At 47.8% G+C, this 71017-nt stretch overlaps 1 protein-coding gene and 1 long non-coding RNA gene across 5 annotated transcripts; one reads left to right on the plus strand and one right to left on the minus strand.

Moving 5' to 3' along the window:
- Window positions 1-776: 776 nt before the first annotated feature.
- Window positions 777-21635, minus strand: Chrnb4 (cholinergic receptor nicotinic beta 4 subunit). Of its 3 annotated transcripts, XM_087560528.1 has the most exons (8): window positions 21280-21635; window positions 16899-16944; window positions 16480-16628; window positions 9439-9483; window positions 9227-9336; window positions 7507-8497; window positions 2734-2905; window positions 777-2561 (listed from the first exon to the last, which is right to left on the minus strand). In XM_087560528.1, the coding sequence occupies exons 3-7, from the start codon at window positions 16591-16593 to the stop codon at window positions 2765-2767; spliced, it is 1401 nt and encodes a 466-aa protein (XP_087416654.1). In that variant the 5' UTR covers window positions 16594-16628; window positions 16899-16944; window positions 21280-21635; the 3' UTR covers window positions 777-2561; window positions 2734-2764.
- A 7082-nt stretch (window positions 21636-28717) lies between these two features.
- Window positions 28718-60197, plus strand: LOC120094166 (uncharacterized). Of its 2 annotated transcripts, XR_015627691.1 has the most exons (4): window positions 28718-28830; window positions 34832-34984; window positions 58439-58512; window positions 59229-60197. It is a non-coding gene; the product is annotated as an uncharacterized LOC120094166 (long non-coding RNA). The 2 variants fall into 2 exon arrangements; XR_015627692.1 differs by lacking the exons at window positions 58439-58512; window positions 59229-60197 and adding an exon at window positions 39730-39890 and having other exon boundaries at window positions 28719-28830.
- The last annotated feature ends 10820 nt before the right edge of the window (window positions 60198-71017 follow it).

The raw sequence follows: 71017 nt of genomic DNA on the forward strand, positions 1-71017 counted from the left end.
GGCTTTGATCCCCAGCGTAGTAAATACATGCTTTTATAAGCAAAGTTGGAATAACTAGAGTATCTGGCTTTCCGTACTGACCACTACAGATTTCCCTTTGTGACCATTATAGATTTATTTCCCTTTGTCTCACTGCTGGCTGCAAGCCTGTGTGTCCCAGGACTAGACAGTGACAGGGTAGGTGTCCTGGGGTCCCTTGACCTCTTTGGCCACCCACCAGGGATGGCTTGACACTTGAAGGCTTCTTATTGAAGGGTGATGTAGTACTAAGCTGGATCATGGCAATGAACATCTAAAATTCATGGAATTGCCTAGTGCAAAACGAGTGAATCTTACACTTCAATAAAAGCATTCATTTTGAGAAGATTTTTGTTTAGTGCATGTGCACACATGTGTGTGAGAGCATGAAGTGTGTGTGGGCATGCGCACACATGGAAGTCCGAGGACAACTTTGTGTAGTCAATCCTTTCCTTGTGCCTTTATAAGGATTCCAGGGATGAGATTTGGGTCTCCAGGCTTGAGCGTCTGAGTCATCTTGCTGGCCCAATGAAGTTGTTTTTAAAGACCCAGCAGAAAGAAGCCAGTATCTAACAGTTACACCCTGAAGGATTCCATCTAAGCAGCAGGCTTGAGGATACTGAACCACAGCAGTAAAGAAAAGGTAAGGGTGGCCAGGGCTAAGTGTGCAGGGGCTGGGGCTATACAGGGTAGCACAGAGTTTGAGTGACACATCTTTGTCCTGGTGTCAATGATGGTTATACAAATGTATACAAATGTTAAAATTTAAAGAAGTCAGCTTTATTGTACATTAATTCTAAAAACAAAACACTTTAAAATATTCTCCTTCAGGGGCTGGGGACTCAGCAGTCAAGAGCACTGGCTGCTCTTCTGGAGGACTCAGGTTTGATTCCCACCACATACATGGTGACTCAAGTCTGTAACTCCAGTTCCAGGGGCTCCAGTGTCCTTTTCTGGCCTCTGGGGGTACCAGCATATACATGGTGCACATACATGAAGGCAAAACATCCATACACATAAAATAATACTTTAAAATTTAAATATTCTCCTTTGTAGGCATGATGTTATACCCGGTGTAAAGATTATCCTTGTATTATTCAAATGCTGATCTCTGTGCCCCGGATCTGGCTACACTCCTTATTCTGAGAATCTCCATACTCAATGTTATATAAACATTGCTCCCCAATTGTTCCCTGATTGGTCAATAAAGAAGCTGATCAGTCAGTGACTAAGCAGGGGAGAGAAAAGGGCTGGACTTCCTCCAAGCCAGGGGAAGGGGCAGGATAGAGATGAGTGGAGATTTGACTTGGGGAGAGAGTCCAGGAGATACCATAAGAAAATACCTAGAACCCAGAGAGCCAGATCAGTACTAAAATGCAAATATCACTTGGGTTTTGACTGGGAGGTGGCCAGATTAGTTTAGAGGATTAAAATAGAATGATCCTGCTCAGTTGTTGTGCTCTTAAAGCTTGCTAAATAAATAAATAGTCCAGTCAAAATTATTTGGGAGCTGGGTAAAAAGAAAACAGCAACATGTTTTTTAAAAAAGCCATTCACAAACACTCCTTAATTCCAGAACTATCTTGAGAGCCAACAATGGAGTAGGTACTATGAGATAAACGGATCGATGTGTGAAAGAAAAAGGCCCAAACCAACCATGGTGTAAAGCAGGTGGGGACCAGGGACAGCTACTCAGAGGGTTGGTGTGCGTGTGTGTGTGTGTGTGTGTGTGTGTGTGTGTGTGTGTGTGTGTGTTTGTGTTTGAAGGAGAGCAGGAGCCATTCATTCAATAAACATTTATTTTGCACCTTCTGTGTGCAGAGCTGGGTCCCAAGCTCTGGAGTGAATGTGAATCCACACACCCAGCCCTTATGGAGCATACACTTTTGTGGGCAAGGTGCTGGTGACTAGTGTGCCACCAACTAAAGGCTGCAGCTACTGATGGGGAACACTCAAGGAAGCTGGAGATTTGATGTGGTTATGGGAGACACTGCTTTGCAATGCATGACTAGGGAAGGCTTATACAAGGAAATGACACTGGAGCAGAGGATCATGGGAAGGCTTATACAAGGAAGTGGCATTGGAGCAGAGCTCTGACTGGTGCAGCCACGTGAAAAGCTTGGGAGTTTACAGTGAGGTTTGGACGGTAGCAGTAGAAGATATAAAGGTTCTGACTTGGGAGAATCTAGAAGTGTATGGAAATGAAAGATGGTGGGGGAATCTAGTGGGTAGCTGCGAATCAGAGGGAGATGGATGGGAAGGCGGGCTGGGGTGTGACGGCATGATACACGGCTGTCTGACTCCGGTGCCTGGCACGTGGAAGGAAGGAGGCCAGGCTGGTATTCAGCAGCCTCATCCTCCTCCTTCAGGGACTTACTGGACGGCATCAGAGGGATCAGCAGAAGGCATCTATCTCTGTCCTTCTCGTGGCTGTGGCTAGTTTGATGGGCTGATTGCCAATAGTCATGGCTTTACTTAGGGCTTCATTAGCTATGGCCCAAATGGAACAGTCAGCTTCCCACACGGCTTCTCATATCATCTCACTACAACCCGGGCCCGAGGCACGCCCAGCTTCCCACACGGCTTCTCATATCATCTCACTACAACCCGGGGCCAAGACACGCCCAGCTTCCCACACGGCTTCTCATATCATCTCACTACAACCCGGGCCCGAGGCACGCCCAGCTTCCCACACGGCTTCTCATATCATCTCACTACAACCCGGGCCCAAGACACGCCGGGTAGCCTAGGAGTCCTTGGAGGGTGCGTGGATCTGGAAAAGGGGTGGCAGGAAGAGCCCCATGGTGCCCAGAATACACACAAACACGAACACCCACAGGAACAGGCGGTCAACAACCATCGCGACGAACTTCCAGTCCTCGATGACCTGCAGACAAACAGGGGCTGGTTAGCGGTGCTAAGCACAGAGTTCCTCCTCCCTCTGAACCACAGCCTCACCCGCTGACCAGCACTACACAGGCAACATGGAGGGTTAGAACTAGGCACTGATGTGGCAGTCCTGAATCCCAGGCTGGTCTCCAACCCCACCTGACCTGGCCAGGGTTGGGGGAGGGAGTAGCAAAGCCACTGGGACTTGGGTTGTATAGATGTTCCTTAGGCGCCCCTGGATCCCCTATGACCCTTCAACCCTTGATGCTGCTCAAGATTTCACAGGGTGCAATAGTTGCATATAACTCATATATGTTGGTTAGTTTTGGTCAACTTGATGCAAGTTAGAGTCCTCTGGGAAGAGGGAATCTCAACGGAGGAAATGCCTTCATCACATTAGTCTGTAGGCAAGTTTGAAGGGCATTTTCTTGGTTAGTGATTGATGTAGGGGACCCGGCCCACTGTGGGTGTTGCCACCAGGTCAGGTGGTCCTGGGTCGTATAAGAAAGCACGCCGAGGAGCAAACAGTGTTTCTCCAGGGCTTCTGCTTCAGTTCCTGCCTCCAGTTCCAACCTTGGCTCCCCTCGATGAATTATGACTCAGGATATGTAAGCCAAATTTTCTATACCAAGTTGGTTCTGGTCATGGAGTTCATCTTAGCAATAAAAACATAAGACATCATGAAATCCCTCCCCTCTGCCCCATGTGTTTATGATGTCTATAGACTTTGTGAGTTTCCATCACAATGTAAATGCTATATGAGTGATCATTGGGTTGTATTTGGGGGACTAATGGCAGGGAGGGGAGTACACGTTAGTGAAGACACCTTTTTCACCCATTGTTTTCCCCACAGTCGGTTGAATCCATAGATGCAGAAATAGAGACCCAAATATACCACATGCGGTGATTTTTAAGACCAAATCTGGTTACGGGTGAAGCATGTTGAGGCTTGGGGATCACAAGGTCCCTTCCTCTCATTTTTAACTCCAGACCCTCTGCCTGAGGTTACTCTGCAGAGAGGGAGAAGAAGGGCCCTCCTGCTTGACAGGAGCTTGCCTAACATTTGGAAACCCCGCGGTTTAAACAATTCCATGCTATTCCCAGCAGTGAAATACAGAAACAGCAGTGAACTGTAGAAATAGCTGTTTTCTATAATGAAGACTCTACCTCCTCTGGCCTCATCATCTGGCTCTCTGGCATTCCAACTCTGGGCTTTACACATGCTATCTTCTCAGACCCAATCACGGGATGTGACCCTAGCATACATCTGGCTGGCTTGCAGGGGTACCACAGAATGGACATGTAGCCAGCATCCCAGCCTCCTTCCCCCACCCCATAGCTGGGAAGCCTCGCAAAGACTCAAGAGTTAGAAATGCAGGCATCTGTGGGCAAGCTGACGTCAGCGACCCAATTTTCCAGGGCCCCATCAATGGAGCATCACACTCCAGGATAATCCTATGCTAGGCCAGCCTCCACTCCTTCAAACGCCGATTGTTCCTGTCCCTAAGATTCGGAAGGCACTGCATATTAGGGTTGGGGATCCACTGTGACAGCCTTAACTTCAAGCACATTTCCATCTTTCCATGTTTTTGAGCTACTTAGAGTGACCAGTTAGTCACCATGGAGGGCAAAAGTGCTGCATGTGAGAAACAGCTCCAGGGATGGCTCAGGAGTAGGCCTGCCAGGAGAGGGAAAGCAGGCTCTAACCACATACAGGAAAGTCAGTTAGCCAATCACTGATCACCATCAGGACAGGGCAAGACCCTCAGAGGGGCCTCAGAGCTCAAGGACTGCAGCTGTGTGGCCAGCTGTGTGACCCCAGACAAGTCAGAGGATGTCTCTGGGACCTTGCTTCCCATCGTGAAATACAGCCACTTCCCAGGATTCCTGGAGGAGGTAGGGTTGTTTGTCCACTCCTGCCAGAGCACCTGATGTAAGTTTGGCTCGACGGGACCACAGGTGGTTATAATTCCACCGAGTTCTGCCTGGCCCTTCCCTCTTGGGGCTTGTAATTAACCGAGAAGGCCTGCAAGTGCCAAGCTTGGGATAGGGGCTTACTCAAGCAGGGCTTCAGGAGACTTTTTCAACCTGAATGTGCACAGGTACCCACGGAACTTTAAGAAGTGGTTCCTAGGGGCTGGGGATTTAGCTCAGTGGTAGAGCGCTTACCTAGGAAGCGCAAGGCCCTGGGTTCGGTCCCCAGCTCCGAAAAAAAAAACCAAAAAAAAAAAAAAAAAAAAAAAAAAAAAGAAGAAGTGGTTCCTAAAGCTTCCCCTAGAAATCCTGCCTAGAGTCGAAGATGTAATTCTAGCATTTGGAAGGTGGAGGCAGGAAGACAGAAGTCCAGAGTTAGTCCTGGGGAAGTGCCTTAGTGACAGGGCTTTTGCCTAGCACGTACAAAACCATAGGTTTGATCCCCAGTACCAGAATAAAAGCTAGGTGGTGGCTAGCTGGGGAGGCACAGGTAGGAAGAGAAGCTTAAGGTCCTCCTCAACTACATGGTGAGTTTGAGGCCATCCTGGGTTACATGAAACACTATCTGAAGAAAAGGGAAGATCCGTTAGCACTGCTGAGTGTTTTGGCTGAAGTGGGGAAAGACAACAAAAACGGTGAGAGCTCATGGTTCAGTAGGAACGTCGAAACACACAAGAAGGAAAATGGTGCGTGGGGCAGCTCAGAGTGCTGATGGTGTTGACCATGAGGCCGGTTCTAAGAGTAAAGAGTTGATACTTTCCTTTTTAAAGGTCAAGGTCACTTTCAGCTATGTGGTGAGTTCAAACCCAGCTTAAGCTACAAAGAGATAAGAGAGAGAAGAGGAAACAGAGCCGTGCTTCTGACTGCAATGGGCTTAGGAGGTCCCAGAGATCTGGTTAAAATTCTAGTCAGGGAGGCTCGAGAGGAATCTATTAAACCCCTGCTGAGGCTGAGGCTGAGGCTGAGGCTGAGGCTGAGGCTGAGGCTGAGGCTGAGGCTGAGGCTGAGGCTGAGGCTGAGGCTGCAGGGTGGGAGCTACTCTCTGAGCAGCAGGCTCCGTCTTCCTTCTCTTAGCAGTTCTCTTCTTTCCTCCTCACAGTGTGATTCTGGAACTTTTGTGGCCTGTGCTTTTCAGTTGGTGCTAACTAATGGACACCAGCATTCTCTCCTGAGACTCCAGTTGGTTGGAATAAATTGCAAAAAGGTAAGAAGGAAGAAATCCTCTTCTGTTCATGTAACTGCCAAGTGGAAAGACACAATGTTGCAAGGTAAAAACTGGAACATTGTTATGCATCTGACAATGCTCTTTAGGGTAGAGAAATGCATAGGAAAGTCTAACCATGAAGGTCTCCATTGTAAAATCCTCCTTACCCTTAATCCTAGTTATTTTTCATTGTCAACTTGATACAGCCTAGAATCACCAGGAAAGAGAGTCTCAACTGAGGGATTCCCTTGAACAGATTGGATTGTGAGCATGTGTGAGGGAAATTGTCTTGATTGTTAATTGATGTAGGAGAGCCCAGCCCACTGTGGGCAGCACCATTCCCTTGGCAGGTGGCCTGGGATATATAAGAAAGCTAGCTAAACTTGAGTCTGTGAGTGAGCCAGCAAGCGGCCTTTTCCAAGATTTCTGTTGTTATTCTTGGCTGTGCTGTGGTGAGTTCCCCAGCTAGAGGTAATCCTGTTGGAATAGCAAGCAGGCCTGGCTTCAAGTTCCTGCCTTGAGTTTCTGCCCTGATCCCTTTAGTGATGGACTGTGACTCCCAAGTATAAGGCAAATAAACTCTTCCCTCTCTGGAGTTGCTACTGGTCCTGGGTTTGTCAAGCAACACAGTGAAGCTGAAACACATGTAATTTCCTCAGAGGAGCTCTTTGAGATGCACAGACTCTAAGTTCATGGTTTCCTGTGAAGGAGAACTTAACCTCATTTTAGAAAATCTAGTAATTCTAGTCACACACAACCCCCCCGGGGGGGTATTTTATTAGCATGGTAGAAATAATGCTTTTACTGATGTTTCTCTACTCCTGAACGTTATACATCCTCACAAGGCTGCTTTGCAAATCTGAGTGAGTAGGAGCAGGTGCCCCATGGTGCCCCAGCCCAGGCTGTGCTCTCTAAAGATAGCTGAACCTCCTTCAAATCCACTGAGAACCTTTCACTCCAGTCAGTGCCTCTCTGATCTGCCTCAGGGTTTTCTCTAGCACCAAGGGTGCTTGCTCTGGCAACTGAGCATAAGGGGAAGCGCGAGAAAGATCACACCTGAGGGCTATTGTCGACTGGAGGGGGTTGGGAGCTGGAGGATAAATATTCCAGCCTCCATCCAATGGACTATTCTGAGTCTTTTCCTTGGGGGTCTCTATGGGGCTGCTGCACCCACAGCAGTAGGCTCACTAATACCCTATAGCTGGCCTACCTTTTGCCTTATCTTGCCTTCTCCACCTCCTCATTGTGCTTCCTAGGGTTACACCAAAGTAAGCTACCTGAACCCAAACCCCATCTCAGACTCTGCTTTGGGAAACCCAAGACCAACACAGGAAGATCATTGATTCTTCCTCACCTAGGAGGCTACACTAAAGCATTTCCATGCAGATGCCTTAAGTGGTGGGGGCAGGGCAGTGACTTACACTTTGATCTCGGTCATCGCTCTCCAGATGCTGGGCGATGAAGCTGACACCCTCTAATGCTTCCTGTAGATCTTCCCGGAACCTCCCGGAGGACCTCAGACGGGCATCCCTGGGGAGGCCTGCTGTGTGGGAGCTGACTGCAGACTTAGGAGCGGCAGGGACAGGGTTCACAAAGTACATGGAACTCCCATAGAGGTTGGATGGGCTGGTGGGGCCTAAGGCAGAGGTGGCTGCAGTATCAGCTGTGGCCAAGTGCAGCTGGCTGGGATGAGGGACCCTGACCAGGCTGACTTCAAGACCGGGACGCTTCATGAAGAGGAAGGTGGGCAGTTTGTGCAGGAAGCACTCCTTGACCCAGGATGCCATGGTGTGAGTGCTGGGTGAGCGGTGGTGCACATTGAGGACACACACAGTGGTGACGATGGAAAAGGTGACCAGCACCATGGTGAACAAGAGGTACTTGCCAATGAGCGGTATGTCAAGGGAGGTGGGAGGCACGATCTTGGAGATGAGCAGCAGGAAGAACGTGAGTGCCAGCAGCACAGAGATGCAGAGCGTCATCTTCTCCCCACAGTCGGAGGGCAGGTAGAAGACCAGGATAGCCAGCGAGGTGATGAGCACACAAGGAATGATAAGATTGATGGTGTAGAAGAGCGGCTTGCGCTTGATGATGAAGTCATAGGTCACGTCCACGTAGCTGGGGTCCTGAGGGTTCACCGTCCTCCGTCCTGGGAGGGCCACAATGTCCCATTCACCACTGGGGGTGAAGTCATCCATGATGGCCGTGGGCGACTTAAGAACCATGTCAATCTCCGTGTGGTCATAGGTCCAGGAGCGGAATTTGAGGGTGCAGTTCTGCTGGTCGAAGGGAAAGTGCTTCACCTCAATCTTGCAGGCACTCTTGTAGATAGCAGGGGGCAGCCACTGGATGCTGCCATTGGAACGCACAATCACGTTGGTGTAGACAGACACCTCATAGGTGCCATCGGCACTGGGGTAGGGCAGGACATAGAGGAGAACATCACAAATCTACAGAGGAAGCCCGGCCTGTTCTCAGAAAGATTGAACAGCAAGGCTTAGGGAAGCTGGAGGACTCCGTCAAGCCCCTCACACTATTAAGCAGGAGAGAAGAGATATCGACCCTTGTCTTGTTTGATCCTTGGCTACCCATTCTTTCTCCCTCACTCTTGTTCTCTTTGCCTAGACTGATTTCAAACTCCTGGGTTCCTGATCCTTCTGACTGAGCTGCTCTCATGAACTGCACACAGAAGTCAATGTTGCAGCCAACGACACTGCCAAAGCCACCAAGTCACAAAAAGACAGAATAGGGAGGCAAAGATGGTCAGTAAGGGCACTGGCCTGAGGGTCCAAAGGCAAGCCCAGTGCTCGCTGTGTTGAATAGCACAGGGCCTCTGGACCTCCCTTCCTACCCTCCCACTCAGAAGACTCTGTCTCCATCACTTCTATCTCTCTAGCTCCATGACCTAGAAGTCTGAGGGAAATGTAGAAAGAAGGCTGGGGGGGAGGTGGGGATTTAGCTCAGTGGTAGAGCGCTTGCCTAGCAAGCACAAGGCCCTGGGTTCGGTCCCCAGCTCCAAAAAAAAAAAAAAAAAAAAAGAAAAGAAAGAAAGAAGGCTGGGGTTGCACTCAGATATGGACACCCCTGAAGGCTGACCTTCTGCCCTGGCCTGACTCTAGGCTTTGGTCACCTGTCACTCACTTGTTGTACAACACGATGTCAGGCAACCAGACACGCTTTGCGGGGATCCTCAGAATGTTCACCCCTTCATAGCAGGAGCTGTTCCAGGCCAGGCGGTAGTCAGTCCATTCCTAAGTACACAGGCAGGGCCATTGTCACCTGTAGGTCCACTGTTACCAAAGAGCAAACCCAGAGGAAACATACCTGGGCTGGGGACCCTCCAATGTACTTACCTGTTTCAGCCAGATGCTGGTGGTCATGATCTGTTCTCGCTCATTCTGGGGAGGGAAATGGGGGTGTCAGTTCTTTTGGAAGGAGGGACCTCACCAATGGGCTATCCTTTATCACAGAAAAGCTCAGAGCCCCAGGGCTGTATGACCCAGTTGTCACCTAAATATCTCTTTGGTGGTCTATTAGTTACTTCTTGTAATGCTGTGACCGCATACGACAAGAAGCCGCTCAGGGTACGAGGGATTGGTTTTAGCTCCCAGTTTCACGATGAGGGTGGCATGGCAGTTAGAGCTCCAGCCTCCATGTGGAGCTTATACCTGGTCATACTGTAGGGGACTGTGGGAAGCAGGGACAGACTTGAGCTGGAACTGGGACCAGGCTACGACCCACAAGCCTGCTCACAACGGCGTTTCCTCATCTCCGAAAGGTTTCACTGTTTCTCAGTGCAGCCTACTGCGGAACACGTGTTTAAAGGAACGAACCAGTGGAGGACATTCCATATTTACACTACAATACTTTGTCCCTGGTCCCCATGAGCTCCTGGGGGCTCTTATAGTGCAATGATACATTTAATACAACTTCCAAAGGCTGCATAGTCTTATGGTTCCAACACTGTAAAAGTCTGAAGTCTTTTCTAAGATTCCAGACATTCTCTTAACAGTGAGTCCCTGTAAAGTCAAAAGAGAAGTTACTTCTGATATAGAATGTCACAAACATTTGCATTGTGAGAGACATTCGGGAACAAAGCAGGGGCACATGGGACCAGAGAGCCTGGAGCGATGCTCAATGGTTGAGAGCAGTGGCTGCTCTTGAGGAGGTTCCCAGCACCTACGTGGTGACTGGAACCTATCTGTAACTCCAGTTCCAGAGGATTCCACTCTCTCTTCTGGCCTCTAGGTATGCTGCAGGCATTTCGTGATCATATAAACCAAAAGGCAAAATACCCATATGCACAAAATAAAAAATAAATCTTAAGAGACTGGATCAGAGCAAGACTGAAACCTGTCAGGGAAAACCCCAAATGTTGTAACTCTGTGTCCATGTGGGAGCCTTGGCGGCTTCATCTGCCTTCCCAGTTTCATGCAATGGCTTCTCAGGGACTCCTTGCAGAGAATCCAGTTATGCTATACACTGTCTGCTGCAGCAGCCTTCTGAACCCTTGAAAGAGGTTCCACAACCCTGGTCCTCCTGCATCTTCCACATCTGACAAACCAGAAGCAAGTGGAAAACACCAAATTCTCAAGCTGAGCCAGCTTGAGAAGCTCCCCTTCTAACACAGCTGCTCTCTACACCCTCATGGCTGAGTCTGAGAAGACACTCCCAGCAGTGGTGGATTTGAGTTGGAAACCCTGGCAGCAACTCTTTTAGCTCAGGCCCTCTCACTCACTGAGGCTTCAGTATCGGGGTTGGGGGTGGAGGGAATGGGGGTGGGGAGAGTCTTGTTCCTCTCAGGGTACCTCTCCTTTTTTCCTAGAGCACAATGCCTGGTTTCTCTTAAATCACACCAACCTTTTTTAGTAGCTATAGCCAGTTTGTCTGCGACCCCCTCCATCCTCAACTCTGGCCACATTCACATTCCTTTCCAAAGTATGCTTTTTTTATACCTTCCTGGCTTCAATTTCTAGTATAAAGTCTGCTAAACGCAGTAAGTAATAACCATGCCAAAACATGAAAGTTATACTGCCTTAATATTTCCTCTCCCCAAGCAACTTAGTCCATTACCTTTTAATTTAGCTACATTCAGATTGGTAGGGCACAGATAGAACAGAACCAGATTTGTTTTATACCTTTCTTGAAATCTCATGAGCCTAGGTTTTTCCTGTCTCCCTTGTCACCCCCTACCCCCAACTTAGTCTTTCACAAAGTTTACCAAAAGGACCCATTAAACTCTGATTATAGCATGCTAGGACTTTCCTATTTCTTTAGCTATATATACCTCCATTTCCCTGTTTGACTCAGTTCCAAGGCCTTGCACATCCAGGACAGGTTTACCTTAGCAATGGCCCCATTTCTCATTCTCAATTTCCATATTAAGTATTTTGTTCATCCCTGCAGCCAAATGCTTGACAAGTGACTAAGTGGGGGAGAAAGGAGTGGTCTGGGTCACAGTCTCATGGCAAGGGATACAGGGTAGCTGGGGCTTTGGCTTTGGCGTGGAAACTTGTGGCCAGTCACGTGGCAGCAGATGGATAACACTTACAACTGAAGCCAGGCTAAAATCCATAGCCTTGAGCCCACCCTCAGTGACCTACTGCTGACAGCCAGGCCTTACTATTTAAACATTCCATGATTTCTCCCAAGAGTCTCCAGCTGGAGACCAAGTATGCTTACACCTGAGCCTGTCTGTGGAGGCCACTGACGTGCAAACCATATTAGGTAACTCAGACATCACTTCACACCAGCACATCAGAGACAAAGCTCATGATTCCACACTCAGCAAGCATGATGACAATGATGACAATGATGATGACAGCTGACCCTGGCGGGTCTGACATGCCCTTTCCTGCTCTATCAAGCACTCTTACATGCATTTCCTACATCTCAGAATCACCTCTTTCCCCCCATTTCTGTCACCACTCCTTTCGGTTCCTTGGACAACTCAGGAGCTTCACAGCCGACATTCTGGTTGTCTTTAGAATCTCAGGTCCTTAGACCATGGTTCTGTGTAAACCGTCTAGTATTTCCCAACCTCGCTCAGAACAAAAGCCCTCCCTCCTCAGGGCCTGTGGCCTTAGCTATGCCCGAGGCTGCATTTGCAAACCCCACTGTGGTCACGCTTGCTTCCTTTAATGCTCTCCTTCCCTGGAAACTCACGCGGTTCTGACTTAACTGTTTTTCACCTCTCAGAAATGTCACCTTATCAGAGAAGTCTCCAACCTTCCTGCAGTAAATGGCACCCTGCCTCCCTTCACCACCATACACGCCCTATACTGACTGTCTTTGTAGCACTTTTACCCCTGCATACTATAATTCTGTATATTGTCCCTACCTCCCTCTAGGATCCAAGAAGCCCGAGGAGAAAAAAAAAAAAATAGAGCAACAGGGATATGCTGGATACCTGATGAATATTTTTGGATGAATAAATTAATCCTATTATCATAACTTGGGCTAGTACCCACACATGGACATTGCACAATTTAATTGGTCTAAATCTATTCTGTACACACACACACACACACACACACACACACACACACACACACACACCTATTTTCTTCTGCAGGAAGATTGAGTCTTCTACAGTTCCTGCCATTTCTCTTTAGTCCTATCTCTACTCAGGCTGCCTTTCTTCTACAGGGCTAGATTGGTAACTCCCCAGCCTCATCCCACCGCCCTGGGCTCCTTTATCCTGAGCCCCACCCCTCTCGGCCGTCCTTATTTCTTTGACCGTATCTTGTGCTCTGCTTCCTCTTCATTAACGAATTCCCAGTGTTCTGATTCTAGCCTGGTAGTCACCTCCTGGAGCAATTCAGCCAGGCACTTATATCAGTAGAACAAGAGTGACACAGGAGTCACATTTTGAGCGTACACGGATGTTCGCTCTACAAGCCCATCTGGCTTCTCTCCAGCTCTCTTGGCTGCCACACTAGATGGTTCATCTACGTGGTTCAGGATGGCCACTGGGCTCCAACTATGATACCCACAACTGCTTGCAGGGTGCTGAGGGTCTGAGCTGAGGTCCTCATGCTCCCGTGGCAGTCACTGTACTGACTGGACCATCTCCCTGCCCCAGGCCTGCTAAGTTCCATCTGATTGCACGGCCCTCCACAGGCGCTATGGCGGGCACTGCCGAGAATCATCTAATCCAGTCTGGGGCTGAGCTGGTTTGGAGAGAGCACTCTGGCTTTTGTGGGGACTGACGTACTGTTGTCACTCATTTTTCAGTACTGGGGTGACCCTTCTAGGGGCCCCACAGGGTTTTCTGTCCTTGGTCAGACCCAGGTTTCGTGGAGCATCCTCCCTGCCCTGTAATGGCCCCGGCACCAGCCAACTTCCCGGCTCTGCAGCTGCCACTCTCTGTCCCAGGTCTTAGCTTCTTGGGCAGATGCTGTTGGCCAGCCATCAAGTGTAGAAAAAAAGTACCACGGGCTATCAGGGTCGCCTCCGGGAGCCTGGCTGGTTGCTTCCTGGCTGAAAATCCCTGACCTCCAGCATTTTGTCCACCCTTCTAATTGTTCCTCAGAAAAGCTAATCTTCCAGCACCTCTGCCATCAGTGAAAGCTGAAAGCCTCAACTTATCTTTTAAACATGTTTTTAAGCAAGACATGCTAGTACATTTCTATAATCTCAGCATCTGCAGAGCCAAGGCAGGAGGCTGTGGAGCTGAGGCAGGAGGCTCTTGAGTTAAAGAACAGGTAGGACTGCATAGCCAGACCCTGTCTCTAACAAGACACTGTTTTATGTGGACTCCTGGTTTCCACAGTGCGCGGTTCCTGGAGCCAGGTGTCCTGCCTGACCAGTTCTCACAAACGCAGGTTTGCTCTGTTTTTGTGTGTACGTGTGTGGGTGCACAGATGCACAGCTGTGTGTGCAAGGCTTCAAAACTGAAGTCAAGTGTTGTCTTCCGTTGTTCTCTACTTCTGGAACTCACTGGTGCCAGCTGCTCTAGAGAGCCAGCTTGCCCTGGGGACCCCGTCTCTGCTTCCTGAGTCCTTGGCTTGCAGATGGATACCATGTCTGCCTAGATTTTTAAGTGGGCTCTGGAGACCCATCGTCTGGTCCTCATAGGATATGGAAAAGAGCTTTGTCCACTGAGCTGTCTCCTTGGCCTCTTCATTTTAAGATCTGGGAGATTATAGTTGGGCAGTGGTGTTGTCCATCTTCAATCCCAATACTCAGGAGGCAGAAGCAGGCAGACCTCAGAGTTGAGCCCAGCATGGTCTACAAGAGTGAGTTCCAGGACAGCCAAGAACTACACAGAGAAACCCTGCCTCTACAACAAAAACAAGAATAAATAAAAAGATATGGGACTTTTCTATCTTCCAGAAATTTCTCCTGTGCCTGTCTTCTACCTCTTACTTTTCTCCACTCCACTAATGGCAGCTGAGTGTGACAGAATGTTAGCTATCACAGAACAGTGACCTTGGCTGTCACTCCTCAAAGAGAAGAGTGGGGAAGCCTGATTTTCTCCTCCAGCACCAACTCCCTGTCTATTCCCTAGACATCCCATCTTTAAACTGGCTATGCCCCTAACACTCACTCCTCAAAATCAAATATCTTTCCCCAAACCAGAAAGGAACCCTCTCCATAGACGTCAACGGTTTTGCCTTTGGGACTATGACAGCCCATAGGGGCACTTGCAGAAGGAAAGCTGCAGGCTATGTTCTCTCCTCTTTTTGGAAGCCTCTATTGCTCCACAGGGTCCACAGCTCAGATCTGGCAGGGACAGCCTGTGTCTGGCAGTGTGTGGCCAGAGCTGCCTGCCTGTCCACCCCTGCCAGAGCAGGCAGCTGGCTTGCTGATTAAGTACAAGGCCTTTGCAGATCGGGGATGCTCAGACAGTAGTCTTGGCTTGGCCTGGTCAGAAGTCCTCATTGCTTTCAGCTTTCCATGGCAGGGAAAGGGCAGAGGCTGTATGCCTCTCCTGGCTCCAGCTACGCTCACTCCCTCCTAGGGGACAGAGGCAGCTGCAATTTGGGCAAACCCTTCTTGAGCAGTAAAGATGGGAGGAGCTGAGCCTGTAGGGCTCACAGGGCTGTGGAGAGAAGGTGACACTGTCCAGAGGAGGCCCAGCTCCCTCAGCTAGCACCTGATGGCTGGACACAGCTCCCATGTGATCGCTTCTTCTGAGTGGTTTCCAGGGGCAGGGGTTCTAACCATTTCGTTGGGACATGGGAAGGTTTAAAAGGGATGGCATTTCCTTCAGGCAACCCCACGCTGAGACAGCTGTGGAGAATGAGGGAGGAAATTCTGTACTGCCTCCTATCCAGTTTGGAACACCATAATGTCGGGACCCTCCTCCCCACACCTTCATGCACAGGCCTGAGGCTCTGTACCCATCATTTCTCCTGGCCTGGTTCCTGTTTTCTCTACCAAACTGATATGGAGGCTGTCCCTGAGCATGCTGGGAGTTGTGACTGTTGGAGACCCAGCTGCAAGAGGCCACAAGGGGTCCAGAGGATGCCTGCAGTGTTTATCAAGAGGGCGGGACTCTGAGAGAGTTTCATTGTTGTTCCAAAAGGAATCCAAGGAATCCAAAAGATTTCCCATAGCCATTTGCATCTCTGGCCATGCCCTAGAGTCCTGACACCATTGAATTATTGAGTGAGGCAGCCCTGCAAGCACTGACCTGCTCCTGGTCATATGACATGATAGATGGCCCTTTTTGTTGTAGCCACTCTCAGTTCAATGTTCCATTACTAAATGCCATGAGAGCATGGGCTTTCAGATGGTTCCAACTATGAATCAGAGGCGCAGGGAGAACAGCATGTGTATAGGCACAGCTAACACTCCTTTTGGATTGAAGAATCCTAACCTGGAAGCATGATCAGCACCCTCACAGTTTAGATAAATTGTTAAGACATGGTGGGAAGGCCTGCTTGTCTGAAAAGTAGTGGAGAACATTTGTTTACAAAAGGCTGTGCCAGGAGGAGGAATGAAAGATGGGCACAGGGTGGAGCTGGATAGCAGCTGGCACCAGTGGTTGATAATAATTAACTTATTTCAAAATAGCAATAAAGAGAATTTTGAATGCCCTAAAACAAAGGATAATAAATGTCTGACGTCAGGGCATGCCACTGACCCTGACATGATTTCTACACACGAGTGTAGAGTGTAATGTCACAGTGCATTCCACAAGAGAAAATTACTATGTGTCCATCAAATGTATGTATCAATATAAGTTTTAAGAAATAGTAGAAGAAAAGATTAGCAGTCTGGAGTGTTACCCATTCGGCAAGGTCAGAAGTAACATGCCAGTCACTTAACTCTCAGCCCTGCACCCTGAACAGCCATCCACTTCTCTCCTGGAGGCCCTAAGAGGCAACTAGAAAAAGCCCTGCCTCTTCTCCTAAGCCTCAGGCCACAGTTGCCCAGGCACCTACCACACTGATGAGCTGGGACAGTGATAGCTCCAGGCGGATGGAGATGAGCTGAGAGGAGCTGGTGGCTGGGCGGATCAGGTTGTTGTACCGGGTTTTGTTCAGGAGGTCATCCATCAGCTTCTCCTCTGCGTTGGCCAGGCGGCAGTCCCCTGGGAAATCGCACAGTCAGACCTGCTGGGCCCTTGTCCGGAAGAACCCCACTGCATCGAAGAGGCGGGCTGTGAGAAGCAGAGTGCAGTAGCCCTGGGGCTGGGGGTCGGGGTGGGGGAGGATGGGAGACTGAGGAGGTGAGGTTGTGTGGGGGATGGGGGGCTGTGCAGGGGTGGATGGGGCTGTGGGACATCCTGGGTGTTAGCTGTGTGGGGGGGTGTGGAGCAGGAGGGGGGTTATGTGGGGGTGGGGGATGCCAACAGGCCTGCCTGTGTCATTCTTTCCTCTGGGACAGACATCTTCCTCGTGTTCTTCCTGGCAGCAAATGATGTTCCATGCTGTAACATCCGGTTCCAACCCTGGGCATCTGTTCTTAACTTCCACCCCATCCCCAGCGTCCCCAGGCCACTGAGACCTATCTGCTCCACTTCCCAATGCCTCTAGTTTGTCCTCCCATTTCCACCGTTTAGCTTTCCTGTGCCTCTCCTGCCTGGTCCCAGCAGCCTCCCTGTTCTGCCCACTCCCACCTGCCCCAGCTACTCATCCAGAGCCAGGTAGTCTTCCCCGCAGAGCACTTTGTGATAGCCCCACCCACAGCCTCTCCGATCTGAAGGCAGCTTCACTAGTAATGCTTTGGTTTGGCAGTCCAGGCCTTTTGCCCTCAACAATGGCTTATCTTTCTCACCTTATATCTTTCTCTCACTTTCCCACCTCGACTAACCCCAGACTCTTCTGGGGCCATACACATTGCTTGCCTCTTTCCCGTCTCACTTCCGGGTCTGGAGCATACTCTTTCTTTCACCAGGATTGTTCCCAGCCCACCTGCTGAGCAGTGTCAGAGTGCGGTTTTTTGTGCCAGGCGCCCTGCTGTGTGCTGAGGATAACAGCAAAAGCCCAGGAGCAGTTCCTGGTCCGTGGAGGAGACTCATAGGCACCTCTACCAGGGACATGTCCTGAAATAGTGGCTTGTAGCTAGAACTGGGCTTGTGTCAGCCACACAAGCAGGAGGGTCTGAGCTTGGATCCCCACAACACCTACAAACAAACCTTCATGGTCTCGTGGGGTGGGCAGAGATAGGCAATACCCTGAATGATACTGGCTGGCCACCCTAACCCAAACTAGTGAGCTTAAGGTACACTGAGAGAGCCCATCTGAAAAAATAAAGTGCTCAAGGAAAGACACCCATATGCGTCTGCCACACCGTACACATGCACAACACACACAAAATAAGATAAGGAAATAAGGAATCAGGGTTATTCTAGGGGAGGCTTTCTTGGACCCAGACTTTGACCTCCAGAACACAAGGTCTCTTTGAGACATCAGATGGAGTAGTCCAGCTGGCAGCTGGTTTCTGGTAAGACAGAGTTCCTGGCTCTAAGCCACATTGAGGACCAGCTCCAGCACAGTGTCTCGCAGGGAGCCCTGGACAGCCATCGTCCCACTGAGCACTCCCAGCCCAAGATCTATCCCTCCTGCACACCCTGGATTCCTTGCCAAGTGGTCTCTGGGTCTTTGTTTCACCTGTCCCTTGTGTTGGGAATGATGGGAAGGGGAAGTTTAAGGACTGGATTGTGTACAGAGATGTCATTAAGAAGACTGTGGAGAGGGGTTGGGGATTTAGCTCAGTGGTAGAGCGCTTGCCTAGCAAGCACAAGGCCCTGGGTTCAGTCCCCAGCTCCGAAAAAAAAGAAAAAGAAAAAAAAAGAAGACTGTGAAGAGTGGAGGATAGGACATGAAGGAGATCCGAAGGAAGGTCAAGGGCCCATGAACAGGATACCCAGGAGCAGGAAAATGGATGAGGATGGTCAGAAGGAACATGTCAGGGAAGGAGAGCAGGTAGCAGGCTAAACGAGGAGAAGGCTAGAGAGAAGGCTGGGGTAGGGATGCTGGTGAGGGCTGACAATCTTACCAAGCCCATGAGTCCGGTCATACCTGTCCTAAGGAACCTTCACATCTTACCTAGCTCCCTCCTCTCTGGATGGAGCTGAGTACTTAGAATATGAATCACCCCAGTCTGGGAAAGGTGAAGTAGACTTCTGGGTGGGTGCTGGGCTGGCCACATGTTCATGGAGAGCAGCCGCTACCCCGCCTACTCCATGCACTTTCCAACTGGCTGCCTATCTAGAACAGATGCAATATTTAGTGCCTTGGGAAAGATGCTCCAGGCACACCTGCTGCCTGCCGCCCCTCCCCCACGCTGGGCTGGGGGAGAGTGGGAGGGTTGGCCAGCAGATGGGTGGACTGACTGACTCTAAGCATGGCTCCTTGCATCCCGAATTCCCTCTCCAGAAGCCACCGGCTTAAATACCCTTGGGGCCTATCTGTAGCCAAAGAATAAATCTAGGTTCCTTTCACATTTCTTTGTTTATTCAAGCTGACCTCTCATTTCACAGAGATGAATCTAACTTTGTCAAAGGTCTGCCTGGCAGCCTGTGGCGGCACTGGGGTAGGCTCCGCAGCACCCAGGCTCCCACCCTGAAATTCCAGGGGAGGGTGGGTGGATCTATCTCTGCTGTCCCAGGATGCTAGTCTGGCTGGATTAGAGATTCGAGGCGCTGGGCTGGTGGGAAGGGGGGGCCTCGTGCTTGAGCTCTGAGCCCACCTGGAGTACTGAGCTGTGTCACCTTCAGCTTGTCCTCTTTAACATTTAGCTGACTTAAGGGACTCTCCCCATCTCACAGACCAAATCTGGACTTCAGAATTCCCCTAAACCAGTTCTCAACCTTTGGGTCACAACTCCTTAAGGGGTCACATATTAGATATCCTGTATATTAGATATTTACACTACAATTCATAACAGCAAAATTGCAGTTGTGAAGTAGCAATGAAATAATTTTATGGTTGGGACTCACCACAACATGAGGAACTGTGTTAGAGCGTTGCAGCATTGGGAAGGTTGAGAACAACTGCCTTAGACCATTTAGGTCCTAGCAAGTCAGACAAAGCTAGAGCCAGGGGTTTCTTTAAGACAGAAGCCCTCCCTACCCCCTGTACTTGTTTAATGCCCCTGCTAAATCGACCCTGAGGGAGGTTGCCCTCTGAGGCTATCACTTGTGTCTGTTCTTGTTAGAATGTTCTGTGGATGGGGCAGATATGTGAAATGACCAGCAGGACTGTTGTAGCTGAAATGCACCCACTCTTTTCACCTCCAAAGTGGAGGGGAACCCCAAGAGCACATGTAGGCTTTACCATCTACTACTAATGCTTTCCAGAGCCTGTCAGATCCAGAAGGCAAGTAACAGGTCAGAGGTTCACCACTGGCTCCCTAGGGCTTTCACTAAATCAAACTTTTATACAGTTAAACAGAGAAGCTGCCACTAGAGGGCATCATGATACAATGTTGCTGATGAAAACTAGCGCCCCATTGGCCACTGCACAAGGTCTTGCCTTTGGAGATTTTCCCTTGAAGAAAAGGGAGAAAGGTTAAGAATCTGATAGGAGACCATAGAGGAATTATGGATGTCTCTCTGTGTGTGTCCAGTCTTGAGAAAGTGTATCCAATCTAAAAATGGAAAGCTAGCTTACTGTCTAGGGATGCAATGGTTAACAGAATCTCATTGGCAAGTGTGTATCTGAAGGGCAGGGCTTGACAGGTGAGGGCTTGTGCACAGTAGAGGACGGGCCTGTGAGATGCAGACATGTGCTAATTAAGGGGTAGCTGTGAGCATCCTAGAAACTCAGAACACTGTCTAAGAAGGAACTCACCAAATGCTATCAGTGCTTCTCCAATCACAGGCAGGAATCACCTGGCTATAGAAAAGCAGATCCCCAGATTCCACTTCCAGAAGTTCAGATACCCTGAACCTAGGCTGGGGTTCAGGAGTCTGTAGAGGAAGGTGCAGACAGCCTAGTGGAACCATACTTTGGAAATACTGCAAGTTTTTGCCAGATGACAGGCAGGCGAATTGTTGCCGTGGAACAGACAGGGAGATTGAGAGGAGGTAATGGAATAGGGCACCCAGCAGCGACCCAAAGTCATAATGCATACTCTGCCAATGTTGATTAGAGGAGGTGACCTTGAATGTCCCACCACTCCCAATTCTAGTACCTTCTGGAGGTAGTCTTTGTGGGACGAAGATGCAGTCTTGGTTCTCTGGGTCCACTGGAGCCCAAAGGACAAGCTGGTGCACACACAGCTTGGGTGCTTGGGTGGGGGTAGAAGCTACAAAGGACTTTGGAATTTAGCGCGGGAGGGGGGGAAGCTGAGTCTGGAAGAAACCCTCACTATGTCTGAATGAACCTGGGGAGGAGAGCTGAGTGAGTCTCTTGAGCGTCAATGGTAAGTTTGTTGAGTTGCAGACCCCAGTTCATCAGCCTGCCCTCAGCTAAGCAGGGTTAGGGGACCAGCTATGCCAGTGCCTGCCATATATGTGATATCTGGGAGACCCTCTCCCAAAGTGCAAAAATACTTCCCATATATGGAATGGTAGTGTCGTGGTGACCTTTCTCTCTCCAAACATCTTGAAGACACTTGTCACCGACGGTGACCTGGCAGCATGGAAGAAGGTAGCAGAGACCCCAAACCTCACGGGCCACCCACCCAAGCAAGCCTGTCACCCCATAGCTTGCCCCGCCCACTCCCCAGCTGGTCCGGCCACTCCTCCCACTCTGCGACCCTTGTCCCTCCCACCTTCTCTAAAAAGAACTCACCGTCCTGAAGCAGAGAGAACAGAGAGACGAGGAGCAGGGGCGTACCCCTCATGGCCAGCCGGGTGGCAGCCGGTCACTCTACACTGGAACCGCGAGTGAGCGTATGTCCCGGTTGGCAGTCTGTGCCTGGCGGCACTAGGACCGGATGGAGCCCGTGCTCCCCACCTGGGAAGCTTCTGTGGGTCCCGCCCACTCAGAGGACTGAACCGGAGTTTGGGGTAGACCCAGAGCAGGGTGTGTCTGGGGGAACCTGTGGCTATAGCTGATCGTCCCGAGACATTCCCACACTCAGGAGCCCGGTAGTGCGTGGCATTCGGGAGGGTGGACTAGCTCCTGACTCATTCGTCTTGGGAACTGGGGAAGGGGTGGAGTTACAGGGGAGGGGAGGGTCTGAGAGGGCAGGCTGCATCCCCTTCACTCATCTTAGTTCACCCGAGGCAGCTTAAGTGGCCTAATGGAGCAAACAGCAACCTCCCCACTCCTAGGTGGCCCACACTAAGTTTCAGAATCTAGATTTAAAGGAGAACACTAAACAGGTCGGTGACAGTGCCAGAAGGGGATCCCAAACTCCAGTCAAGAGGGCCTCTCAGGTGGGGAGGCTGGTTAACCCAGCCCTGCACCTTCTTTCCCTAGGGCCCAAGAGGACCAGTAGCTTCAGGGGCAAAGTGAACAGAGCTTGACCTGGAGGAGGGACGACCACTGGACCTAAAAAAAGACAGAGGTCCAGTCGCTTTCTCCAATGTCTTTTTGCTATAATCTGACATGTTGGCACAAGGGTTTAAAAACAAAAACAAAAAACAAAAAAAAAACAAATAAAAACTAACAAGCACAAAAGTCGATGACGGTTCCGAAGAGTTAGGTCTGAGAGCATCTTCTGCTCTTTAAACTAACAATAACAGGTCAGATTCATAAAGTGAACCCATAGACATAACAGGACTGAAAACACGTTCACCTTCTACCTGAACCCAAACCAGGATAGAGATGTAGAAAGCCGAAGCCTGTGACCCGTGGGGCCTTGGAAGCTAAGGGCAGTGGTCGGTCCTTTTGCATATAAGGGAACTAGCAGACCCTCGGTTAGAGCCAGAGAGCACCCCATCCTTGAGGGGATGCTGGGGTTGGGGGCAGGGAGAGCTTGCTTGCTGATAGTTGTTTGTAGTCCTGGCTGTCTAAGGTACGTTGTGTTATCTCTGATAGGCCACAGGATAGGGATAGGTAGAGGCAGGGAGAGAGAAAGAGAGCATATTGAGGATTCTGGAGGAAGAAAAAGAACCAGAAGTGAGGAGAAGGAGACAAAAGAGATTAATTGGGAGGGTGTGGTCACCAGAGCATATTATATACATAGTATGACAATCTCATAGTGAACATTTATTTATTTATTTATTTATTTATTTATTTATTTATTTATTTATTTATTTATTTTGAAGATAGGGTCTCACTATGTAGCCCTGGCTCTCCTGGAACTTGCTCTGTAGGATAGGCTAACCTCAAATTCCCAGAGTTCTCCCTGCCTCTGCCTCCTGAGTATTTGAATTAAAGGCATGTACCCAGCTCAAACCCATTTTAAAAATAATTACTACATACCAATACAAAACATTTAAAAGGCACAAAAGGTAAACCTTCTTAAAAAGTTAAAGCCCTCTAGTCAGGAAGCATCCATTGTACTGTCATAGGACTTCTTACACATGTGATTCAGTAACTGATTTCCAATTTATTAGTTCAAAAACAAAACAAAACAAAAACAAAAAACAAACTTGTAATTTTTTTTAAAGACATGACGTTCTTTATATGGTACTTGTAGTTCTCTTATAAATCTCAGATTTAAAGCATCAAAATGTGGGGTTGGGGATTTAGCTCAGTGGTAGAGTGCTTGCCTAGCAAGCACAAGGCCCTGGGTTCGGTCCCCAGCTCCGACAAAAAGAAAAGGAAAGAAAAAAAAAAACATCAAAATGTGCCTACAAGCCAAGAACTGCAAATAGATTAAGTAACCAGACAGACAATAAAATAAAAACCAGTGAGTTCACTCCAGACAAAATATTTCTGCAGAAACCCGAAAAAGAGTCAGTGCTCCCGTGAGGAGCATGCAGACACGTTTGTGCAGTTACATGCACGTGCTGCCATGCACCAATGTGGAAGCCAGAGGAGACTCTCAGGCTCTGCTCTATGAACGCTCTAGTGCATTCCTTTGAGACAGGGTCTCTCACTGCACCTGGAGTTGGCTGGTAGCCAGCAAGCTCCCCAGGGTTGAGGTTACAGGATCATGTGACCACACCCAGATGTTTATAGCTACTGAAGATTCAGATCCGGGTCTTCATGCTTGGACGGCGAGTGCTCATACACACTAAGCCATCTCTCCAGACACAGATTTCTTTTAAAATAAGAGAAAAAAGGAAAGAGCTAACCAGTTACTTTCTAGGCCAGTGGTTCTCAACCTTCCTAATACTTCAGCCCTTTATTTCAGTTCCTCATGGTGACCCCCCAATCATAAAACTATTTTCGTTGCTACTTGCTAACTGCAATTTTGCTACTGTTATGAATCATAGTGTAAATATCTGTGTTTTCTGATGGTCTTAGGTGAGCTCTGTGAAAGGAGCATTTGACCCTCAAAGGAGCCATGACTCACAAGTTGAGAACAGCTGTTTTAGGGAATAGCATAACCTTGGCATTAAGCTGGAACCGGGATATATTAGAAAAGTGCACCATAGAGCAGTCTACCTAATGGGTCTCTAACCCAGGGGACTATGGGGCCTCCTGAGTCTGATAACTCCTGAACAATCTTGAAGAAGTGATTTTCTTCTCCCTGTCCTTCCTTCCTTCCTTCCTTCCTTCCTTCCTTCCTTCCTTCCTTCCTTCCTCCCTTCCTTCCTTCCCTCATATTTAAAAAGAGGAACTAGCCTCCTCAGGAGGCCTTCTGAGGAAGAAAGGAAATAAGTCACGGAAAGTACCTTAATGCTGCCTAATAGGCCCGGAACACATAAAGCTTAATAAATGTTAGCTGTTATTGTCTATTATGAACACAGATTCTAAAATTATAAATAAAATAATACCAAGTCAAGCACAGCAGTGCACACAGGAAAAATAATGTATCATAGAAACGTGGGCTTTCTCCCAAGAACACAAGGACCAATCCAGTCAGGTAATTCATTAATGCAATATGCAACCGTAACTAATTAAATATGCATCCAACATAACCCTTAGCACACCACGCCCTTAACTCAATAAACCTGCACTATGGTAAAGGGAAAAACTTTACAGCAATTTCCATCCAAGTCAGACGTAGGCGATCTGCCATCCATCACTGTTTTTATTTAGCTCTGGAGATCCTAGGAAATGTGTAGAGTTAAACTAAATGAAATTGCCATCTTTTTTTTAGGTCACAAGCTCCCCAAATCAGCAATTTATATGACCCAACCTGTAATAGAAGCAAATAAAGGTCATAAATTTTAAGAATGGAAGAGGAAAAACTACCCATGTTTGCAGACAATGCGATTGCTCTGTAGAAAGTCCAAGAGAGAAATTATCGAATAGATAAATTATTAGGACTAGTGAGAGAGTTAGCAAGGTTGCTGTATTGAAGATCGAACTAAAAAACGATTTGTCTCCCACAGGGGGCTGGAGAGGTGACTTAGTAGTTAAGAGCCCTTGCTGCTTTTGCAAAAGTCCAGAGTTCAATTCTCAGCACCCACACCAGGCAGCTCACCACTGCCTGTAACTCCAGTTCCAGGGGATCCAGCAAAGTATTCCAAGATCACGCACGTGCATATCCACACATCCAGATACAAATAAATCTTTTTTAAAAATGACCAGTATTCCTGTACACTTGCAATAACATTCGAAAACATAGTAGAGGGCCCAGGGCACAGCTCTGTGTGTAGAACACTTGCTAATACGTATGAGGTGCGGGGCTAGATCCACAGCGATGCACAGACTCAGCTCGATGGCGCACGTCTGTGATGCTAGCCCTGGAGGGGAAGGCAGGAAGATCAGAAGTCAAAGGTTGTCCTTGTGTGCATGGTAAGTTTGAAGGCAGCTCTGGATATATGAGGCTCTGTCTCCGAAGCAAAGCAGAAGACTAGAAAGTACGACAGAAAAGAAACAGGTCCTATTTATAGTAACAATGAAAACCTGAGAATACATTTAGACAAAATATGCCACTTCTTTCATGAACAATATCCCTATAGTCTGGATGTTCTCCCCAAATTCATGTACTGAAGCTTGATCCCCAGAGTGAGAATTAAGATGTGAGCCTTTTAGAAAGGAGGTTGGGAGGGCAGATGGGACAGGCACTTTGTAAAGGTGGAATGATTCTGTCCATTCCACCCTATGGCCCCTCCACATTCCGGGTACAGTCTTTGAAGCAGAGACTGCCCCTCACCTGACACCAAGCCTGGTGAGACTGTGGCCCTGTAGATCTGTGGTTGAGTTCTCCATAGCTTTGGGAAAATAAATTCCTGTCTATAAATTACCCAGTCTTGGACATTTTGTTACAGTAGCATTAAAGAATTAAGACAATATAAAAATTATACAGAGACTGACAGATGGAAATTTATCCCATACACATTCTGAATGAAAAGATTCCATGTTACAATTGATCACATCTCAGCAAATTCATCTACAAAGTCAACTGAATCTCTGCATGAATCCCCACAGGATTTCTCATGGCACATGACAGACTAATCATCAAACCCTGGGAAATAAAAATGGGCCGGGGCACAAACAAAATTACACAAAGTCTAGGTAAGGCAGGGACATTGCATATTCCAGGCTAGCCCTTCCCTAAGGTTAGGGTGCCAGTCTGGTTGGCTCTTGGTGAGGGACCTCTCCTAGCTCAAGAGAATTACTTGGATCCCCATGTAATGGAAAGCAGGAAAAAGAACAGACTCTTCTCCGTCCCTTTTCACGAGAGCTCTAACCCCACAAGGGCTCTACTCGGTAATCCAGCCACCAATAGAGATTTATACCATCATTTTGGGGCTGGAGACTTAACATAGGAACTTTGTCCTTACAAAATAGTAAGCAACCTCTGTTCATCAATCTGTCTGTCTGTCTGTCTATCTATCTATCTATCTATCTATCTATCTATCTATCTATCTATCTATCTATCCATCCACCCATCCACCCACCCATCCATCCATCCATCCATCCATCCATCCATCCATCCATCCATCTATCTGTCTATCTATCCATCTATCTAACTTATAGAAAGGGTCTCATGACTCTGAGGCTGACCCGGAACACACTATGTAACTGAGAATGAGGAATTTCTGATCCTCTTGCATCTACATCTCAAGAGCTGGGTTACAGGTAGCCCCATCATGTGCGGTTTGTGCCATGCTAGGGAAAGTACCCAGGTGTGGTGGTTTGGATAGAAATGGTCTCCATAGACTCAAGTGTATAAATGCTTGCTCATAGAGTGGCGCTCTTAGGAGGTGTGGCCTTGTTGGAGGGGTGTGGCCTTGCTGGAGGAAGTGTGTCACCATGGAGGCAGGCTTTGAGGTCTTTGCTCAAGAAACTCTGCGCAGTGTGGCACACAGCCCCCCTTCTGCTGCCTGTGAATCAAGATGTGGACCGCTCAGCTGCTCCTGCACCATGCCTGCCTGGATGCTCCCGGGCCTCCCACCATGATGATAATGGACTGAACCTCTGAAACTGTAAACCAGCCCCAATAAATTTTTCCTTTGTAAGAGTTGCCTCAGTCATGGTGTCTCTTTACAGCAATAAAAGCCTAACTAAGACACCAGGGCTGCAGGCAAGTTAGGCAGGCACTCTACCAACCAAGTTAATCCCTAGCCTCTGAAAGAAATGTCTTCATCAACATAGCCATGTAAGTAACAGGACTCTATGACTGCCGTATATTCACCAGGAAGTGGGGGGAGCCTAGGGAGAGGTTCTATTTCTATTTGGAATGCTTTGCTTCATAAAACAAGACCTGAGGCAAACATATAAATGCTGATAGACTAGATGGTAGGACTCATGGGTTGGTTATGTGGTTTCTACATATATTTTCTATATATATTTGAAATATTTTGTGAGTTAAAACACTTTTCCAAAAAAGTCCCTAGCATAATGGTGCCCCAGAGACGAACTGGCTCTCTCCCCCTTTGCCTGGTGCCTGGCTGGCCTGGCCTGACCCCAGCTGTAGCTGTAGGCTGTGAGATTTTCCATAGCCAAACAGAAAGGTTGATATCCTGGCATAGGGTTCTGCATTTTGCCTGAGTGTGGGAGGACCCAGCAGCTTGCCAGCTGAGGCCCTGGCTACAGGGGTGCTGGCTGAGGACATAAACCGCCAGGCAGCCACAATGACCAGCAAGAGGCAAGGGTCTGGTGTCTTAACCCATGCAGTAAAATGGTGGGTCTTGTGGTCTCCCAGCAGCCACCCAACTCTATTTTCCTGTGGTCTAGGGCACTACAGCCTGTGTGTGGCTCATGACCTGGGTTCTATCTTTAAACCACAACCACAGGGACTGAAAAGAAGCTAACCTAAAAATGCCTGGTTTTCACCTCCACTCTGATCTGCCCTTTGCTGCCTTCCTGTAGGAGCCAATGCCCTTGGAGGCGCCTCAGAGAGGAAGAGCTGGTTAAAGGAAGAACATTTGAGGGGTTTGTGACATCGAGGAAGGGCAGCTTCCCCTGTCTGAAGGCTACCATGACTTTAGGCTCCCTCCAGTTGCTTACTGTTGTCTTTGGGGGAGAGGGTTGTTCTCTGGGGATATTCTACTCCCCAACCTCTTCTCCTCACTCTCAATGAACAGCTTCATCCACAAGATACTGTGACCACAATATTCTGTCTAAGCTCAGGCCAAAAGCCACAGGTCCGACAAACCTTGACCCAAAGCCTCTAAAAATGTAAATCAGAGCAAGTCTTTCTTCAAGCTGCCTTTCTTCGGTATTTATTACAGCAGTGGAATATTTCATTAACACACTCCAGATGTGGAACTCTGTGGTGGTTTGAATAAACATGGCCACCATAGGCTCACAGGGAAGGGTACTATTAGGAGGTGTGGCCTTGCTGGAGTAGGTGTGGTCTTGTTGGAGGAAGTGTCACTAGTGGGTGGTCTTTGAGGTCTCAGAAGCTCAAGTTGGCCAGTATGTCACAGTCACTTCCTGCTGCCGGCAGATCCAGATGTAGACCTCACAGTTACCTCTGTAGCACCATCTCTGCCTGGACACCTCCATTCTTCCCACTATGATAGTGGACTAAACCTCTGAACTGTAAGCCAGCCTCAATTAAATGTTTGTACTGGCTGCTTTTGTGTGTCAACTTGGCACAAGCTGGAGTTATCACAGAGAAAGGAGCTTCCTTTGAGGAAAGGCCTCCATGAGATCCAGCTGTAAGGCATTTTCTCACTTAGTCATCAAGGGTGGGAGGGCCCATTGTGGGTGGTGCCAACCCTGGGCTGGTAGTACTGGCTCTATAAGAAAGCAAGCTGGGCAAGCCAGGGGAAGCAAGCCAGTAAGTAACCTTCCCCCATGGCCTCTGCATCAGCTCCTGCTTTCTGACCTGCTTGAGTTCCTGTCCTGTCTTCCTTTGGTGTTGGACAGCAATGTGGAAGTGTAAGCTGAATAAACCCTTTCCTCCCTAACTTGCTTCTTGGTCATGATGTTTGTGCAGGAATAGAAACCCTGACTAAGACAAATTGGTACCAGCATAGTGGGCCATTCCTGTGACAACCTGATCATGCTTTGGGGAGGACTGTGGAAGGACTTTGGAACTTTGGGGTAGAAGAGCCACTGGGTGTTAAGAGCTCTGTGGAATGTTCTGTAGGAGCTTGGAAGATAATGTTGAGAACAGTGCAGAAGATAGAGAGGCCTGGCTTGTGAAATTTCAGAGGGAAGATTAAAGATTCTTCTCAAGGCTGTTGCTGTTTTGATTGTAAAGATTCTGTGGTTTTGGCTAGCTGGGTCTGAAGAATCAGCTGTGATTAACAAGATACCAGAACTACTAATGTGAACCCTTTGCATTGCTGGGACAATTGATGCTGGTTAGCTGGAGCGAAGAAATTAGCAGTGATTAAAAAGGGCCCAGCATGGGGTTGGGGATTTAGCTCAGTGGTAGAGCGCTTGCCTAGCAAGCATAAGGCCCTGGGTTCAGTCCCCAGCTCCGGAAAAAAAAAAAAGGGCCCAGCATTACTAAGGTGAAATCTTCTGGAAAGTGTTTCTTGAGAGCACAGAGAAGCTGTGTTCCAGAGGTAGCCACGGTTTTACCTTATGTTGGCAGCCAGACTTGGTAATGTATGAGTCACCCAGGTGGTGCAGGTTTTGAAACATGAAGGGGTAGCAGCTGAGGATTGGAACTGTGAGAGGCCAGGAGAGGCCATTGGTGAAGGTGCAGCCTCAGTGGCAGTCGAAGGCCCGGGACTGAAGGGGTCATGCAAAGAAGTTAAGGCTTAGCACCATGAAAAGAGCCCATAAGAGGCTATTTGTGGAAGTGCAGCCCAGTTGCAGCAGAAGACAGCAGTGTTTTGGAGATGCTGGTACCATGGCATCACCACCAAGAGCAGCAGCAGCAGTGGAGTGCAGGCAGCTGGAGCCTAGAAGACAAGGTGAGTGCTACAAAGGGCAGAGCTGGAGAAGTGACCCAAGCCCTTGGAGGAGCCCAGAAGATCGTCAGTGGATCTCAGACATTGGTGGTTACAGTTTGGTTTTGCATTTGATTGTGACTAAGCCCTATTTTTTCCCTTTTGAAGTAATAAAAGCAGCATTTTTTAAAAAAGATTTATTTGTTTTATTTATTAAGAGTACATTGTAGCTGTCTTCAGACACACCAGAAGAGGGCATCGGATCCCATTACAGATGGTTGTGAGCCACCATGTGGTTGCTGGGAATTGAACTCAGGACCTCTGGAAGAGCAGTCAGTGCTCTTAACCCCTGAGCCATCCCTCCAGCCCAGAAAGCAGCATTTTAGTGGAGCCCACAATTAAGAGATTTTAAGTTGTAAAAAGACTTTGAATTTCAAAATAGATTGAAATTTTAATAGGTAAGAATTTGTGAAGACTGTGGTACTTTTAAAGTTATTTAGATCTTGGGAATGAATAAGAAAGTAAGGGTTGAGGCTCCATAGTGATGTGTTTGTGTGTCAAGTTGACAAGGGGTCAGTTGTACTGGCTGGTTTCGTGTATCAACTTGACAGAAGCTGGAGTTATCACAGAGAAGGAGCTTCCTTTGAGGAAAGGCCTCCGTGAGATCCAGCTGTAAGGCATTTTCAGTGATCAAGGGTGGGAGGGCCCATTGTGGGTGGTGCCATCCCTGGGCTGGTAGTCCTGGTTCTATAAGAAAGCAAGCTGAGCAAGCCAGAGGAAGCAAGCCAGTAACACCCTCCAACCCCCACCCCATGGCCTGTGTGTGTGAGCCTCCTGCTTTCTGAGCTGCTTGAGTTCCTGTCCTGACTTCCTTTGGTGATGAACAGCAATGTGGAAGTGTAAGCTGAATAAACCCTTTCCTCCCCAACTTGCTTCTTGGTCCTGATGTTTGTGCAGGAATAGAAACCCTGACTAAAGCAGAGGTGCCTTGGTCATGGTGTTTCTTCACAGCAGTAAAACCCTAACTAAGGCAGACTCTGAGGCACAGCTGCCAGCAACCTGGGGACTCACTCATGGTCCAGAATTCAGTGACTTGGCATGTTGTGACTTCTAAGACTAACTTTTCTAACTGCCAACTCTCTCCCTGCATCTCTACTCCCCATCCCTCCACAGTTGTGTAAAGTCTGTTTCCTACAGTAGGTCCTTTAGTGTGGGCCCCACACTCTCTTACTGCTGCCTTGGTGAACACTGGTGATTTCTTTAAGGCAGGGAAAGAGGCTGTGCTTGGCCCTTGAGCACCGGGCAGCAGTGAAGGCGCATGCTTGCCCCAGGTGGCTTTCCCCTGCCTCTCACCTCGGCTCCAGGGAGACTTGCTGCATTCTGTCTCTGTAGTATTGTGGTATTTACTTATTTGTGCATGTGTGCCCTGAGGCAAACACACACACACACACACACACACACACACACACACACACACACACACACCAACTTCAGGAGTCTGTTCTCTCCTTCCACCCGGGGACTGACCTCAGGTCACCAGGTGTGGCACCAAGCATCTTTTCTCACTGGTCCTAAATTGCTAACTTGTTAAATGGGTTAAGCTTCTACTCAGATTTGTCTTCAGACTGCACAAATCATTCACCTTTAAAGCAGAGTTAAGTCTGACTGTGGCTCAGCTAAGATGTGCTGTAGTCAGGGCAGGGCCTTTATTTATTTATTTTTTTATTTTTTTATTTTATGTGCTTTGGTGTTTTGCCTGCATGTACGTCTGGGTGAGGGTGTCAGATCTTGGAATCACAGACAGTTGTGAGCCCCATGTGGCTGCTGGGAATTGAACCTGGGTCCTATAGAAGAACATTCAGTCCTCTTAACCACTGAACCATCTCTCCAGCCTCCCCAAATTATTTTATTACGTGTATTAGTAATTTGGCTGCATGTATGTCTATGCACCATTTCATGCACAACGCCTGAGGAGGCCAGAAGAGGGACTGAGGATACAGTTAGTGGTGAGCACCATGTGGGTGCTGGGAATTGAACCTGGGTCCTTTTGGAAGAGCAGCCAGTGAATGCTCTTAACAGATGAGCTGTCTCCTGAGCCTCAGGGCCTTCCTTTGATTTTTATCTTTTAGTGTCACCAGAATTTGGTTTGTGCTATCTACCACTTAGAGAAGCCAGGACAAGAAGAACCAACTATTAAAATCATGCTTTATTCTGAGAGATAACAGTTTGAGGGGATAGTAGATTAGTATCCCAAGATCTGTCTTATAGCCCACTGCCAGACAGAACATGATACAGGGTGAAGTGGGTAAGAACAGGTGTGATCAATCATCCCAGAGCTCAGGTGTGCCCTTGAGACATTAGGTGTCTGTGACTCTCTTGTTACCATCCCTTTTCCCTCCTCCTGTGGATTCTGGGCTCGGGCAGCTCTTGAAATACTGAGTCTAGTTCGTTTCTGCTGGTGTCAATCTTGAATCATCCCAGGAGCTCAGGGCTGAGAGGAGATTAACTCATATCAATAAACCATTACTAGTGCACACATGCTGATCTAGTAATGAGATGTTCCTTTCCATAATATAGAATACAGGCATGTCTTTGTAATGCAGACTGTGAAAGGGTCCCTGTCTGTCATCGCTCACCTACTAGGGCAGGTGCAGAGTGATCTGCAGGGCGCTGCCAGATGCTAGAGACACCATCACCAGTTCTCCTGTATCCTCACAAGAAGATAGTGTCCCATTTTACAGACAGCAGGAAGAGGTGCAGAAGCCACCTCCAGATGTCAAGTCTCCTGGGTCCCTTCAATCACCTTCTTGCCCACAGTGGTGATTCATACCCACCTCTGGCTGCTGTTGGTTCCATGGCCCTAGTACCCTCCCTACCATGTTCCTGCCTAGTTTGGTTCACAGAGAGGCCTATCAGCATGTGGCACACACAGATGCAGAACCACAGAATCATGGCATTGGTAGCTATAACCATGGCTGGAGGTAGTTCTCTGACTGAGGCCCTAAAACACAGGGCAGGGCATACTCAGGACCTCGGGAATGCAGCCTCCTAACATGAAGACAAAGAACAGTTGGTCCCCATCCCTGTGGCTGCCTCCCTCCACGCATTTCCACGATCCACTGGGGTTGATGCCAGCTGATTGCCGGCTGCTAGCATAGCACCATGCTCAGCTTTAGGGAATGCCCTCTGCCACAGTAGGAGTGACTTTTTTCCATGTGACCTCATGTCCATTGGTGGCAGGTAAAGCCATGAGGTAGACAGGCTCTGCCATTTGGGGGAGGTTATTTTCCCCTTTCTCATCCAGAGGGCTGCCTGATGATGTGGCTGAAGCATGCGCAGAGACTGGCCTTTGGCAGGTACTCAGAGAGTGGCAGCACAGGGTAGGAGCTGTTGCAGGGTAAAGAGCTCTGGCTTGGCCAACTTAGGTTCAAATCCCAGGGTGGCCACTTAGGTGGCTATGGAATATAGGTTTCCCTGGCGATTCTAAGCCTTGATTTTTTCCATCTATGAAAAGAGGATAATTATATCTGGTGTGGTGGTGCTCACCTTTAGTCTTAGCAGAGGCAGGTGGATCTCTGAGTTTGTGACCAGCCTGATCTACAGAATGACTTCCAGGTCAGCCAGAACTACACAGAGAAACCCTGTCTTGAAAAACCACACACACAGACACACACACACACAGACATACACACACACAGACATACACACACACACACACAGACACACACACACACACACACACGCACGCTCATGCAAGAGGATAATTGGAGCTGGGGAGGTGGTTCAGTGGGTAGTGTAACTGCTATGCAAGTGTGAGGTTCTGAGTTCAGATCTCTAGATCTGTTATAAAGATCTGGGTGCAGTGTCTCCCTGTACCCCCACAGGAAAGGCATTGGTGCTTGCTGACCAGCTAGTCAGGCTGATGGTGGAGCTTCAAGTTCAGTGAGAGACCCTGTCTCAAAAAGTAAGGTTAGAGGGCCAGTGGGATGACTCAAGAGACAAAGATATCTGTGGCTATTCCTGACCATCTGAGTTCGAGCCATAGAACCCACCCAGGGGAAGGAGAGAACAATGTCTGTAAAGCTGTCCCTGACATGTGCCTACATACATATACACAGGCACCCAGAAAAAAAATAAATGAACGTGATAAGACACCATTTTTAAATGGTGAGGAGGAATATGGAAGACAGCTATCTCTCCTCTGTGCAAACGCATGTGCGCACGCGCGCACACACACACACACACACACACACACACACACACATGTGGGCTTATATTTTCCAGTACCTTACTTTAATAAGTGTACTTAAATTCTTTAACTTCCCTTCTGGCCCACCACCCACTAGAGGTAGTGGAAAGGAAAGATTATAGGGCAAAGGAGGATGTGGACATGTTTAGAAATAGTTGTTTGGAGTGAATCCAATCTGCATTGTTAGGCTATCAGCAGGTCAGCTCACACGAATCAGCAACCAGTTTGATCTAGAAGAAATCCTGAGTCTCTGCCAATTGGCTGGAACAACACCAGAAGTTCTTTGGTGCATTCTCTCTCTCTCTCTCTCTCTCTCTCTGAAGTCATGACAAATGACCAGCAGAGTGGCAAGGCGAACCAATACTATACAATGTCGTCCACTGTCTGTTGGGTTTTAATTTTATCCTTTCTAAACATTATTTGTTCTCTCAAGCATCCGCTCTAGCAAAATATCACATGCCATTTTCCCTGGCAGCTTCCAGAAAAACACCACGTGTCTGTTCTCAGCAAAACATTCTCCCACATATCTGCTTCAGCCAAACATCCTCTCATAAGACGGTTTCAAAAAAAAAAAATTCACATGACACAATTGAGTCTCCAAAGAAACCAGAAATTTCCACTCCACACATATGCATATACATAACACACACACTTGCACGTGCACACACACACACACACACATACATGCACATGCACACACATTTGTGCATATACACACATGTATGCACACATCTGCATACTGGAGACCAGACATCATTCCTAAGCCCTCTGATTGCTCTTCTCACAGGTCTTCAAATATCCACCAGTCTCTTGATTGTTGTGGGACCTCCACTGCCAGATGTAAAAGCTCCTTATGGAAGAAGATCGGATTCCTTATGGAAGAAGAGAAAGGACTCCGCAAATGCACATGGGCAAGTGGAGACTGCGACTTCTCTTTCCAGTAAGATTTGAGGGAAGTCGGCCCTTGTACGCAGGGTTGAATGTTCCATGTCTGTTCCCACAGTGCTGGAGTGGTTTTGATGACGTTTCATGAGAGACTGTAAGGCTGAGTAGATTGCTTGACTCTGGGACACTGGGTGACTAGGAAGGCTCGAATGTTGCTAGGGGGCTGGTATGTGTCACACTGTGCTTCTTTCAATGACTGCCTTTTTTTTTTTTTTTTTTTTTGAGACAAAAAATTCTCACTAGGTAGCCCCAGGCTAGCGCCTCACTGATCCACCTCTTTCTGCCTTCCTGGCTGGGATTACCTGTGTGTACCACCACAGCCTACCCACAGGAACTACCTTTCTTTAGACCCAAACATCAGTGCCTCAGCTAAGCTGTGGGATGCAAACAACTCTAAACAGAAGGCCAGAGAGAAGGAAAATAGGGAGGGAGGGAGGAGGGAGGAGAGGGGGGTGGCGGGGGGGGGGGAGGGAGAAGGGGAGAATAGGAGGGCAGCAGAGACCAATTTTAGTTACTACTGTGTGGTGTGACCAAAACATCCAGGAGCACAGCTCAGAGCAGAGATGGCTCAGCCCCGCAGGTGTAACCCACAGTCCTTGGTGGCACTGCCTATGAGCCTGGGCGAGAAAGAACATCATAGAGGTGGGTGTGTGGAGGAGGGAGCCACTTGCTTTCTGGCTGCAGAGCCATAGCAAGCCAGTGGGAACCAGGCACAACCCTCCAAGGCTTGCCTGCTGGGATCCCTGACCTCCAACTAGATTCCCTCCTCCTCAACTTTACGTTGTAGTAGTGGTCTCTAGTAGTATAGGCATGTGGGCACTAAATACTCAGTTGGTGAGTCTGTGGGGGACAGGACACATAAACCAGAGCGAAACAACCACACAGACAGAGTGCCAGTTCTCTCTTATGGATGAGGAAACTGAAGATCAGAGACCAGCTAACCAGGAAGTGTCAGCTTTGGGGTACAAACCCAACTGTTCTGGCCCCTGTCCAGTGACTCCATAACTTTATCACAACAGTTGTGACAACTAAGTGCAGGTTTCAATTTACTCCCTTTCCAACTAACAGTTCTTAAGTGCTTCTTCTTGTGTGCCAGGGCAAGTCAAGATTGAATGAAATTATTAATGCCCTCTTTAGAGAGCCACAAGATTGGGGGAGGGGTATATAAAAGCCTTTCTTTGTGAGTCCTGTCTCGGGTCAGTAAAATCTCCCAAAGTTTCACTGTCTCCTCCCTGGGCCACCAGTATCATTAATCTGGATGTGACACTCACTAGCAGTCTCCCATGGGTTTCTCTGTGTAGCCCTGGCTGGCCTTGAACTCAGAGACCTGCCTGCTTCTGCCTCCTGAGGGCTGGGGTTAAAGACCTGTGCCTTTGGCTTCTTTTCTTTTCCTTTATGTTACTTTGTGGAACTTTGTTACATCCATCCCAAGAAGCTATAAAGTAACAAGAGCTCCTTGTCTGAGGTCATTGAATCTATACTGAACAGATTAGTTAGTGTTTCCTGGTTCTCAACTGCTGTAAGATCCCAATGCCATGGGGAAACCTTGTGTTATAACAGCTCAGAAGATGTTCCTTCCTGCCGAACACTGTAGAGTGTGGCCTTTGATGGCCCTCACCTCTGCCTTCCCAGCAAGACTACACAGTGGACCTGGCATCGTTATTACCATTTGACCCTTCAATCAGCCCAGCCTGCATTAAGAGACACATGCCAGACTGCACCATCACATTGACTTATCACAGATACTCCAGAGTTGTCTCTGTAGAAAACAAGCAGACGCCAACTGAATCTCAAGTCTGATGGAAGCATTCGTCAGCCGTCCTGGGTCCTAGAGATTCTGCCCCTGAGGCCAGCGCTTCCAGAGGAAGAGAGCTGGAGGAGGGCTTGGTCTCTGGCTGAGCAGTTGGATGCACCCAGTCTAGGTGCCTTGTGTCCTGGCATCTCCCTTCCCCCTTCAGAGGGACCAATGTGCCACTTGAAGACTAATTACAATGTAAATTCTGACACCCGGGTGGAGCCAGGTATCTAAAGTTCTAACTAGCTCCTGGGTCCTATCTAATAGAGGCTCAGAGAGTGGAAGAGAGTCAGAGATGACAGGAAGGGACTGGGCGTGTGATGTGGTGCCCTCTAAGAGCAGCTACACAACCTCTCTCTTCATCTCTCTGTACCCCAGTCAGTCGTCTTCAGTAACCTTTCTCAACACTGCTGCCCACAATGGTGCAAAGAAAACATCAGGGCCCTGTGCTCTTGACTCTAAAGGGTTGGGCACCTAATAAGGACCCCAGACTGCAGTTGAACAAGTTCGTATTCTCTCTCTCTCTCTCTCTCTCTCTCTCTCTCTCTCTCTCTCTCTCTCTCTCTCTCTCTCTCTCTCTCCCTCTCTCTCTCTCTCTCTCTCCTGCTCCCCACCCCCACTTCTGTTTTTGTGCTACAGAAAACTATATATGCCCCTTCCCCTCACCAGCATGCCCTGCCCTTTACCAGCATGCCCCGCCCTTCACCAGCATGCCCCGCCCCTTCACCAGCATGCCCCTTCACCAGCATGCCCCGCCCTTTACCAGCATGCCCCTGCCAACTTGACAGAACTAGATTATCTGGGAAGAAGGAATCTCAGTTGTAGAGTTGCCTCAGCCCTGGTAGGAGGGCCTGAGACATATAAGTAGACTAGCTGAGCATGAGCCAGAGAGGGAGTCAGTAAGCAGAGTTCCCTATGGTTCCTGCCTCTAGATTCCTGCCCAGAATTCCCTCTGTGATAGGACAGGTTGTAAGATGCAATAAACCTTTTCTTTTTGCTCATGGTGTTTATCGCAGGAACAAAAAGCAAATTAGAACAGTCAGAGACCCTGCCTCAAAATATAATGTGGAGAACAATGGTGGAAAAAATCCACCAGCCTATAGCCTATGCCTGTGCATGCGCGCGCGCAGGCGCACGCACACACACACGCACACACACACACACACACACACACCACACACGGAAAGAGAGAGGCAGATAGAGACAGAGATAGAGACGAACAACACAGGCGCGCTCACACACACAGAGAAAGAGAGAGAGACAGAGAGAGAGAGAGAGACAGAGAGAGAGACAGAGAGAGACAGAGAGAGAGACAGAGAGAGAGACAGAGAGAGAGACAGAGAGAGAGACAGAGAGAGAGACAGAGAGAGAGACAGAGAGAGAGACAGAGAGAGAGACAGAGAGAGACAGAGACAGAGAGAGGTGGGGCAGGGGACAGGGTATGACAAGATGGCTCAGCAGGTAAAGTCACTTTCTTCGTAGCCTGAACTTGATACCAAGGATCATCATGGTGGAATGACAGAACTGAGTCCTATAGATTGTCCTCTGGACTTCTACGTGCTATGTCATAGCATGCACATGTCACCCCATCACCACAAGATAATGTAAGAAAATGGAATTTTAAAAATGGGTAGAAAAATGGATAAATATGAAAAAAGGGCAGAATTTAATTTTTATCCAACTGAAACGGGAGGGATAAAGAACTACCTGTGAAAATGATACTAAAAGATAAAAGACTGAAGAGGAAGATCTGTGTTCCGGTCAGCCTGTGCTATGTAGCAAGGAACCTGTCTCAAGAAACTAAAAACAGCCAGACAAAAGGGTTTAGGTAGAGTTTTATATTTATAAAACCACTGTCAAATTCTAGTTTAACAAGAAAATCAGAAATTATAGAGGAAGGATTTGAAAACGTGACTGGAAATACTTTGTACCTGAAAAATATCACATACAGTTTGGTCCATAGTAAATTGGGAGACTTCAACAGTATCAGACTCAGGGCTCATAGCAGCAGGAATCAGCAGGAAAAAGACATTAGAATGGGGCACCGAGCACGGATGTGTGGTACAACATAAGTATAAATGACCTGTAAGTAAATAAACCATTTGTAAATATATTAGTAATTTTTCAAAGTACAACTAGACTGACTCATAAGAGATGTATTTTTGTCTGCTGGCAAGAGACTGTAGGAAGGGCATCAGGAGAGGGAAGGATTTGAAGCAGGAGCTGGACTTCTTGCTTGTGCTTTATTACTCTTCTGTGGGGCCAGAGCCCTGGAACCTTCTCTCCACTGGCACCGGAGATCTCCTTTCTAAAGACGGTTCCTATCGCGCTACAGGCATGTGGCCAGTGAGGAGCAATATGCTTCCATTGCAATGGTACCAGATGTGGAAACCGGGGACTGCCCAGATACAGAACCACACATCCACCCATCACTCCTCCAACTCTCCCAAGGTTGCTTCTGTCCTCCAGTCAAGTTTGAGAATAAGAGTAGCTATGATTTCCACTAAAGATCCCTAACCCAGTTTCCGCCATCTTGAGCCCCAGTGTGTAGGGAGGGAGTTAGTTCAATTTTCCAGGAGAGTAGAATGTGTCTCCTAAGACTGGGAGAGGTAGCAGCTAAGACGTCACCTGTCTTCTTGGTGTCTAGAAGGAACAGCAGACACTTCCTATTTCCATAGGGACATGCTTTGGTTCCTATTATTTTATATTTTGATAATGTATCGTGAAGTTGCCCAGGCTGGCCTTGAGCTTGCTACCCTCCTTCAGCCTCCCCAGTGAGTGTGTAACCTCCACACCTAGCTGCTTGATACCTGCCCTGAACCCCAGAAACTCCCTAGCAGTCACCTGGCCCTAGGCCAGCAGCTCCAGGCTCCCTGTGCAGTTTCTGGGCTTCTGCTCCCTGTGGTCTGCCCCTAAGAGCTCTGTCTCCTTCCCATTTTTCACAGCTACTTTGAAACCATATATTTGCGATTGGTCCCCTTCTACTCTCTGTTGTTAAAAGAAGCAAAAAACCATTGATCTACTATTTGGTTTGGATCCTGCTTGCCACGAAGCCTTACCACTTGTTCAATAACTACAGGCATGGGGTTGACATCCTGTTACACAGGTGAGGTTTCTGTGCCTGCTTTCCTGCTCCTCACTGGGGAAGTCACCGTGCTCCTTTTGGCTGCACCATTGCCGATTCCCGAGGTTGCTACTCCATCAGCTTCACCTTCCTGCCAGGACTGCCTTGGTCCTGCCACCTCCAGACTCCTTTCTCTGCACACATGGCTACAGTGGACTTCCAGATACACAGTTCTAAGCTCAGTGCCTCACTGCGTGAACTCTTCAACTGACCTTTAGAGACAGCTGGGTCAGCTCTGCTATCCTTAGCATGACATTAGAGGCCTTTGGTGAACTGGCCCCTGCCTGTGCTTCTTTGTAGTTTCTCAGTGAGCCATACTTTCTTAGCAGCCTCCCAGTCTTGGCCCATGCTGGCCACTGAATGGGTACCCTTTAACTCCTTTTATTCCTGGGTAGTTCAAAGCATTCATCAGGAGGAGGAACCCTTATATTCCACCTTCATTGTTTCCTTGAATGTAGAGGGACATCTATTAATGAAACACTCCTAGAGTCCCATCTTACTATAATAACACTTTCTTGGGCTTCAGCTGCTCTTGTCAAGAAAGCTCTCTGTGACTTCCCAAGTTGGGGTTGGTCTTCCACAGTTAAAATGTGCATATTTAATTTTTTCTAAAAATCATATTATGTTTACTTATTTACTTATTTTTCTCTCTGCACATGTATGTATACACGTGTGGATAGCAGTGTGTGGAGGTACAGGGACAACATGCAGGAATGTTCTTTCCTTCCACCCTGTGGAGACTAAACTCAGGTAATCAGACTTCTTAGCAAATGCCTCTATCCACTGAGCCATCCCCCTGGTCCTATTTCATTAATTTATAAAGCTGGAACACTGGCGTAGGAAAGGTGAAGAGAATCTGGAGTCTCTCTCCAACTTGGCCAGATTGTAGAAAAGAAAGAAAGAGAGGATAAATGAGGGAGAAAAGTTTATTTTCTTTTACAGCCTCGTTTTCTAATTTCTTTCCAAACTCAAGGGATCTAAGGCAGTAGAGTGCGCAACTTTTACTGACAAGCTTTCTAAGTCTACATTGTAACTAACTGTGAAGAAGTACATACCACTTGTTGAGGTTTTTTGTATCTTTTTTAAACCCACAATTGTCTGAAGGAATGATTAAGGCGTGCGCCCCCCTCCTCTGTGCACCCCGCTCCTGGCACTGATTGCTTCCCAGCCTGCTTCCCTGGGTTTTGTAAAATAAGGTGGAGAGCCAACAGGTGGCAGGGAGGCACAGTCCACTCTCCGGAACCAGCAGATAAATGAAGGTGTCCGGGGCACCCAGAGCTCCAAATACTTAATACTGATCAGCGTCTGAGGCAGCTGACACAAAGATGCACTTAGCTGTGCTGCTCCAGGGAGAAAATGAGGGTAATTGAAATTAACTTGGCTCCTGCCGTTTTCTCCCTCCTCTACTAATCACCAGGAAATCATCTGCTGGCTGAACAGGAGGGCCTAAGGGCCAATGCCCTAGGGAGTCCAGGGCTCAATTAAGCTCTGGAAAATTGGATTTCTGGTCCTGAGGCCAGGGGGCTGGGGTTGGCATTGAGGCATGAGCTGCCAAAAGGTATTAGGCCAAGAGCTGGCCAGATGGGCGCAGCAGCTAATTCAATCTGGCTTCCCAGAAACAAGGCTTGGAAGGTTGGAGCCGGAAGCCTCAAGAGCCATGACTCTGGTTCCTAGGGCACTGCCCTGTGGTGTACTGGGCCCTCTTTGTGGTCCAGCTCAGGGAGCTCTGGGCCTGGTACCTGGCCTCTGTCGGCAGCATGTTGACAGTCTAGACAACCGGTAGGGAGTAGTGTTAGTGCAAGGAAAACCTGTCTCATGTGGGTGTTTGCTTGTGAGAGGAGTGGCTGTGGGTGACCCTTCAGCACAGGCATTCATGTTTCTGCAGCCTGTCATAGTCCATTAGGAAAAAAAAGTCAGGAAATGGGATGGGAGAGACTGGCCAAGACCATGGGCACTGTGCAACTGAGTGCAGGACAGATCCTCAGAATGGCGACAGAGGACAGGTAGAGTTATGAACAGTAGAGAGGAATGGAGGGACATTAGGCAAAGAGGAACAGAAAGAGAGACAGGCAGCTTAGAGAGAGGAGGGAGAGAGAGCCCAAAGTGAAAGACAGGCAGGAAGGCAGAGAAACCCAGAGATGGAGGCAACCAAAAGAGCCTAGAGCAGGGGCTCCTGGAGTTAGGGCCCAGAAGGTGGGAGAATTCGGCCAGAGCTGGGAGCGAAAGGCTCGTGTCTGGTGTTAGGGTAACCGTAGGGAAGGCCATGACAGGAAGGCAGCAGAGACACTACTTCTAAATAGAAGTTAGGACCTGTGACCGGAGCCTCCTAGCCCTGCTCCTGGGGTGCTGAGAATTGAACCCAAGGCTTCACACATGCTAGGCAAATGCTCTTCCAAACCCTGAAGCATTTTTAAAGACTCTTCCTGCCTCAACCAAGAATTATACACTTTTAAGCACCTACATTTCCTTATTCTTGACTCTTCCTCTTTACTTTGTCTCCCTCCTCTCTTACTTGCCTTATTTCCTGGGTACCGAATCTCAGATTTTGACGTTGGTGACAGTCTTCACAATTTGACAAACTCCCTGAGCCAGCCCTGTTCTGGCCTTGTTAGAGCTGTGAAGGACAGGTGCTGTCAGACTTGCATATTATTCCCATAGCACCGATTGACATGTCAAGCTGAAGTTAGCCCTGACTGGTCCTCCATCACTTCCAGCTAGTCCTTCCTCCCAGAGGAAGTGGGGGATTGTTAGGTCTCAAACCTAAGATGAATGGCTGAGGTGCCCATTTACCATGTCAAAGAGGACTTGGCTGCCAGGTTCACTCAGCATCCCTCAGTCCTTACCTATTATAGCGTATGGCTGGCATGCCCTGCCCCCTACCCTAAACTTCTCCAGGCCAGGGGCTGGGCTGCCCTTCCTTATATAATCTAGCCATTTGTTTGCCTGGTCTTTTTTTCCTACCCTCTACCCTCCTGGCCTCTTGGCCTCCTGGTCTCCTGGACTTCTGATCTCCTGGCTCTCTTCTCCCCTCTCCTGTCTCCTCACATGGCTCAGGGTCACGTTCACTCTGGACTCTCCCAGAAGCCCCTGCCTCTGGCAATGTATGCACTCCCTTGTATCTTCAGTAAACCTTCACCATACCCCGGAACACTCATGTCCTTCCTTCCTCGCCCTCCGCGTCTTTGTTGTGTAAGCCTTGCTCCCCAATTTAAAGCTATTGGTTAAATAAAAGTGGCTACAGCCAATTACTGGGGAAAATAGAGGTGGGCAGGGCTTTGGTTACTAGGCTGGGGGGGGTCGCAGGTTGGAGGTGGGGAGAGGAGAAAGAAGACAGAATATGAGGTCTCTGTTAGACAGGATGGACCAGGAGCACGAGGCTAGAAAAGTTCTCCCCAAGGACAGACTGATGGAGCAGAAATAACCCGAGTGAGACGCAAACAGTGAGTAACTTGAAGCACAGCTGTGAAGTAGCCGGTCTAGCATCGAAAAATACCTTAAGGGGAGTCACCCAGTAATTGTGCTAAAGCTGATTAAAAAACCCATAGGATTATTGGGGGGGGGTTGGGTCATAATTAAAAAAATAACAGTTATTAAACCCTTTGCAACACCATTCCATTCTTGGTGGGAGAACCTCATAAAGGGGATAGAGGCAGTCTGAAGGGGAAGTCACTTTTCTTTTCTTCAACAGTGTAGCCACTGGTAAGCTATTTAAGTAAATAACACCCCATCTACGCTCAGGCAGGTACCCTAATTAAATGCAGTAGGGTGGTGAAGAAATGATAAGAGCAGGGCTGGAGAGATGACTCAGTGGTTAAGAGCACTTGCTGCTCCCTAGAACAGTTCCTAGCACTGGCATGATGGTTCACACCCATCAGTACCTCCAGTTCTAGGAATCTGACACCCTCTCTTGACCTCCGCAGGTACTGCATGTTACACATGCGTGGGCAACAAAAACCTCTATACATGTAAAAGAAATAAACCTCAAATTAAAAAAAATATATAAGAGATAAGAAAAAGAAATAAAAAAGAAAAAAATCATGAAAGTAGGTGTGGGGTTATGGGAAGCCGTGATTCAATGGGAGGGGGACGGAAGCCCACGGGGGGGGGGGTGAGCAAAGTATATATGTATGAGGTTGTGAAACAATGCATACATCTAAGAAAAAGGTGGTGTTTTTGAGTCATGGCTTCCTGGGTCAGGAAGAGCAGAGGATGCTTATTTGACAGAGGTGCTTCAGCTAGGATGGGACAGACAGGAAGGCAGAGTGGTGTTGGCTAGAATCCCTCCAGAACCCCACATTTTTAACCCTCTAGCCCAAGGCATGACTGCTCTGTCCCTCCCCAAGAGGATCTTCAGGGTTGCCAGTCTGCTCCTGTTGAAGCATCCGCCCACAGGCAGGCAGAGGCTTCAGCCCTGAATTGCCCGTTAGTGCTATAGGTTCAGGCCAGTACCTCCTGGTACTGAGGTAAGAGTCCCTGTCCTTGCAGAGGCCTCAGAAAGCTCCCTCTTGTTTCTAAGTCTCATCTACTTCCCAAATTTGTAGATCTCTCCCTTTCAGGGAGAAATGCCCACTGTGGTCAAGTTCCCAGAAGCTAGACCTTGGCAAAGCTACCCCAGCCTTTGGAGGGGAGTTGGTTACCCAACTTAACCCTCCCAGCATTGCCCAGGCCCACGAGGTCCAGATCTCCAGAGCTAATGACTAATATAACTACAGAGGTCAGGCCTCTCCCCAGATGGACTCATAGAGAATGAGTTTCCACGAAGCGCTTCCTGCAGACTATTGTAAAAGCTTCCCTGTGGTCAGTCGGGGGCTGTCATTAGCAACCAGGTCACTGGCTCTGGTTCCTGGCAGACTTCTGGGGTCCCTGGAGGATTTTGTATCCCGGGGCATGAGTGGAGTCAGTGACAGAGCGGTGGTGTAGTAGAGACAAGGATTGGTCAGCCTCTGAGGGCCCTTCACCCACTCAGACCTCCTCATTTGACCACAGATGGGAATGGCCGCTTGAGTGACAGCAAGGACAGTTTAATGACCACAAACTCCCAAGGGAATTAGAGTTTACTGAGTCCACTAGCTCTATTACACAGCCAGAAAAACAGGTTCAGAGAGGGGGAAACTCCCAGGTTGTGACCATCAACCAGCAGCCAGAAAACTGCCATGAGATGAGGCTGTGTCCTGTGGGAGGGTGGGGCACAGAGAGCTCAGTGTGCCAGTGTGGTCCATGCTATGTGAAGAAGCCAAGAGAAGTTAGACCTGACCCCTTCCTTGAGAGCTCTGGACAACCCAAGAGGCACTAACCACAGGTCGGGTAGGAAGGAGTGGGAGGGAGCAAGGCACAGCTGATTGATAGCCATAGCAGCTTGTGCTGACTTTCCTATCTGGCTCTCCGCATTGCCCCATGTTTGAACGACGCCTCCTATCACACACCTAACACCTACAAGAGAACTGGGGCTTGGAAGGTGGGCAGAGGCTTCTACGGAGCCCCCAGCACTGCCAGCATCTCAACAGATACTTTACAGAGTACAGAATACAATTTTAGGCATGTCAGGAAGTGTGATCAGTGCAATGAAAGAGAAACTCCATCTCTGCACCTAAAAGAAAAAAAAAATTCTACCACTTAAGGCTAAACAGGTGGGGAAATTTCCTGGTGATAAAACCTTTAGAGAAAGCAGGTAAATGCTTGCAAAGCTCTCTGAGCCAGCGTTCTCCTAAGAGGACTAAGAATAGCAAGGCTGGGTGGAGCTGGGGGAGTGCAAGAGGTTGGAGGAATGCTTTCACTGAGAACAGAGGTTGGGGAAGGAAGGGGAAAGGGGTGTGACTAGGAAATGCTGGTGAGCTTCAGAGTCCCTCCCCAGCCCCCCAGCCCCCCAGCCCCCTGACTCCAGTTCCTGTTGCCCCAGACCAGGGGTTTGCTCTGTGCTCCCTCCCCTCTGGGAAACCTTGAGGCATTTTGCTTTCTGTTTCTGGCACATTTCCCCTGAGTGGATTGTCTATTGTGTGTCCTGTGTACTGGTGGGGTTCCTGCCCTTAGACCTGGAGCTCCAGGGTAGGTCTAGTGAGGGTGGGAAGGAGAAAGGACAAGGCAAACCAAATTGATCTCTTACTTGGGGTTTGGGGAGAATTGTGTTTCAGTCAGGAAGGGTTGGTTTGTTTGTTCAATGGCTGGTTGGTTTTGAAATAGTCTTACTTGAGAGCCTATACTGTGCACCTAAACTGACCTCAAACTTGCGACCCTCCTGCCTCAGTCTCTCAAGTATGCACCACTATGGGCAGCTCAAGAAAGTTTTTTTTTTTTACACTGTGGTAAAATACACATAAAAGTTACTATTTTAATCATGTTACTGTAGACTCCATTGATGTTCTACACTGGGCACCCCATCTTGCCCTAGAACCTTCTTACCATTAAAATAAAAAATCCAAACCCATGAAATATCACTTCCAGTCTCCTTCCCTAGGCAGTGTCTCTTTGGCTTTGCCCGAGTCAAAAAGATGTTTTGATGTCTGTGTTCCATTTAAGATGCAAATAAGCATAGAGAACCCAGAATTTGCATTTTCAATTTCATTCATTTCCGCAACATGGACCATCTGCCCTCCTCCACCCCTGAGTTTATGGAGAAGACTCTAGACCTTAGGAAACCCAGCTTCCAGGAGCTCCCATCAGAAGCTGTGAGATACCATGGAGGATTCTGATTCGCTCTGGGCTTCAACATTCCTATCTTAAAGCAGGAGATGTGGGCTGAGCAGACCCTCAACCCTCTTCCTGAGCCCTGTATAGTAGTAGAACTGCATTGGCCCCAAGGCTAGATGCCTGCGGTTAAGTAAAATTTTGGGTACCACTAAGGGCCAGACCTGCCTCGCCCACATTAACTCTCTGGCTTGTCCCTCTATGTTAGATCGAGCAGACCTGCTCAAGGGAGAGCCTCCTGAAGGCCTGGCTTCTCTGGGCCGCTGTGGCCAGTGTGGTCTGGGGATTGAGGGGTGCAGAGAGCAGGTGGGGTGGCTGAGCGATGGGGCACAGGTACCCACCGGGGTCCTAGCCTTTTGTCTAAGATCAGTTGCAGAGCCTCCTGGGTGCCACTTACCAGGCTTGTGGATGATGGGCTCTGAGATCTTTCCAGGACCAGGGCTTGGCAGTGCCCATGTGAACCAGTGTGGCAACAAAGAAAATCACAGACATTTGCATCACCTCTCCTCACCTTCAGCAGCAGGAGGAGGGTCCCTTGTTTGTGGTTCTTGTCCTCCTAGACATCATCATGTAATGAAGTGGGGCAGAGCAGAAGCTGAGAGAGGCCAAGCCAGTGCATTTGAGGGAACTAAAGAAATGCAGGGAGGACTTGAGCAGGTCTGAGAGAGGGTGTTGATCCTGGTGTGCTCAAGGAGAAGGCGGAGCAAGCCCAGGAAGTCAGGGCAGGGTCAGAGGGGAAGGCAGAGCAAGCTCAGGAAGTAAGTCAGGGCAAGGTGTTGAGTCTCCTGAAAAATCCAGAAGAGAGATTAAGTTCTGGACACTTGTGGAAGGACTAGGCTTGGGGATAGCAGTACTTAGAAGAGATACAAGGGATGTTGGGTTGCACTGTGTGTGGCTTCTGTCTCTCTTCTGGACCCCCAAGAAAGTGGCACTGGGGAATTTTGTTCCAGTTTAGTTCTTTTGCTCTTGGGTTTTTGTTTTTGTTTTTTCTGTACTGGCTCCATCTGAATTACAGAAAAACATCTCCAGTGTGTTTTGACACTGTTAAATTAGCCAAATACTTGGCTTTCTGTTTTTTAGGTTTTGTTAACCACTTTAAAAGCCTGTCTGCAGTGGGTGGCACCTTACAAATCACCTGCAGAGGCATAGTTCAGGGTCTCCTGAATAGATAGCCCATTCAGAGAATAAACTGAATGGGGTCCTGCGCAACGGAGGCAGCTCGCTTCCCCCTGCTCTTTGGGCTTCTATTGACCAGACTTTCGGACCTTTCCCCAGGTTTCCTTACACCACTAAAGAACAGACCTCTAAAGCCTCTTCTGCCTGCCTGAATGATATTGGGCCACCATGGCTGTCACAGGATTCTAACCAGGGATAGGCTATTGGGACCAGCAGGATAGACATCTTTAGTATGAAAAGTTCTTCCACTGGGGATACTTCTGTTACTCCAGCAACACCAGGAGGCTCTGTGCCTGTGTCCACTCCAGCCAGCTCTGGCCCTGCCTTTGGGGAAGATGTGGGTCTTTGGCCTAATCACAGCTCAGCCTCAGAGTCCGTGTTCCTGTGTTTTCTCAACGGCATCATCATGACCTCTGACCACTTCTGAAAAGTCAGGTCCTCAGTGCTCACAGAACCAGCACTCATACCTGCTAAGCTGCCTCCCCAGGCCCCACCCTTGATCTTAAAGCTTTTGCATTTCTTCCCTGGGGAGTCAGGTAGACCTCGAGTCTGTGGTCTTATACCAAGTGAGAAGATATAGGGTGCAGAGAGATACCTGGGGCAGCCATCTTTTCCTTCATCATGTGTATCCCATGCAGAGCACAGGGTCATTCTTGATACATCATCCTGCTGCTGGTCAAGGGAGAAAATGCTGGGTCTACAGTCAGGGGTGCACCCCTGTTTCCAGCTTCCTGCTCTGTCATCTCCACCCCATCCCTATCAGTGATTTAAGTTGCCCCAACTAGGAGAAGAAAAAAAAAAAAGACAAGCAGAGAAAAAAGTTAATACCTGGAAACTCCGTCCTGTTGCAATTATCTACATGTGGGAGTGAAGCTGTTTTCCTGAGTGTCCCTCTGCCTCCCTACAGCAGTGGGGCCTTGGGCCAGAAGGGAGACATTTGTAGACATGAGGTTTCAATGGAGAGGGTACAGGAAAGTTGGGAGTCCTTCCTGTGGCTTGCTTCCCACAGCCCCTTCCTAATTACTTTGCTTGCTTTAAAGCTAATTATCTGAGAGCAGTAATGGGGTTTCACAGCAGGACTCCTTGGCCATATGGCTCGGAGCCTCCCGGGTACTCCAGAGATGGCATTCGAGAAGCTGAGGAAATGACAGATGGGCTTGGTGACATTCAGCAAATTATGCAGACCTGCTCAGCCATGGGCCTAGGGCCCTGATTCATGGTGGGCCTGCGAGGCCAGGGCCTGAGAGGGATGGCAAACATGAATTAGTGATTACGGGAGTGTGTCTTGCCAGCTGCTTTGAAACTCAAGGGCCCTTTAAATAAAACTGGTAACAGATGTGTTTCCAAGCAGGGGCTGGGGTGGGGGTTCTCCCATCCCAGGAACTGACTTGTACTGGAGGTGGGGGAGTAGCTTCAGTGGACTCCTGCCAAAGATATAGCCATCTCACACATCGTTCTGAGCCTTGGATTCCTGTCTGTGAAGTAGGGTACAGCTACCTCTCTTAGCTGAGGCCTGAGTGAAATTCTGTGTGTTTATAACCTGACCAGTACTAATACTGATAACTGGTTAGTGTTCCACTTATAGGCACACACTGTCTTCCTTGCTGTGGGGAAAATGGACGATATTCTGAAGTTGTCACCACAAGGGGCACAGGGAGGAGAAACAGTGACACACACACCTACCCCACCCTCACTCCAGGAATCTGGGGGAAAAGCAGAGCCTCAGGAGGAAGGAGGAAGAAGGAAGGCAGGCCCAGTGTCCAAAGGCATACAAGCAAAATCAGACACAGGGGTGGGTCATCTGCTGCAGGGCGCACCTCAGATGTGGGAAGAGCTGTGGGCATTAGATGCCCAGTGGAGAATGCAGACCTTCTGCTAGCCATGGGCAATGATTAAAGACTTCTGAGGAAGTAACATGTGTGCTACCACAGAGCTGGAGACATCACAGAGAGAAGTCTGAGGGGGTTGAGACCCCAAAGTCCGAACCATGTGTTAGGGGCTCGGGAAGGATGGGAGAGAGGACACCCAGAGTCATGGTAGAGGCTGTGTTGGCGCATCCAGCAGTCACACAAACAGCGGCCACAGCGGATGGGGAGAATGTCTAGGACTGTGCCCTAAGAGCTTCGTATGAAGTCCAGGGATTGGATTAGGAAAGGGGGTTAGAGTGGCCTTGAGAAAGGGGATAAGATCGTGTTTGAACAGGAAGATGAGTCAGAATCCCAGACTTACATTGTTTGCTTGATGGTCTCTGGGCACACTTGCTCAGATGTCCCCTTCAATGCTGTCCATGGAGAAGCAGGACAGTAAGGTTGGACAGTGTTTGAGGCTCACTGTAGCTCTTACTGTCCGACACTTGCAGGGAAGAGGGGATCTGAGGCCACTCTGCGTCTCCATCCTAAGACAGAGCAAGCGTCTTTGTTTGGGGCTCAGGACTGTGGCTCTGTTGCCCTGGATTCTGTACCCTCAGTCTTCCAGGGTCTCTGTGCTGGCTAGAGAGAACATTCCTCAGAATGGAAGACTGGGGCACAGCACTACCCATTAGATTAAAAAAAAAGTCCTGCCCTTTCAAATCTCAATTTCCTTTTAATTTCCATAAAAAGGGCTACTTTAAGATAAATGTATTTTTCTTTTTGGCCTCAATGACTGAAAAATGAAATTGGAATTTTAATTCTCATGCTCCCTGGCTGAAGTGAGCAGGGTCAAGCCAGCACGAGGCAGCCTTCTGAGGCAACATCTTGCCTAGCAAGGGTTTACCGAGGCTTTCACGGATGTTGCTGGAAGAAGCAGTCAGCTTGCTGGGAAAAGGCAAAGGCTTTGTTGGCTTTCATTAGGAAATCATGCTAACTGCCCAACGGCCTCAGAAAATGAACGCACACGCATGCACTCACACACGCATGCACATTCTCTCTTCAGATTCCATAATCTCCACTTAATGATAATGTTTCACCATCTCCTGAATGTCTGCAGTACAACTAGGTTTTAGAGAATATGTATGAAGACAAGAGTCCACATGGATGAGTCTGGGAATTAGGGGACCTCAGGACACATGAATATTCCCATCATAGTCTATATCTAAGCCAATCAGAACACAGCATATTCCCAGCCCTGACACTCACTTGTAAGGTAGGTTCTTGGTCTGAAGTATTCTATCAGAGCCAAAATTAGAATGTTCATTTCATAGTTAAAGAAAATGAAAGATTTCTCATTTCTTTCTTTCTTTTTTTTTTTTTTTTTTTTTTTTTTTTTTTTTTTTTTTTTGGAGCTGGGGACCGAACCCAGGGCCTTGTGCTTGCTAGCCAAGTGCTCTACCACTGAGCTAAATCCCCAGCCCCTCTTTCTTTCTTTTTTAATCCGGACTCAAATTCTCTCTCACCTGGGCCCCTTTTTACCAGCAGAATTTGTAATTATTTTTATGTTATGTGCATCGATGTTTTGATGGTATGTGTGTCTGCACAAGGGCCAGATCCCTGGAACTGGAGTTACAGACAGTGTGCGCTATCATAATGGGTCCTGGGAACTGAACCAAGGATCTCTGAAGAGCAGCCAGTGCTCTTAACCACTGAACCAGCTCTCCAGCCTTCACCAGAGGGATTTTTATGCAACATGGGTATCAGGTATATAAGTGAAACATTTAGTGATAATAAATCATAAATTTATTCATTTTTTTTAAAAAGATGTATTTATTTTGTGTATATGAGTACATTGAAGCTGTCTTCAGATACACCAGAAGAGGACATCAGATCCAATTACAGATGGTTGTGAGCCACCACGTGGTTGCTGGGAATTGAACTCAGGACCTCTGGACGAGCAGTCAGTGCTCTTAACTGCTGAGCCATCTCTCCAGCCCCCCATACATTTATTTTAAAACGAGTACTTATATATAGATAAGAGAGGAAAGCAAGGTCACATAGAGCATGGGGTGGGCATGCTTATTTATTTTCACACAAGGAGTTAAATCATGACTGATGTTGCAGGATACAGAACATCTTTGATGACTTTTGGAGTAATTCATATATTGATTCTGTAATCTGCAAAGCTGTGAGCATCACTTTCTATGAATCTGCAGTACGAAAATGGCATAAGTATGTTTAGGCCCATTACAGAAAGTGGAAACTCTGTTGTAATTGTTGACACTATTCTGGGGCAGATGCAGGAGGGGCTCAGAGCAAGGTGATTGTACTCTCTCAGCGAGACTCAGAAGACATCCCCTTTGCAAGCCTTTGCAATGGTCTGTCTTCAAGCATCACACTGCTACATAGAGAATTCCACATGTTAATTAATGGGCAGACTCGACGTATCTGGAGTTTGACCTCTACTGGCCCATGTTGTCTTATATAGATAGCCTGTTCCAGGAAGTAATAGCCCACACTATAAAAAGTATTCCTGGTCTCCCAAGGTCTCTCTGTGCATGGGTAAAGGTGTTGGCCTGATGGCCTGAGTTACAATCTCTAGGTAGGAGATTGTAGAAGGAGAAACTACTCCCTCAAGCTGCCCTTTGGCCTCACATGAATTTTGTGGCATGCACACATACATATGTGGTCACTAAATAAATGTAAGAAATTAAAACCTGCTTGAGAGAAACGCCTCAGTGGTTAAGAGCACCGACTGTAATTCCAGAGGTCCTGAATTCAATTCCCAGCAACCACATGGTGGATTACATGGGATCCAATGCCCTCTTCTGGTGTGTCTGAAGAGGGCTACAGTGTACTGACATAAAATAAATCTCTAAAAAAGAAAGGAAAGAAAGGAAAGAAAGAAAGAAAGGAAGAAAGAAAGAAAGGGAAAAAGAAAAGAAATTAAAGCCTATTCCTCTACAAATAGTGACATGTGTAACTTTAAGTTTTTCAAACCTTATTTTTAATGAGGGCTCTTAAATGCTTTAACCTCCCTTATAGCCCATCACCCACCAGAGGTGGGAAAGAAAGGATGGAGTGGTAAAGTGAACCTGTTTAGAAGGGTTCTTTGGGGGGGGGGTTGGGGATTTAGCTCAGTGGTAGAGCGCTTGCCTAGCAACCGCAAGGCCCTGGGTTCAGTTCCCAGCTCCGAAAAAAAGAAAAAAGAAAAAAAAAAAAAGAAAAAAGAAAAAAAAAAGAAAAAAGAAAAAAAAAAGGTTCTTTGGAGCAACTCCTGTTTGTGTTTTCTGGAAATCTGCAGTTCAGTTCACAGGTCAGCAGGCAGCAGCTTGATCCACCGCAAACACTCCATGGATATATCAGCAGTCTAGTTCAGAGGAGTTGAGTTAGCGACAGCGGTGATATGGTGACCCCTATCTAGCAGATACAGCCAGGCCTCGGACTCTGCTCAGGTCAGCAGGAACACCAGACGTTCCCAGCTGTGTTTTTCTCAGGAATCAAATATCAAGGAGACCTACAAGCATTGTACAGCTACCTGTACCAGCAAGCCAAGCTCTGTCTCCGTCACTCCGTGGAGTCCTATTTATACCCTCCAAGCATCACGTGTCCTCCGTGTGCCTTGCCTCTCAGCATGTGTGTACAATCAGCCCAAGTCCTTGGAAGCAGCCACAAACTGCAGCACACCACCAGAAGGTTTTTGGTGTGTTTCTCTCTTTGGAGTCTCAACAAATGCAGCTCAACTAAGCAATGTAAGGCAGACCAACACATCCATGTGGTTAGCAAAGAATCCTTTATCACAGGTCCTTGCACACGCTTGCTTTAACAGAACATCCTCTTTTCTGTGTCTGCTTCAGCTAAACATTCCTTCACGTGTGTGTCCCAGCAAAGCAGTATCCAACTGACTTTCCAAAGAACCCTTACAGTTTCCACTTCAGAAATGTCCATCTAATTGTCCAGATACAAGCCCTACACAGGTGTCCCACCCAGTAAGACCTAGTCAGCCAGGGCACTGACTTGGAAACATCATCCCATTGACTATGTTATCTGCCCCTCCAACCTCGCCACCCCATAAAGCAGCCACTCAAACCATCTCTGCAGAGTCTCCCTCTGCTAACTGTGCCACAGTATATAAAACACTCTACTCCTGTCTTATTCTGTCTTAGTGAATTCTTTCATTTCTCATATCTCACCGGCATGCCAATGCTTTGATAAACTAGGCCCAAGTTCTCTTACTAGTTTATAAAATTCAAGTCAGCCATTTTTCTAAGTTGTTTTTTGTTTGTTTAAGACAGGCTTCCTCTAGGTAGCCCTGCCTGGCCTGGAACTTACTACGTAGACTAAGCTGACCTCTAATTCAGAGGCCTACCCGCCCATATACCACTGTGCCCAAAAAATTATCTGTACAGTTTAAACACCAGTTTAAGAAAACTATTTCATTTCATTTTATGAGAATTAATGTTTTGCCAACATGAATGTCTGTGCACCTGTGGAGGTCAAGAGAGCTTGTCAGCCCCCAGAAACTGTAGCTATAGACAGTGCTGCGATGTGAGTGCTGGGAGTCAGAACTGAGCCTTCCAGACGAGCAGTCCGTGCTCTTAATTGCTGTGCCGTCTCTCCAGACCATCAAACAGCAGTTTTCAAAGCCAAACATTATAATACGATACAATGCAAATATATACTAATTTAATACTTCTATGCCAAAGGATACTTCTACAGTAGGAAAGCATTACAAGTCTCTCTTGATAATTAAATCATTTTATAAAAGCCCAAAAATTTACACGTACAGTCAGAACAATTCATAGCATACAATACTTGAATCTGAGCCAAATGTTAACAAACTTGACACCTGTTAACACATTGACATCGGTGTTCAGAACCAAGGCTGCAGTGAAGTTCTATAATGCATTATTATTATTATTATTATTATTATTATTATTATTATTATTATTATTAGCAGCATTTCTCTGTATAGTCCTGGCTGTCCTGGAAGACTAGTCTGGCCTTGAACTCAGAGCTCCACCTGCCTCTGCGTCCTGAGTGCTAGGATTGAAGTGCTAGGGCACTACTGTCTCCTGGTTTGAATTTGAATTATTAATAATGTGAGTTGTTTTGCATTCAGAAACCACCATTGCCAATGTTAGGTAACCCCCATATTGTTGGTATTTTGTCCAAGCTCCACCCCCACAGCTACCTGGCAATAGCCAGGTATGCTCCGCCCCATAGTTGCCTGGCAACAGCCAGCTGAGCCTGACTATAAAGGGAGCTGCTTGCCCTCTCCTCTTTCTCTTGCCTTCTCCCCTTTGTCCCTTCTCTCCCCCCACCCTTCCCTCCATGTGCCCATGGCCAGCCTCCTTTGTTCCTCCCCTCTAATACTCTTCTTCTCTCATTAAACCTCTCCACATGGAACCATGTTGGTTTAGTGTGTTCTGTCTGGACGAGCTGAGATTTAAACCCCAACACATATTTAGTAATATAACTCCCTGTAGGGTCTCCTCCTCATGTAGGAAGCAAGACTGTGGATGATCAGAGGGTAGAGATGAGACCTGAGTTGTGTGTGGCGGCTCATCCATTTAATGTGAGTTTGAAACCAGTATGGTCTACATAGTGAGTTCTAGGACATCTAGAGCTATGTAGAGAGACCCTGTCTTAAAAAATAGAAAACGGGGGTTGGGGATTTAGCTCAGTGGTAGACCGCTTGCCTAGTAAGCGCAAGGCCCTTAGTTCGGTCTCCAGCTCCGAAAAAAAGAAAAGAAAAAAAATAGAAAATGAGGGGCTGGGGAAGATGGCTCAGTGGTTAAGAGCACTAGCTGCTCTTCCAGAGGTCCTGAGTTCAATTCCGGCAACCACCTGGTGGCTCACAACCATCGGATCTGATGCCCTCTTCTATCGTGAAGGCATACACATAGATAGAACACTCATACACATGAAATACATACATAATTTTTTTTTAAAAAAAGGAGAATGAAAGAAAAGAAGAAAGAAGAAAAATCAGATTTGAAATAGCTTCTGCTATTGTGTGGCCCTGAGGAGATGGGGAGAGAAAAGAAAATGGTTGTTCAGAAGATGGCCAAGCCCTGAGGATATCATGGAACACTCCCCAAATCCCAATCAATCTTCGAAGGGTTGCCAGACCTGATTGGCCACTCTCCCACGTTCCTCCTGTATAAAGCAATTTGTAGCTGAAAGAGTTCTAATTGAAATGGGCACATACAGTGTACCTGCCATTTACATGACAAATCTAATTTAGTCCTTGCAACAGCATTTTAATATTAAGATGGGCACCTTTGAGGGAGATCAAAAGCCAGAGGTGAAATAGTGCCCTAAGAAAGGAAGGGAGGGAGTTGGAGTTTGGAAATTGTGTGAATGTGTGTGTGTACACTTGTGTGTGTGTGTGTGTGTGTGTGTGTGTGAGAGAGAGAGAGAGAGAGAGAGAGAGAGAGAGAGGGAGAGAGAGAGGGAGAGAGAGAGGGAGAGAGAGAGCGTGAGAGGGAGAGAGAGAACTAGACTGTTTGCTGTGTTGATTTGGTATTCCCCCCTCCCCCTTCTTTGGAACCCTCCTGGTTGGTTGCCTTTTAGACAAGGCCAACAGTGCTGCTCTTGTTGGCCTGGAAATCGCTATGTAGACCTGGCTAGCCTCAGGCTCACAGAGATCTTCCTGCTTCTGCCTTCTGAGTTTTAGGATAAGGAACTATGTCAGCATAACTGGCTTGTTTCTCTGTTGTCTATAGAGGGAAAAGAAGGACCTAGTTTTGTGTTTTAGTAGACAGAGGCTTATAGGACAGATTAGGAACAGCAGCCATATCTCAGCAGATAGTTTAGGGATGATGGTCTTACCATGTGGCATTGGAGAGTTAGTACCACAGGTCATGTGATATCAAGAGGCAGAGGCCAGGCAATGGCTAAAATTATTGACTTGCAGAGATAAACATCTGCCCCCTTGATAAGTCTCCTGTCATTGCACACAGAGTATGCTTGACGTTAATATAGATTAATTCCAACTTGACATTTAGACTAAAGGAACTATTAACCCTTCCCCTCCTGCAGGCCTGACCGGCAGGTGACCCCTTCAAGCTGTTTTAGTCCTCACCCTAGCCACATCTTTCTCTACGATGCAGGAGTTATGACCGAGAGGAAGCACAGCTGCTGTTTCCTGAGCTCATTTTTCACACAGGCTATTTGGCTCTAGAGGCTGTCAGAGCTAAGTCTCAGTGGGTGAGCAGAAGAGGCAGGTGGTGCAGGCTGTGTACTGGGCTGCTCAGAGACTCTTACACATGCTCTTTGTAGCCCAATCTCTAGACTAGAACGAGAAGAGCTTTGTTGACAGTTGTTTTCCAGTAGTCGTCTCCTCCTCCTCCTCTTCTTCTTCCTCCTCCTCCTCTATTTCTTTTTGAACTATGTGCTTTCATTCTGGTGGTTTCCCTGACCCTGACCACAGACCTATAAAGGACCAGGCTTGTGCTGGAGTGGAGACTTGAGAATATCAAAGCCCGGTGAGAGCAGGTTAGTTAGATTCCAGGTTTGTTCGACTGGTCAATGTGTCAAGTCAATGCTTTTAGCCTCTGACAAAAACCATTTCTACACACTATACTGCTTCCTTCCTATAAATAGAGGAAAACGTTAAAGACTCAAGGCCTGTGGATGTAGCTCAGTTGGTAGAGTGCTTGTCTCTGCCAACACATACACACACACACACACACACACACACACACACACACACACAGCCTGGGTTTGCTTGCCAGTACTCTATGTACTCTATGAACCTGACGTGGTAGTATATGCCTCTAATCCCAGTACTTGAGAAGTAGAAACAGGAAAATCAGAAGCTCAGGATCATCCTGGGCTATGAGTGAGTTCAGAGCCAACATGGGACATGTGAGACCCCAGAGAAAGGAAAAGAAGAAAAAAGACAAAAAGATAAAAAGACAGCTAAAACAGTATGTACCAACTGGCCCCAGCCAGCCCTTCTCCCAGCACAGCTACCATGCATTCTCTCGGTGTCCTGTGTTCACTGGGTATTGCCTGCTCTCCTCTCAGGGAACTCCTGTCCCTTGGAGCAGTGAGCTGGTTGTGGGATCTCTCCTGCAGATCTGTAGAGGATGTTCCTTCACAGGGCATCCCCGGCCTACAGAGCATAATTCCCTTTTACAGATGTCTAAATGGGGCCTTTAACACTCTTGGAGCCTGGCCCCTAGACCCTTGTTGTGTCTTCCTGTTCTTTAAATCCCCCAGCTATTTCCAAACCTCCAGTAGTGGTCAGAGTTGGGTAGAGAAACAGTAGGAAGTTCTCCTGCCCGCAAGCTGAGAATGTGCCCTTTGGAGTAAGACGCCTGTGGATTCAAGCCTTACTCCGCTCTCCATAGCAGAATAGATTTGAAAGTGTGGCTTCCAGATCTTGAAATTTTACCCCAGGATGTAATCATGAATGTGACACAAGCTAATGGGTCAAACAAGACTATGCCAATGTGACATATTTTAAAAGCAAATAACAGAAACAATATTAAGTCCTATTGCTTTATACACCCCTGTGTATGCAGTAGGTATTCAATAAAGAGAACTTGATTTTTTTTTTTTATTTTCAGTGTCTACCTTAACAATCAGTCATGTAGTGGTTTGCATAAGAATGGCCCACATAGGTTCATGTATTTGAAAGCTTAGTCATCAGCAAGCGGCTCTATTTGAACCGATTAGAAGGATTAGGAGGTATGGCCCTGTTAGAGTGGGTGTGGCTTGGTTGGAGAAAATGTGTCACTTGGGGTTGGCTTTAAGGTTTCACAAGCCTGTGTCAGGCCCAATCTCTCTGTCTCTCTGCTTTTGGATCAGGATGTGGCTACGTTCAGTACCTTGCTTGCTGCCATATGCCCTGTTGTGATGATAATGGACGATCCTCTGAAACTGTAAGCCAGCCCCAATTAAATGCTTTCTTGTACTATAGTTGCCATGACCATGGTGTCTCTTCACAGCAATAGAACAGTGACTAAGACAGATTATTAGCAATACAAAACATTGTTGTCGGGGGTTGGGGATTTAGCTCAGTGGTAGAGCGCTTGCCTAGCAAGCCCAAGGCCCTGGGTTCGGTCCCCAGCTCCGAAGGAAAAAAAAAAAAAAAAGAAAGAAAACATTGTCGTCTCCCTATTATATATCGGTGAGCAAAGCAGCGGGCTCACTACCCCCGCTAAATCCCCATGCAGTCTTAACAGCATGGGTTCAGCTTCTGTTCTCCACCTTAGAAATAAAACAACTGCTTACTCATTAGTGAGGCAGAGCATGAGCTCACTGGGGCTGTCACTGCCCACCTGTCCGATGGGGCCACAGTTACTCCTGGGCATGTGCATGCCACTTTCGTGTAGCAGACACACGTGACCTTTAAAGCATATGGCACTTCCACAGGGCCCTCCACAAAGCATGTTTGCTGACCTTGAGCTACAAAGCTCATCTACTTGTCAGGGTTTCTGAAGGTAGAGAGAGCCAGAGCCATGGGCCAGAACAGCTCAGGCTGATCTCAAAGGTGCAGTCTCAATGTTGCACACTAGTGGGATCCAGGGAGAGGGAACATGGTAACTATTAAATGAAAAGTTGAGAAATAATGTATCTTTTTTTTTCTTTTTTTCAGAGCTGGGCACCTAATCCAGGGCCTTGTGGTTGCTAGGCAAACACTCTACTACTGAGCTAAATCCCCAACCCCGAAATAATGTATCTTAAAACAAAATATTCTAGTCTTGTCATAAGGCACTCACAAAATGGTCCATCTAGAAATTTTAAAGGTAATTCAGTGGCTATGCACCATCTCCACTGCCCTGTTTCACTATTCCAAAGGGAAACGCCCAGTTCAACACCAACCCCTGACGGCCTTCCACCCTAGCTACCAAGTAACTGTTCAACTTTCTGCCTCCTCTGAGTGGGAAGCACTGTGCCTTGATCCTTATTTTATTAGCACACTGATTTTAAACCCCATGCATGTTGAAGATGTATCAGGATTTCTTTTTCATGGCTTAGTAATATGCCAGTGTGTGTTAATAGAAAAACAGACAGAGTTCAAAACTCAGATGAGAGGAAGGAGAGCTGGGGGGCTGCGCAGTAGGTACGCTTGTAGGTGTAAGGACCTGAGTGTGATAGCAGAACCTATGTAAAAATGCTGGGTGTAGTGGCACACACTGCAATCCCAACATTGTGGAAGTAGAAGAGGTCAGAGCTCTGAACCTGGAGTCTAGCCTAATTGATACGCTCCAGGCTGAGGGGAGACTGTCTCAGAGGAGACAGACACCTGGAATTTCCTCTGGTCTCCACCTGCATACACATATGCATGCCTACACACACATGAACACACCACACACACACACACACACACACGCACGCACGCACACAAAACCACAGCAACAGCCAAGATGAGGCAGAGGACCTAACTTGCAGAGCAAAGCTCTCCTTCCTGCCTCTGTACCCCAGCTTCCCTCCCATGACAGCAGCTGCTACACGATTCAATGGCTCCTTCCTGAGTGTCTGGGTGAGCATCCTGCAAACACATATATGTAGCATATGTGTACACAGTTTCATGCAGGGATGAATAAACCAGACATGTTCCTGCATCCTGCTGATATTTTGTTTGGTTTGTTTCGTTTTGTTTGTTTGTGGTTTTGAGACAGGGTTTCTCTGTGTGGTCCTGGTCATCCTAGAACTCATTCTATGGATCAGGCTGACCTTGAACTCACGGAGATTCACCTACTCTCGCTTTCTGAGAGTTGGGATGAATACTGCCTGGTTTTGATTGTCTCAACAGTACCTTGAGGCTTGCTTTCTCTACATTTGGGTCCACTTCAGTCTTTTCAACAATTACAAATAATTCCACCAATGAATGGTCCATTGTTTATCCATCTTGCTCCTATTAATACACGTGTAGAAATTTTTGGTATTGTTTTTGGTTGTTCATGGTGCTGTAGGAAATGTCCTTAGCTGCTCTTTTCCTTTGTTAGATTCAAACTATGAAACAAAAGAGTCTTCAAAGTCCTGGTCACTTTTCCCTCGTTTGTCTTACAGACTCTGTATAGTTCTGTTGTTGTTTTGTGATTCACTGATGCTGTTCATCATGTAGAAAGAAGCTGGTGCTCAAGTGCCAAGTTTCACGTTTCCTGTAGAGGGCAGTCGGATAGAAGGGGCTCTGAGTAAAGGCATTGCTCGATGTGGGGTGAAAGTCTTAGTGTCAGATGTGCACCCCATGGTTGTTGAGTGGATAGAGACAAGGAAGTGCTTCCTGCAGGCCCCAGTGAGAGAAGCCTGAGTCCCAAGATGCAGCAGTACCTCCCGGGAGCTGACAAGCCAAGCAAGTGTTTCCTCTCCTCACTCCACACCAGGACCCTGTGCATTGGTTACGTGTGTTGCTCTCACAGAGTCCCCATGGGAAGCTAGCATAGGGAAGGAAGGGTTTACTTGGCTCACGGTTCCAGGGTACAGGCCACCATGGCTGGAGGTGGCTGGTCATGTGGCATCCATAGTCAGGAAGTAATTGGAGACGGATGTTGGTTCTCCTTTCAGTCTAGCAGTTAGGATGGGTCTTGTTGCAGTATAATTAAAAAGGATATGGCCAGTTCCCATGAGTCACCGCTCCACCCTGGCTCCTGGGACTCTCGGACCTGGGCAGTCACTCCCTGGTGTTAGTTCTGGCACTGTAGAGCCATATAGACTAACCTTAATTTTTCTTAGTGGTGGCTGGCTTCAGTGTGGCACCATGCCACATTAGCCTAGCTATCCTCTAGCCCCAGTGGTCTCTCTGTTCCCGGTGCCAATCACCCTGGCCAACTATGGCCAGCTGGGAACTCTGGTCCCAGCTACCCAGTAATATCAAGATTCAACAAACTGTAACCCAATGACCAGATTTATATGTTAAATACTCAATGTACAATAAACTTACAACCAATTGATAAGGATATAAACCACCCACCTAGATGAGATAAATTTGTCTACAGAAATCCATCCAAGCTACCTTGGCAATTCAGGCCCGCCCAGATCTGGGACATCCTTCTCAGTCTCTATTTTGATTCTCCCTCCTCCTCCTCTCCCTCCCTACAAAAACTTTGTCCCCGCCTTATTCTTTTACTGTCCAATCATGGCCTTGATCTAACTTATGTCAGCCCTCACCTGCATAATGACATCAACCTACAGGGTCTTCCCACCAATTAACCTAATCTACTCAACCTGCCAGATATACTGAGATGCTAACCGATCTGCACAGTCCCTTACAGGTCTGTTTGGAGGCTCACCTCTTACGGCAGTAGTCATTCCATGGTCCTGTGAGGCTGATAATATTAACCATGATGACCCACAAGAGCCTTTGAAACAAGTGAGGAACACAGATGAACAGTAAGCCAGTTTGTAGGATGGGGTAGCTGTCAACGCTTTCCCAGGGCACACCTCACTTCTGGTGCATGAGTAGGAGGGGGTCTTTAGGTCAGGATTTGGGTAGGGTAAGTTAGAAATCTCCTGTAGAAAGACCTTTTCAGAGCTCAACACCTTTTAAAGGGGGACAGTCTGGGTTACATATCAATGTGTACTTCTGCTTTGGGTAGTCTTTCCCTGGGAGACTAAAATGCTTCCCAGAGCCAATTTCACTCTTTGCAAATTGAGCTTTAAACAGCAGTAAAGTCTCACAGTGAGTCACTGGTCCCGGGAGGCTCTCTTCTTTAACCCTCAGTTTCTTACTACCTGGGTTCCCCAAGGTTTCTCTCCCTGGTTGGAGGTTCCCCCCCCTTTCCATCATTCTCTTTTCTTTGACCCACTGAGGTCTTCTGAGGGATGAGAATGGGGTCCAGGTCTTTCTGGAGAGGTGTGTTTCAGTGGTCTCTGCCTAGAATGAGCATTTCAGGTTCACACTATTGAGCTTAAAGAATAGAAGAAACTGAAGAAGCACACACAAATAACAAACCAGCAAGGGCGTTTGCCCAGAAGCAGAGCAGAAGCACAGGCAGACACAGGCTCTGAGAGAGTTAGGCGAGTGTTGGTAACCTCTTACACTCCCGTGTGAAGGATTAGGAGGAGGAGGAGGAGTTAGCTGCTAGGAGTGGGATAGGGACAGTTTTCTGTTTTGATGGACAGACTTGGATTAAATACACCTTTATTTCTTGCACACGTTCTTTCCCACAATGTATCTGGTTTTAAGCATAGACATACTTAACCGTGCATAAGCACACAAGGGTAAACGGGGAATTTCCCTGGAAATCCATTCTGGGGACAGAGGTTACCTTTCTGTGTGGGCACCTAAAATAGCTCAGCCTGGATCCCATGTCCTTTTATTTCAGGACGTGTTTTAGGATGTATTTGGTCACAAAAGGGGAGTTACAAAGGGAGGAGACACACATTATGTTGTTTGGAGCAGAGGACACATGCGGCTTGATGCAGTTCGAGTGTCCAAGGTTGCTAAGCTATTCTGAGTGGTTTCTCTGCATCAGCTCCTGAGAAGATTCTACATCCATCCCTCCCTCCCTCCCTCATTTCTCATTTATACTTCCAATTAATTGTGTTTAGCATTTTGGTTTGGTGTGGTGTGTGTGTGTGTGTGTGTGTGTGTGTGTGTGTGTGTGTGTGTGTGAGAGAGAGAGAGAGAGAGAGAGAGAGAGAGAGAGAGAGAGAGTTTATTTTGTAGCCAAAGCTAACCCAAAACTCAGGATTCTTCTGCCTTAGTCTCTTGAGCGATGGATCTAATTTGTTTTGAGAAAAGGTCTTGCTCCAGATCCTAAATAGGCTTCAAATTTGCAGCAATCCTCCTGCCTCAATCTCTCAAGTGCTAGGATTTTAGTTGTGTCACCATGCTTAACCCATGTATAGTTGTTTTCTGCCCCATGGTGCTGGGACTGAACACAGGGTCTTGTGCATTCTTAGCAAACACTCTCTCTGGAAGGTGTCCAGCTTCCCAGGTATCTGGGATTATAGGCTTGAGTCACAGTGCTGAGCACTGTTACATGCTAGACACACAATCTTGCTGTGATCACTTTGAAAACGGGGACCGCTATCATCTCCACAAAGCAAGGGCTGTGGGTGAGGCTCCAGGGACTAAGTAGCTCACCTGAGGCTGCACAATTCCTGTGGGGCATCAGTGTACTGAGACTGAGTTTTACTTCAGTCAACAGTTTTCTAGCGCCACATTTATATCCAATGTTCTCTCGGGACAGAAGCAGCTGTATGGAGGTGCTACGTGACCTGAGGCTGAGACTAGGAGGTCCATTGCCCGCTTGTCTGTAGGCAGCACCAGGTCCTAAATGTCACTAAGACAGAACCTCAGCATGGTGGGAACAGACAGCAGAGTATTCTTGTGACCCTGAATGCATTCTGTTGGAGGAAATTTGCTTCCTCTCTTAGCTTTCTAGTTCTTGCCATGTGCTAGGCAGTAGCTCTGCCCAGGTGTTGTACCCACCATTACCGTGTGTCCATGTCTGCTGCAGCTTCAGTAGCTCCTCTTCCCTGCCTCCCAGAGAGTACTCTTGGAGGATCTTGGAGTGACAAACCAGCCCCATAATCTCTAAGCTCCTGGGTGCCAGCAGCCCAGGCAGTAGGGACAGTGCCGACCAGAGTTGTTTTTCTGCCGCTCTGGGTCTAAGCCAGGGATGGCTGTGTTCGGCTGGGTCTTCCCTGATCTCAGTTCAGCTCCAGCACACAATGAGGTCTGAGTAGTGAACCCTCGTGAACTGGCCTGGTGAGCCCCAGATGCAATGGTAGAGCCTCTGTGAGTGAACCTGTTAGGCAGTTAGGGTGCCGTGGGGGTGCAAGTGATGGATAATATAATAGCACGGAATCTGTGCCCCCCACTCCCACCCCGACCCCTGTCCTAGTTAAAGCTGTTAGAAGGTCCAGTAGTGCTACCCTTCCCTTGGTGCGCATGACAGTCCCAAATGTTCACAGAGTGGGATGGCCCACTGAATGGGTAGTAGGGTAACTTTAATACTGTTTTGTTTTTTTGTTTTTGTTTTTGTTTTTTTGTTTTTTGTTTTTGAGATTCTAGATGAGTTCAGCAGTAGGTATTTGGTTCCACAAAAAAAAAAAAAAATCTGTCTCCAAATATTTATTCAGACACTTGTAAATAGAAAATTTCAGGAGAAAATACCAATGTCTTTATAAGCATAAATATAAATGTTTTGCAGAATCGCAGCTACGCTTTCATTTGAAATATCTCCCTGGGAGGAGGTACAAAAGTATCTTCAAGTTGGGGATTTAGCTCAGTGGTAGAGCGCTTGCCTAGGAAGCGCAAGGCCCTGGGTTCGGTCCCCAGCTCCGAAAAAAAAGAACCAAAAAAAAAAAAAAAGTATCTTCAACACTTAGAGTGTTCAAGGTCAAGGTCAAGCCTGAGAGCTAATCACAACCACTAAAGGATGGAGCCGGCAAGACCCAGAACTGAATCCCACCCTCAGAACTGGACAACTCCGGTCAGTTCAGGTGCCTCCTTCTGCTTTCTCGGTAGAGAAATAGAGAGCTGGAAGGCAATGCGGAGTAAGTGGGAAGGGTTTGAAAACCAGGCTGTAGAGTTTCGGTTTCCTTAGGGGCCTCACTGAATCCAGGGGCTACGAGGCTGGTTTCTGCATTTTTCATGAAGGATTAGTGTACTAAGAAAAAAAGACATGAGAGCTTCCAAGACAGCATCTCTGCAAGGGAACCAGGAACAACGTCCATCAGAACTTGACCGTGTTGTAGCCTGGCCTCGGGAAGTCAGTGTCTGTGGTTTACACCCACGCATCCGTGGTGACCTGTGGTAGCAGCCTGAGAGCTAAGCTGCCTGAGGCTGCTCAGCCAACTAGGCTTTCTGCTGTCTATGCTTGCTGTCCACGTGCCCAGAGCTCCATGGGCACTTGGAAGCATAGAGGCCAGAGGTCAGTATTTGGTATCTTTCCCTTTCACCTAGTTTTTTAAGATAGGGCTCAAGTCAATGTTTAGGAATTTTACCATCTTAGGTGTATGCTAATTATGTGTGCGTGTGAGAAAGGACATTATAACAAAGACGAGCAATGAGAACAGAAAGCTTCCCTTACTGTGCCCCCTTAGACACCAGGGCACTCTTTCTCTTGAGACCTCCAACAGGAGTCCCAAAGGAGAGTGAGAGAGCCCTGTGTGTCTTCGCTCATGAGTTCTGATCTCTCCTGTTGCTATGCTTCTTTTATGAATCTGTATGCCCTTTTATTTCAGTTCCTTGATAGAGGCTCAGAATCTGGCAACACTGCCCACTGGGAACGCCTGGGCCCAGTCAAATCCAGCCAAGTACCCCAATTCCCAGAAGGGTTCCCCACCTCCGTCTTGGTGCTCATTCTATGACTTTCCTAGGAGTTCAAATATCCCAAATCCTGTAGACCGAATTGTGCCTTCCCCCCCCGCCCCGAATCCTAATGTTTAAGTCACATCTTATGTGACTGCATTTTGAAACAGTGTCTTTAGGAGAGAATGAAGACTACTTGACAGTTGTAAGGGTGGACCCTAATCTGAGAGGCATGATGGTGGTGAGGAGGCAGCTGTCTGTATTCAGAGGTCTCTCACCAGACACCTTGGTGCCTCGTTCGTAGACTTCCCATGTTTCAGACTGTGAGAAAATAAGTTTGTGATGTTTAAGTCACACACCGTGTGATATTTTGCTATGGCAGTTGAGGCTGACTAACATACCGGAGATGTGGATTTGGTGCTAGGTCTCCCAAGATAAGAGCTTCTCTTACCCTCCATCCATGCTGCTCCTCTGCACACACAGCTCACCAGGGCACCTAACAACTTGACTGGGTACACGGATGAGGAAACAACAGGTAATAAATGCTACGGGAGAAAGACCAGAGGGCAGGACCCACCTGCGGGGCCACAGTCAGGGGAGTTTCCCGTAGGGAACTTTTAGAAAAGAAGTCTGTACAGGCACAAGAAGGAGAGAGGAAGACCTCAGAAGGGCATCATCAAGGCCTTCGAGAGACAATCAATCAGATAGCAACAGAACCAGAGCAGAGGTTCCCCGGAGAGACGGGAAATGGCCTGGAAAGATGGATTTGGCATTGCCAGAAGGAATGGCACAGGAGGCAGAGGAATGGTCTTAATGGCCTTTGGAGATAATGAACCTGGAGGGTCAATGGGAGCGATGTCTCCATCATTCGAAAGCTCCAGAGAAGTCTTTCAAAGTAAAGGGGGGACTGAAAAGCAAGCTGCTATCTACTGCAATTATGCGCTAGGCTCCTGGAGCTCAATTAGCAAAGTGCTCCCCTAATGTGCATTAGGCCCTGGATTTGATCCCTAGCACCATTGGAAATTAGTGATGTACAACTGTAACGCTAGCCCGAGGAAGGTGGAGGCAGGAGGACCAGAAATCCAAGGTCATCCCGGGCTGCACAGTAAGTTCGAGTGCGTTAGTTGATTTCCTGTTGCTGTGATAAAACACCATGGCCAAGACACCTTGGGTCTCATGTTTCCAGAAGGTCAGAGTTCATGACCGTAGAACAGCAGCTGAGAGCTCACATCTCCAACCATGAACAGGAAGCAAACAGCGACTGAACTGATACATAAATAAAACCTGGGCTTCTGGTCTGTATGGGATGAGCTAGCAGAGATGACAGTTTCTTTAGAATTTTTTCTAGTTGTCTAGAGCTGAGCTGTCTGGAGATCTCTGGAGAGCAAGCACCACTCTTCAAGATTTTTTCCTAACAGGATTTCTGACCTTGGTTGTATAAGGGTCCAAAAATCACTGAAGGAAGACCCTAACCTCAGAGAGCATACGAAGACAAAGAACATTTACTCTGCAGAAGCATCCAGCATTCAGGGGTCAACAATTCTCTAAAATGGCAACCACAGACAAAGGCATGCGGGCCTTCTTACAGGGCACCGGGGGAACTCTCTAGAAGGATTAGGTAATCTAAAATTGCATCGGTGGGTGTTAGTGGGTCACAGGAAGTCAGTGGCCTGCATTCCCATGTCATGAATGTTTAACCGAAGGATGAAATAGGGCTGCCCAGCACAGATGGCTCATCCTGAGATAAGGTATTTCCCCATTTTTGTGGTTATTATCCCAAGGCTGTTCTTTGGAAGGGATATTTGTGATCTTGTTCTGGATTTTATAGTCTGTCCCTGGAGCTTGTGTCTTATGGCCTAGTTTCTGGGACGTAAGGTCTGTTCCTAGAGCTGGTGCCTATGGCCCCTCTTTGAATCCCGTCTGGTCCTTAAATGGACACACATAGGGTTTATGTTGTCCTTTCAGTTGGAAATCCCAAGAACTATGTAGAAAGAAAACACAGTTCCTTTAGAATTTTTTCTGGCTTTCTGATTTTGATCAAAAAACCCAAGAACTACTTTTAGAAATTTTAAAACAGGATTGATTTCTGACTTGGTCGGAAAAACCAAGAATTTTTATAGCAGCTTTTCTGACTCTGTTCATGGTTAGAAAACCCATGAACTATCCAGAGAACATTTAGACATGTCTCAAGCAAAGAGAGAGAGAGAGAGAGAGAGAGAGAGAGAGAGAGAGAGAGAGAGAGAGAGAGAGAGAGCTGTCTCAAGCAGACTACAGGGGCAAGAGCTGTCTAGGGAGCCATCTCAAGCAGAACATAGGCCTGTCAGCTTGTAACCCATGATTTGATTCCTAGTTGTTTGTTTTGCCACTCCCAGTCACCCCTTCCTCAGGAACCCCTCTCCTGAGGCTGGTACTTGGCAAATGCTCCAATGAGGTGTCACATCCTGGAGACTGTCTCCCAGGAACTGAGAACAAAGGCCAGGCCTTTTCAAAAGCAATGATGTGTGTTTTATTATACACCACACCATTGCTTCGCTCTCCTTTCCACGTCATCGAAGCATCTGTAACTGACCTGCTAGGGACGCTGTGGCTAACTCCCATTTCATAGATGAGGAAACTGGGGTTTGGGAAGGTTGCATGAGTGACATTTGACCCATCTGTTTCCATTCCTGGAGGGGGCCCTGCATCCTGAGAAGATGGACGTGAGGTATGTGGCTGGTGTTGGTGTCAATGTGTGTGTGTCACAGCATTGTCTGAGTCCTGTTAGTGTGTGTGTCTGTATCTCAGGGAGGCTATTAAAGAGGAAGAAACCTCTGTGCTGGGTGTTCTTGCATGTGAAGAGAAGGAACATGGAGCCGAGTGGGAAAAGGCACAAAGCCCAAAGCAGCATCTTCTCTTTCTCAACAAACTAGGATTCCACAAACTCTCCTGTTGCTCCACAAAAGGGCATGGAGAGGGTGATGTGGCTTATCCCCAGGGCTGAGCCCCACTCCTCATAAAGGAGAGTGAAATGCAGCTTGGCACATTATAGTCTTGTCTGATTGCAGTCCCAGGATAAGCAAATCATTTTTATTTAAAACCCAAAGAGCCCTATAATTTATTCATGAATGCCACACATTAGATTCCCCCATCCTGATTTAGTTGCCTTCTTTGAAGCGAATTTATAAGATCTGAATTATGCACAAAATGCTCCCAGGCTAATAGAAGAAAATACTCGAACTATCCCCAATGCAATGCGGTGAGGTGGTGAGGGGCACAAATTCAAATCCCGGCTTCACTACTGTGGCAAGTTACCCTCTCTGTGCCTTGATTTCCCTGCCTGAGGAACCGTGCTGCTGATAGTGGTATCGAAGAACTGTTGAAGGGATTAAATAACAAGCATGTGTATAAAACACCAGGAACCACGACGACTGCCATGCAAGCATTTTCTACAGTTATTTCAACGTTTCTGGTGTGAGCCTCCACCCGGTGCATTGCCTTGGCAGGCAGGGCTTCTGCTGCCAAACCTGATGCCTAGAGTTTGATCTTGGGGACTCACATGGGGGGAAGGAAAGAACTGATTCCTACCTCTGTCCTCTAACTGCCACACTTACCCTCACATGCACACAGGCATTCGCACATGAGTGCACATGTGCACACATGATGAGTAAGTAAATAACACATTACCTAGATGATAGGCATCTCCATTCTGATGTCACAATGCACATGAGTGTTTAAATTCTGGCACCCATACAAGGAAGAACCACAGAGGCAGGAGGCGGGATCTTATCTAAGATTTGGGCAGTTTGGGTTCTCCGGCTTATTGATGCAAAAAAAAAAAAATACAGTTCTCGCCTCAAAGGGAATGAGAGACAGTGTATTCTGGAGTTGAAGTTGAGTGACTGTAGCCCAGGAATCATGGAACAAACTCACCCTGGGGGCCCAAGATCCCGTGCAGAAGTGGTTTCATATAGAACAACAGAGAAAGTCAGAAATCAAGGCAAGTTTAAAATGTGTCGAGGTGGCTACATCAGAGAGGTGGTCATAGCAAGATGGGGAAAGTCTGGTCTGTGGCCTTCAGATGCTATATGATAGCATTTTTTAGCTTTTGGATTCTCGGGAGTTAGTGTTGTCTAAGCTTATAGACTCCAAAAGGTTTTTATCTATTGGTGACGGCATGTTTGCTCTGACATAGAAGCAGGTGAGAAATGGCTGTTCAGGGGGCTGAAGCTAATCCACAGCTAAGCCATGGCCCAAGAAAACAACCAGCTTCAGCCACAGAGGTCAGCAAGCGAGCGAGTGCTAGGGGAGCAGCAACTTGGCCAGAGGGTGGGGAGCTTCCCCAGTGTCATGGAAAGCATTCTTAGGGGTTTGGCCATTATCCAAAGGAAAATGATAGGAAAGGAAATCACAGTTTTCTGAGAAGTGAGAAAGGTGAGCAGATGCCACAGTGCCACATGAGGATGCCTGGCAGGTGACCACACTGGTGGCAATGTTTTATTCCATGTTATGTGTCAACCTGTGTGCATGTATGTATTCCATGTGTACCTGCTGCCTTCAGAGACCAGTGGAAACCATTGGAACCAGTGTTCTAGGGAGGGTGAGTCCATGAGCTGGTTAAGGGGGTGATTACTCCTCCCATATCCTTAATATGTCTTTCGGTGAATCAGCTTTCAATTTTAGGGGGCCAGGTGATTGACAGGGACAGGTGGATTAACTCTTAGAAGGAGGAGACCGTAGTATGCATTGCCTGTGTAACTTAGAATGGCAGGTCACCACCCAGGGCCAAGGGCAGAACTGAGACTTTATTCTTTACCCTCATGAGTCTCAGCTAGGTCTGGATACTACTACGCATTCACTTGGTGCTTGTGCGGAGGGTTCCTGAAAGGGGCTTTCCTTCCCAGAGTTACCTGGAAGGCACAAGGCTGGGTCCGTCCTCAATGGCCCCCAAGGCTGATGGTGTTTGTAACGTTCTTCCCTCAAGGACAGAGGCCCTAAAATCAGTAAGGGATCAGACCTAGGACAGGAGCCCTCAAGCCCTTCTGGCATTTCTAGCCTCCATCCAGGATAGGCCCTTTCTAGCTTCCAGCCAAGGACCTGAACCAGGCCCCTAACCCTAACTACCTCTCTCTCCTACCCTTAGTAATGTGAGCATCTCCTAAACTTTAGGGCCTAAAGTCTTTAGGATCTAAAGGATTTGT

The sequence above is a fragment of the Rattus norvegicus genome, chromosome 8 (genome assembly GCF_021556685.1).
Source record: "Rattus norvegicus strain SHRSP/BbbUtx chromosome 8, alternate assembly SHRSP_T2T, whole genome shotgun sequence".
Taxonomy (NCBI): Eukaryota; Metazoa; Chordata; class Mammalia; order Rodentia; family Muridae; genus Rattus; species Rattus norvegicus.

Coding starts and splice junctions, on each gene's coding strand:
- Chrnb4 (XM_087560527.1), bottom strand. CDS start 21,331: ATGAGGGGTACGCCCCTGCTCCTCGTCTCTCTGTTCTCTCTGCTTCAG. Junction 9,484..16,479: donor TGTCCCAGCTCATCAGTGTG/GTAGGTGCCTGG, acceptor TTCCCTCCCCAG/AATGAGCGAGAACAGATCAT. Junction 9,337..9,438: donor CCAGCATCTGGCTGAAACAG/GTAAGTACATTG, acceptor CTGTGTACTTAG/GAATGGACTGACTACCGCCT.